This window comes from Chionomys nivalis, chromosome 13 (genome assembly GCF_950005125.1).
Source record: "Chionomys nivalis chromosome 13, mChiNiv1.1, whole genome shotgun sequence".
In the NCBI taxonomy this organism is placed as follows: domain Eukaryota; kingdom Metazoa; phylum Chordata; class Mammalia; order Rodentia; family Cricetidae; genus Chionomys; species Chionomys nivalis.
Window position 1 is genome coordinate 41,727,229 of NC_080098.1, and position 72,089 is coordinate 41,799,317.

The 72,089-nt window shown below is 39.7% G+C and overlaps 4 protein-coding genes across 4 annotated transcripts; all 4 read right to left on the reverse strand.

Annotated features, from left to right (window-relative positions):
• Nucleotides 1–14,679: 14,679 nt before the first annotated feature.
• On the reverse strand, nucleotides 14,680–15,624 carry LOC130885906 (putative olfactory receptor 2B8). Its single transcript, XM_057787752.1, has one exon. It carries the CDS (start codon nucleotides 15,622–15,624, stop codon nucleotides 14,680–14,682), a length of 945 nt encoding a protein of 314 aa, XP_057643735.1.
• A 10,778-nt stretch (nucleotides 15,625–26,402) lies between these two features.
• On the reverse strand, nucleotides 26,403–27,332 carry LOC130885931 (olfactory receptor 2W3-like). The gene has a single exon (XM_057787775.1). The coding sequence runs from the start codon at nucleotides 27,321–27,323 to the stop codon at nucleotides 26,403–26,405; it is 921 nt and encodes a 306-aa protein (XP_057643758.1). The 5' UTR covers nucleotides 27,324–27,332.
• A 20,258-nt stretch (nucleotides 27,333–47,590) lies between these two features.
• On the reverse strand, nucleotides 47,591–48,517 carry LOC130885913 (putative olfactory receptor 2W6). Its single transcript, XM_057787758.1, has one exon. It carries the CDS (start codon nucleotides 48,515–48,517, stop codon nucleotides 47,591–47,593), a length of 927 nt encoding a protein of 308 aa, XP_057643741.1.
• A 19,787-nt stretch (nucleotides 48,518–68,304) lies between these two features.
• Nucleotides 68,305–69,246, reverse strand: LOC130885911 (olfactory receptor 11). The gene has a single exon (XM_057787757.1). The coding sequence runs from the start codon at nucleotides 69,244–69,246 to the stop codon at nucleotides 68,305–68,307; it is 942 nt and encodes a 313-aa protein (XP_057643740.1).
• Between the last annotated feature and the right edge of the window lie 2,843 nt (nucleotides 69,247–72,089).

Consider the following 72,089-nt stretch of genomic DNA (forward strand, 5'->3'; position numbering starts at 1 on the left):
AGCATATTAAGCTGGAGCTGTAGTTACAGTTGTGAAAGCTGCTTGGTATGGATGCTGGGGACTGAATCCTGTTACTCTAGAAGAACTGCCGAGTGATCTCTCTAGCTCTCAACGGTGCTTCCCAATACACCCATGCTAAAGAAATGTGGAGAGAGTTGAATATAATTGAGCTAAATGAAGAGATAATTTCTCAAAGTTTCTGCATGAAAGCAGTGCATGCAGGGAAAATTATGGTATGGGATGCATCATTAGAAAAGAAAAAAAGACCTAGAATCAATAGTGTCAAGTTTTACTACAGGAAACTAGAAAATGAAGAACAACTGAAATCCAAAGTCGGTACAAAAAGTAAAACAAACAAAGACAACAAAGAAACAAATGAAACAACAGCAAAAATAATTTAGAGTAGAAATAAATGAAACTGAAAACAGAAAATACATTTATGGAGATCATCAACAAAACCTTCCTCAATGCTTCTGAATAATGAAGATAAGATGCCTTCCTTTCATAAAAAAGAAATGGAGAGGCCAGTAGCAAAGCCTCCTGTTATGGTTTGAATGATTTTACCCAAAAAGATATTGTACCCATAAATGTAGCTTTGTTTGGAGACTAGATCTTTGCAGATGTAAGCAATTGAGTGCATATTTGATTTAAAAGGTCCTGTATTCAATGTGATTGCTCCTTCAAGAGTATATGTTGTGCCCCAGAATCTGGACCCCTAAAACCCATCAAGACACCAGATCCGATGCAAAAACAAAGTCTTTAATTTCTGAGTTTGAACCGGGGCCTCCTGTCCGTTTGACATAGTGGGCAGCGTAGGAGACCCCTGGCAGCAGGAGAACAGACCATGTATTAGGGCTGGGCAAGGGGGAGCCCGGAGGTCTGCAAACTGCATACATAGTGACAGTCTCAGGATTGGCGTACTTCTGGACTGGCCAAACCTGTCCGAAGTCGACTGGCCAGCTGCAACTGTGGAAAGGTTGCTACATTTGGAGGCCGACTGGGAGTCGTTATTATGGTTACTGCATTCGTCCCTTATCAGTAAGACACATCCAGAGCCCAGAAGCTAACTTCTGATTGGTTCCTTACCATATGGAGGATATCTTATAGTTGACCCTCAACAACTAGGGCAGAGTTGGGACACCACACATGCTGCTATATAGATCCCGCTGAGTCAGGAGCGTACATCCTGCTGGGTTTTTTTTTCCTGCAGCCTGTCATAGCCAGGGTAGGAATCTGAGCAAGGGCCTGGGTTCTTCCTATAGAGACACAGAGCTAGGGAGGTGGGCAGAGTGTCATAGGAAAATAGAAAAACTAGAACGTTGTGTCTGTCTTCCAATGAATACAGAAGACTACTGACAGCAGCAAGAGCCGAAAGAAAGGCCAGGAGCAAGGCAGGCACAGCAGCTCAGAGAAGGAGGCAGAGACGGAGGTGCCATTCAATGTTTTAGTGAGTGCAGCTGCAATGGAGAAGGGAGTTGTCGGCTGGTAATCAAAGTGATGGACTCACAGGGACTCACGCATTTCCTGGCCTTTCTCCCACTTTCCCCACTTCTACTCCAATGTTCAGGGAGAAGGAGAAGGGAGGGGCAGTGGTCTTCAGGAGAATTCTCAGGTTTGGAGGCTTTTTTTTCCTTACCTGCTGATGTTTGAGAGCTAGGTCTCTTCTCACTGGTCCTTATTCTATACCGTCATGCTGATCGCCTAGCCAATCAGGGCTTGCTTGAGTCTCTGTGAGTTTAAGCGGCGAGGCTCCTAGGTCTGCTGTAGATCTCCTGGGAGAGCATGTCCTCGAGAAAAGCGAAGCAAGACTGTTACAACAGAGGGAAAAGAAGGAAGAAGGCTCCAGGCTTTCCAGTTCCTGACAAACATTGCAATGAACTTCAGCTTTTGAAACCTGACAGACTCTAGTGAGAGCTGCTACTCTGGTTGCAAGCAGGGGGACTCTCTCCAATCTTGGAAGGCACAATGCTGATGGGAGATCCGCTATGCTGTCCTGTGTAGCCCTTGGTGAGGAATGGGTCACACAAAGGGACTGTGCACATAGGGTAATGTTGGAACACCGTCATTTAGTAATGGAGGGATTTGTATGAACTTCCTGTACAAAACACTAGTGGATTTCTGAACTTGGGAAAGGGAGAATGATGTAGTAACTTTTAAAAACAGTATTTTATTAATTTTTTTAGAATTTTATATGTGTATTTTGAACATATTCACTCTTCCTGCAATTCCTCCTATAATCACCCTCTTTCCCTCCTCTCTCTTTTCACACAGCATTGAGTTTTCTTATGTTTTATTCATCATAAATTCCATTTTCTGTTTCCCATCTAGTCTTGGGAGTGGGGTCTTCCCTGATATGGTCTTCCTATTAGGGCTTACATCATTAAAGAAAGTTGACTCTGTCATAGCAGTTCTCAAATGCCAATAACTCTTTTTTTTTTTTTTTACTTATTTATTTATTTTTATTCTTTTTTAATTAAAATTTCCACCTGCTCCCCATTTCCCATTTCCCTCCCCTCCTCCCAAATATTGCCCTCCCCCCACTTCCCTCTCCCTATCCCCACTCCTCTTCTCCTCCCCCCACTCCATTCCCCCTCCCTCTCGATACTGAAGAGCAGTCCAAATTCCCTGCCCTGCGGGAAGACCAAGGTCCTTCTATCTACGTCCAGAAAGGTGAGCGTCCAAACAGGCTAAGCTCCCACAAAGCCAGTTCATGTATTAGGATCGAAACCTAGTGCCATTGTCCTTGGCTTCTCATCAGTCTTCATTGACCGCCATGCTCAGAGAGTCCGGAATCAACCCATGCTTATTCAGTCCCAGACCAGCTGGCCTTGGTGGGCTCCCAATAAATCAGTTCCACTGTCACAGTGGGTGGGTGCATCCCTCGTGGTTCTGATTTTTTGCTCATGTTCTCCCTCCTTCTGCTCCTCATTTGGACCTTAAGAGCTCAGACCGTTGCTCCAAATTGAGACTCTGTCTCTACCTCGATCCATCGCCAGATGAAGGTTCTAAGGTGATATGCAAGATATTCATCAGTATAGGATAGGGTCATTTCAGGTTCCCTCTCCTTAGTTGCCCAAGGTACCAGCTGGGGACATATTCCTGGACACCTGCGAACCCCTCTAGAGTCAAGTCTCTTGCCAACCCTAAGATGGCTCCCTTAGATAGGATATATACTTCGCTGCTCCCGTATCCATCCTTCCTATATCCCAACCATCCCAATCCTCCGAGCTCCTCCCATCCTCCCCTTCTCATATTTCTCATCCCATTTCCCCTTTGCCCCATGCCACCTCACCCGCAAGTTCCCAGTTTTTGCCCTGGAATCTTGTCTACTTCCCCCTCTCCATGCGGATGACTATATGATTTTCTTTGGGTTCACTTTCTTATTTAGCTTCTATAGGATCACACATTATATGCTTAATGTCTTTTATTTTATGGCTAGAAACCGATTATGAGTGAGTACATCCCATGTTCCTCTTTTTGAGTCTGGGATACCTCACTCAGGATAGTGTTTTCTATTTCCATCTGCATCTGGACCTGGGCTTTTTTTGGTGGGGAGGTTTTTTATAACAACTTCTAATTCTTCGCGACTAACAGGTCTATTTAGATTGTTCACCTGGTCCTGGTTTAACTTTGGTATATGGTACTTATCTAAAAAAGTGTCCATTTCTATAACATTTTCCAATTTTGTGGCATACAGATTTTTGTAGTAAGATCTAATGATTCTCTGAATTTCCTCTGAGTCTGTGGTTATGTCTCCCTTTTCGTTTCTGATTTTGTTAATTTGCGTATTCTCTCTCCGCCGTTTGATTAGTTTGGATAGGGGTTTATCAATCTTATTGATTTTCTCCATGAACCAGCTTTTTGTTTCATTGATTCTTTGGATTGTTTTCTGTGTTTCTATTTTGTTGATTTCAGCCCTCAATTTGATTATTTCCAGTCTTCTACTTCTCCTAGGTGAGTCTGCTTCTTTTTTTTCTAAAGCTTTCAGGTGGGCTATTAAGTCTCCAATGTGTGCTTTCTCCGTTTTCTTTAAGTGGGCACTTAATGCTATGAATTTTCCTCTTAGCACTGCTTTCATAGTGTCCCATAGGTTTGAGTATGTTGAGTCTTCGTTTTCATTGAATTCAAGAAAGACTTTAATTTCTTTCTTTATTTCTTCCTTGATCCAGGTGTGGTTCAGTAGTTGACTGTCCAGTTTCCATGAGTTCATAGGCTTTCTGGGGATAGCATTGTTGTTGAATTCTAACTTTAATCCATGGTGATCTGATAAGACACAGGTGGTTACCGATATTTTTTTGTAACTGTGTAAGTTTGCTTTGTTACCGAGTATGTGGTCTATTTTCGAGAAGGTTCCATGAGCTGCAGAGAAGAAGGTATATTCTTTCCTATTTGGGTGGAATGTTCTATAGATGTCTGTTAAGTCCATTTGATTCATTACCTCCCTTAATCCTCTTATTTCTCTGTTAGGTTTCTGTTTGATTGACCTGTCCATTGGTGAGAGAGGAGTGTTGAAATCTCCTACTATTAGTGTGTGTGGTTTGATGACTGCCTTGAGTTTTAGTAACGTTTCTTTTACATAAGTGGGTGCTTTTATATTAGGGGCATATATATTCAGGATTGAGATTTCATCCTGGTGAATTGTTCCTGTTATGAGTAAAAAATGTCCATCTCCATCTCTTTTGATTGATTTTAGTTTGAAGTCAACTTTCTTAGAAATTAGTATGGCCACACCTGCTTGTTTCTTAGGTCCGTTTGCTTGATAAACCTTTTCCCAGCCCTTTACTCTGAGTAGATGTCTGTCTTTGTGGTTGAGGTGTGTTTCTTGTAAGCAGCAGAATGTTGGATCCTGTTTTCGTATCCAATCTCTTAGCCTGTGCCTCTTTATAGGTGAGTTGAGTCCATTGATATTAAGTGATATTAATGACCAGTGGTTGTTAACTCCGGTCATTTTTCCTTTCTTTCTTTCTTTCCTTTGGTAGTAGAGTTTGTGTGTTTCCCTTCTTCAAGTTGTGCTGGTGAAGGGTCTTTAGATGTCTGAGTTATTGTGGGCATTGTTGGACTCCTTGGCTTGTGATTTTCCTTCAGTTACTTTCTGAAGGGCTGGATTTGTGGCTACGTATTGTTTAAATTTGTTTTTATCCTGGAAAACTTTGTTTTCTCCATTTATAGTGAACGAAAGCTTGGCTGGGTATAGTAGTCTGGGCTTGCATCCATGGTCTCGTAGTTTCTGCAGTATATCTATCCAGGACCTTCTGGCTTTCATGGTTTCCATAGAGAAATCAGGTGTAAGTCTGATAGGTTTACCTTTATAGGTAACTTGACCTTTTTCCTTTGCAGCTCTTAATATTCTTTCTTTATTCTGTATGTTTTGTGTTTTGATTATTATATGACGAGGAGATGTTTTTTTTTGATCCAGTCGATTTGGTGTTCTGTATGCTTCTTGGACCTTCAAAGGAATATCTTTCTTAAGGTTGGGAAAGTTTTCTTCTATAATTTTATTAAATATATTTTCTGGACCATTGAGTTGTACTTCTTCTCCTTCTTCTATCCCTATTATTCTTAGGTTTGGTCTTTTTATTGTGTCCCAGATTTCCTGAATGTTTTGTGATGAGAATTTGTTGGTTATGCTGTTTTCTTTGATGAGAGTGTTTATTTTCTCTATGGTATCTTCAGTGTCTGAGATTCTTTCTTCTATCTCTTGTAATCTGTTGGTGGTACTTGTCTCTGTAGTTCCTGTTCGTTTATTCAAATTTTCCATCTCCATCCTTCCCTCGGTTTGTGTTTTCTTTATTACTTCCACTTCGTTCTTCAAGTCTTGAACCGTTTCCCTTACCTGTTTGATTACTTTTTCTTGTTTCTCTTGGTTTTCTTGGGTATCTTTGAGATATTTATTCATTTCCTCTACCTTTTTGTTTGTAATCTCTAATTGGTTGTGGCAGTTTTTCACCTCCTGTTTAAGGTCCTCTATTATTTTCATAAAATTCACTTTTGAGTCGAATTCTTCTAATTCTTCTGTATTAGGGTTTAGACTTCTCATTTCGGGATTCCTGGATCCTGGTGATGTCACGTTGCCTTTCAAGTTGTTGGGGGAATTCTTGCATTGGCGCCTGCCCATCTTTTCCTTCAAATGGAGCCAGGAGAGGCCTGATGTCTTGGACCAGTCTTTGCTGTGACTAACTCTCTAGGTGTATCTCCTCAGTGTAGGGGCAGGAACCGTTCCCTTCCAGGTAAACTCCTCAACACCAAAACATGGATGCGTGGTATTCCAATGACCCGCGTAAAGAAGGCCGAATGCAAGGGGTCGGGCGGGGTCCAGTAGAACACAGGCGACACTGCAGTACAAGCTGGAGGTGCCTGCGCTCCCTTTCGGGGGTTGCTGAGGCCTGCCCCCTGCTCTGGTTGGGTAGCCTTAGTGTAGGGGCATTTGTGCTCTCTACCGGGACCGTCCGCCCCAGGATAGTACACACTCACCCGTCCCGATGAAACTTCTTGGCACCTACACAGGAACTCCTGGATGCCCCAATGAGCCAGGGACTAAGGGAAGTAGGGCGCAGGCAGAGCAGGTCCAGCAGATCACAGCAGAGACTGCAGCCCCAGCAGCAAGGGCCCGCTTTCCCTGGCGGGGACCTTGAGGCCTGCCCTCTGGTCAGGGACTCACTGCTCTGGGTTGGTAGCCTTAGTGAAATGGCAGGAAACTGTTCCACAGCTAAGGACCTTGCAGACAAGGCAGGTTTGGGGGTGGGGGTGGGGGCGGGTGTGTAGGAGAGCAAGCCCTGCAGCAGGAGCTGGGGGAGGGGTGTTTGTGCTCTCTACCTGGACAGTCCGCCCCAGGATAGCACACACTCACCCGTCCCGATGAAACTTCTCGGCACCTACACAGGAACTCCTGGATGCCCCAATGAGCCAGGGACTAAGGGAAGTAGGGCGCAGGCAGAGCAGGTCCAGCAGATCACAGCAGAGACTGCAGCCCCAGCAGCAGGGGCCCGCTTTCCCTGGCGGGGACCTTGAGGCCTGCCCTCTAGTCAGGGACTCACTGCTCTGGGTTGGTAGCCTTAGTGAAATGGCAGGAAACTGTTCCACAGCTAAGGACCTTGCAGACAAGGCAGGTTTGGGGGTGGGGGTGGGGGCGGGTGTGTAGGAGAGCAAGCCCTGCAGCAGGAGCTGGGGGAGGGGTGTTTGTGCTCTCTACCTGGACAGTCCGCCCCAGGATAGCACACACTCACCCGTCCCTATGAAACTTCTCGGCACCTACACAGGAACTCCTGGATGCCCCAATGAGCCAGGGACTAAGGGAAGTGGGGCGCAGGCAGAGCAGCTGCCAATAACTCTTTAGCTGGAAGTAGGACTTGGTACGCACTTTCCCTGGTCTATGCTGGGACTCTGTCTGCCTTGAGTTTGTGCAGGTCTTGTGTCACTTGTCACAACCATGTGAGTTCATGTGTACAACCGCCTTGTTGTGTCAGGAAAATACTATTTCCACGATGTTGTCGACCACCCCTGGCTCTTACACTTTTTTACCTCATCTCACTCCAACTCCCTAAGAGAAAGGTGTGATTTGTGTGTTCTATATAAGCTTGAGCAGTCCACATTCTCTTTTAAAAATAGTTAAAGTTTCAATTTTATTATTTTACACGTATGGTGATTTACCTTCATGTATGTTTATGGATCCCATTTGTGCTGTGCCCACAGAGACCAGGAGAAGGCATTAGATTCTCGAGAACTGGAATTACAGAGAGTTGTGAACTGCTTTGTGGGTGCTGGGAACAGAACAGCCCATGCTTTTAGACACTGAGCCATCTCTGCAGCCCTACTCCATAGTCTCTTATCCTTTGCATGTTGACAGTTGAGAATCTCTGTGTTAACTGCCATCTACTGCAAGAATAAGCTTTTCTGGGTTGAGGATTGAGAGATGCTTTGGTCTATTAGTATATCAATAAGTTAATAGGAGTTATTTTAATATTATGACCTTTTAGCAAGTAACAGTATTGCATTCTCTCCTAAGGTCCACGACCAATACGTAGTTACACATTCATGGTCCTTTTAACAGTGCTAGGTATGGCTTCCACTTTGGGTAGCAGTTCTTAGATCCAAGCAGAAAGTGACTGGTTACTCCCATAACCATTGTGCTTCTATTACACAAGTGAACCTGTCTTCTCAGGTCAGTCATTGTAGTTTTCTCGGTTCACAACTGGGTGAGACTGATGATTTGTTTTCTGCTGTTTTAGTGTTCATAGCATCTTCCAGCACTGTGGAAGCGAGGCAGTAGGAAGGGAGCTTCCAGGTGAGTACCAGCTTCATTTCTCCATATTCTGTGATTCAACTATGTGATGTCTTCATCAAATAGAGTTTTACCATCAAGTTCTGAAGGGCAGCTAAGAATAGTGTTAATAGCCTGGAATACAGAAGGTATTAGAAGTAAAACTCCAACCCAAGGAAGTTAACTATACTTATAGAAACAGGCAGTAGATAATCTCACATCAGCAAAACCCAAAGAAGGGAAACACACACACACACACACACACACACACACCAGCAACAAAATATCAGGGATTAACAATCATTGCAGACTCTAAGAGACCGCAGATACCAGCCCAGACTACTATACCCAGTAAAACTGTGAAGCGCCAATAGATGAAGAAAACAAAGTCAAATTAAGAAGTAGGTTTAGTATTTTGATTATTATGTGGCAAGGAGATTTTTTTCTCATCTAATCTATTTGATGCCCTGTAAGCTTGTATCTTTCGAGGCATTTCCTTCCTTAGGTGGAAACATTTTTCATCTATGGTTTCGTTAAATATATTCTCTCAGCTGTCGAGCTGGATTTTCTCTCCTTCTATTCCTATTGTTCTTATGTTTGGTCTCAGATTTCCTGGATGTTTTGTGCTGGGAACTTTTAGATTTAGCAGTTTATTTGATGAATCGATTTCCTCTCCCATGTCTTCAACTCCTGAGACACTCTCTTCCATCTCTTGTATTATGTTGGTGATGCTCGCATCTGTAGTTTCTGTTTGCTCACCCAGATTTTTCATTTCCAGAATTCCCTTCATTTGTGTTTTCTTATTGCTTCTATTTCTATTTCCAGGCCTTGAACAGTTTTCTTCAACTGTTTTTTCTTGATTTTCTTTTAGGAATTTATTGATTTCTTCAAATTTTTTGTTTGTCTTTTCCTCAATTTTTTAAAGAAATTTTTTATATCCTCTTTAAGGATCTCTCTCAACTTCATAAAGTCATTTTTAAGGTCATTTTCTTGTGCTTCAGCTGTGTTGGATTGTTTAGGTCTTGCTGTTGTAGGATAGCTGAACTCTGGTGGTGCCACACTGCCCTTTCTGTTATTGATTGTGTTTTTACACTGGCATTTGGGCATCTGGATTTGGGATGACTATAGGTCTAGGCGTTGATTCTTGCATTTGTCTTTGTTGGATGGGTAGTTGGCTCTTTGGTTTCTCTTTCTTCTCTGATCTTCTGGCCTAAATATTCAAGGGTCCTTAGGACTAATGAATCTTCAGGACCAGTAGTGTGTCCCCTCTGGAATTTAGATCCAGGCTGGTCTCTGATAAAGTCTTCTTCTGAAGTTGTAGACCAGGATATGGATAATAGGAGAGGGGATATAGTCTGGGGTCTTCTAGATCAGGCCTGGCCTTTGGTGAAGCAGAAGTCTGAAGTTCCTAGATATGACCTGACCTCTGCTAAAGTAGAAGTCTCCTGAAGTTGTAGGCCAGAATATGGAGCGGGGTGTGTGTGTATATTTGTGTACGCATGTGTGTGTGTGTGTGTGTGTGTGTGTGTGTGTGTGCAGTCTGGGGTTGTTGGTCATGCTCAAAGGGGTTTAGCGGGCAGTGGATAGTGTCTTGCCTAGAGTCCTTTGTTCCACCATGGCCTCCTATAAGATTCCTGCATATGTGGGCTGTAGTGTGAGTCCAGAATAGGGGGTACAGTCTAGGGTTTTTGGGCAGGTTTTAAGGAGTTTTAGCAGATGGTGTCTTATCTGGGATCTTTAGGACCACTCTAACTTCTGGTAAGGCTACCAGGGCTGTGGACCTTAGCGTCGAGCCTAGGAGAGGGTATCCACATCTCTTTTAAAAAACCTTTTTTTTTTTTTTTTGTAGTGATACACAAGAAAATCACCCCAGTCCTATTCTTTAATCATGGTGTTGTGAAAGCAGGTGCTAGCCTGAGTAATGAGGATGAATCTCAGTCTTCAATTCTCTTTGTCTCTAAAATCTCACACAGTCAAATTTAGTTTACATTAAGAAGCCTAGAACTTGCTTTTGGATTCTAAGAGAACATTTTTTCATTCATTCATTCATTCATTCATTCATTCATTCACTCACTCACTCACTCACTCATTTACTCACACACACACAGAGTGAGAGGGAGAGAGAGAGAGAGAGAGAGAGAGAGAGAGAGAATGCACCCATATGAATGCACATATGGAATCAGAAGACAACTTGTAGAGATTTTTTTTTTCCACCATGTGGATTCTAGGACTTAAACTCAGGTCCTAAATCTTGGCCACAGACATCTTTACCTGCTGAGCCATCTTGTTGGCCCTTCAAGAGATTTTTTTTTAAAAATTACATCTTGAGTTCTAATTGTTTATGCTGCAGTTCCCATGCATGTAATTTTTATATCTTTCCCTTTCCATTATAAATTTCTTTACCTCCAAAGTTGGAGAAAGAATTTAAGTCCTGCTCATTGTTAATTGTAAAGGAAAAGCATGGATCCTCACGTAGTCTGTTGAGAATGCTTTTAATGTGTGTGTGTTTTCTCAGGAGGACAATATTCCCAAAGCACAGCTGGAATTTTCACATCCAGTGTGTGGTCACGATGAAAAATTTCTACAGATAGATAGAAATGTATTTACATTTCTATAGTGTCCATTTAGTTCTTCTATGTAAATTCTAATTCCATTTGAAACGTTTTTTTTTGAAACTTCTTTAACATTTCATTTTCCCTTTCTTTCTCCTCCTTTCTTTCTCCTCTTCTTTCTTCTCTTATTTTCCAGCAGGGTTTCATGTAGTTGAAGCTGCTCTTTCATGATGAGACTGCAAGTGTGTGCCACCAAGTCTTTTTTTGATATTTGTTTGTTTGAAACAACATCTCACTGTGTTGCCAAGCACGTCTTGAACTCACTGTGTGGTATTGGCTGGCCTCAATCTTGAGCTGTTCCTGCCTTGTCTACTGAGTGCTACCATTCCTAGCTTGGGCTGGAATTCCTGCATCTACCGCTATTTCTCAATGTCTTCTTACTTCTCTAGTTTTCTGTTTCATACTGCTTCAAATTCTGTTTAGTATCTTTTTGGGTATGTTTGTAAGCAAGTGTGTGCTCACTTGTGAGGAGGTCAGAGAGTAAAGCTGAGTGTCTTGTTCAGTTGTTTCATCTATCTGTCTGTCTGTCTGTCTATCTATCTATCTATCTATCTATCTATCTATCTATCTATCTATCTATCTTCAAGGTTTCTCCCTAAACCTGGACTTCATCATTTTGGTTAGCCTGGCTGGTCAGTAAGACCCTGAGATTTTTCCATCTCCGTCCTTAGAGATGGAATTATAGAATCCACCATACTAATATGAAACTTTTACATGGTGCCAAGAAACCCAGCTTAGTTCCCCATGCTTTTACAGTAAGCACTTTACCCACTGAGCCATCTCCCAAATCCAAATGTCCTAATAGGTGAAAGTGTCTTAAAGAGACAAGACCCCTTTTCCTGCAAGACTCTGTTCCATAGACACAATAAAACTACAGTTTTCACTCTATCTTTGCAAAGTTTTTACTCTAGACCTGAGCTTTACATGTAGTCCTAGAACTCAACAGACGTCCGTGTCCATTGGTCATGTGTTTAAGGACTCTCTAAGTTTTCAATTTGTCAATCTAAACTTACATAACACTGTGCTTACTTCCACTCTCATGCAAAGATAATCTGTCTGGGTGGATTATCCATATTCAACTCAAGTTCAGTTTTTTTCTGTCATTTAAGTTTTCATAGTGTGAAGGCATTAATGGGAAACAAGCAGCAGCAAACATCCAATAGGTTTTCCATTTGGTGCAATTATGAGTAGCAATGACACCTCTCTGTGTCTTATGCTGTCCTGCTTGGCACAAGAATCAACCTTTGTTTGACAGATACATACTCTATGTTACCAACCCATTGGTCACTTAGTAACTCCACTGATTAAGGGATGGACTGCCATAATATTGTAGTACTTGCCTTCAAACTGCCACTATTTTATTTAATAATTGTCTCAAAGTTCAAGAGTATTCAAACTGACAAGGTGAAAAAGAGGCTGCTAAAGACAAGTTACAAAATATAGTCCTTAAGTGAGAGGTGATAGCTATGGTCTATAAGAAAGAAAGAAAGAAAGAAAGAAAGAAAGAAAGAAAGAAAGAAAGAAAGAAAGAAAGAATTATGCTAAGGTTCTATAATAAAAATCAATCTTCGGGGCCAGAGAGATGGCTCAGTTGTTAAGAGCATTGACTGCTCTCCGAGAGGACCCAGGTTCAAGTCTCAGCACCCACATGGTATCTCACAATGGTCTGTATTTCCAGTGCTGAAGGATCTGGCATCTTTATACAGACATACATGCAGCAAAACACCAATGCACATAAAAATAAGTAAATCTTTAAAAAAAATCTTCTGCAGGGGAAACTGTGAAGAAGAAAGCAGATTTTCTTTCTTTTTTTCTTTTTTTTTTTTTTTACTGGTTTTCTGGTTAATCCTTAGACTGCAAAATACAACTAGAGTGTGTGATAAGTACTGAGTTAAGATAGAAAAGACAGATTTGTGGGTAGAAGGCAAGATGGAGGAAGTGTCCAATATACAGCAATGCAATGCTCCAATGTGGCAATGTAAAGATACAGCAAAGGATCCTCAAACTAAGTGGCTCTTAGTTACTCACTACGAGTAACGGATGACAACACAAGTCAAGAATATGTTTGGACTGAAAAATACAGAAGTTACCAGACAGACCATTTCAGAGGATGAAGAAATCGATTGAAAATGGGCACCACCCACAACCAATATTCAGCCATCATACAGCTGGGCAGTTTTGAGAAGGAAGATTAATCTACCTCATAAGTGTAGGATGATGTCACTTGCTTCAGGACACACATGCAGAGCATAGACTCTCAGAAGTAAAATCTCTGGCTAGGTTGTGGTGGTTACTTTCAATTCTAGCCCTCAGGGGTCAGAGCAAGTGGAATATCTGGGACTGAAACTGTCATGGTCTATATATCAAGTTCCAGGCCAGTCAGAGCTACACAGGGAGACTCTGTCTCAAAAACAAAGAAACAAACAAATAATCCCCCCACAACAACAACAAAAACAAAGAAGGAAATAAAAACTCTGTGTTGTGCTGACGTAATCAGACAATGTAGTTGACAGTACTCTTGTTATAGAAAAGCTTTATCCCAGAGGTGACAAAAAAAAAAAATCAGCGGAGGTGAGAGGGTTGGAATTTAAAATCCTATAAATATCAGATGGCTCACTGAAAGTATCAGTGTTACACTTTTTAGACAAAACACAGTGCCATTGCTTTAGACTTGGTAATATCTATGATTTACATTCACCAAGGGTCTTACAATATACCTCCAAGAATAAAAAGAAACTGTTGTATGAAATTTATGTATCATAAAACCAATATATTTTCAATGGCACTAGTTGTTATGGATGTAAAGAAAAGTCAAATAAATTGTCTTTAAAATAAATCAGTCTTTCGTACTGTACACTACAAACAATCAGAAGTCATTAGACGTTATAAGTACAGAGACAAAATTACTACAGAGCTCAACACTTCACTAATTGATTTTAGATGATACAAAGAAGTCTTGGTTCCATCATTTCATTTACACAATAGCAAACCTTCAAAGCTGCTGTTGTCAAAGTAAGAAACATTCAAGAAAGTGTTTATGAGAACACTGAGTTTTCCAGATAATTTAATTGTGTTTTTTGCTTTATTTTTATAAATATGTTTCGGTATACCTTAAAATTTTAGATACCTTAAAATCATTGCTTAATTAAAATGTTTTTGGGTTTGTATTAAATTTTGTGAAACCATTCATTCAGACACACAAACACATATATTACATATTGTTTTAAGACATTACACAGTTAATTGATGGCAATTAAAATAGTAAAAAGTTTAATTTAAAAATTATAGCATTTCACCCTAAATTTTGCTTTAAGATTTGCCCAGTGGATTGTATGTTTTAAAAGACAGGGTCTAACTCTTACTATGTATCCCTGATTGGCTTGATACTCAAAAGACAAAATCTCGCTTTGAATTTAATGATTCTCCTGACTCAGACTCTCTGGTTCTGGAGTTACAAGCATATGCCATTACACACAGTAGATGGTACTCGTGAAAAAAAAAAGTACATGACTATACAGAAATTATATGTACTTATAATTTACTCCACATGGCAGTCCAATAAGATATACCTAATTTATGGTATCTTATCCTACTTAAATTTTCTCTATAAGGTCTAACTCCATGGTAACAAGACTTATCTTTGATTTGATCTCTGATTATCTACCTATCATCTATCTCTTATCATTTATTCATCTATCAACCCAGTTGAGTTCCTTATACAGTGCTTGCTACACAGATGATTTATGGGTTTAAGTGAAAACTAGGATTTAGATTCACAAAGTTTAAGTGTTTAGGACTGCAAGCCTTGCATTAACTCTTTCTTGAATCTGTGCTTCTCCTGATTATTCTCCTTAGTGCACTTTTGACTTCCTTGTTCCTCAGAGTGTAAATCAGGGGGTTCAACAAAGGAGTTACCAGAGTATAGAAAAGTGCAATGCTTTTATTCACTTCCTGTGAGTAACTAGAGGGAGGCTGGAGGTACATGGAGATGAGGGTGCCGAAGAAGATAATCACTACCAGAAGGTGAGAGCCACAGGTTCCAAAGGCCTTCCGCCTCCCCTGGGCTGACTTTATCTTTAGAACGGCGTGAGTAATGTGGCCATAGGACACTAATATAAGTGAGAGCGGTACCACCAAGAAGAAGACACTGACAGCAAAGAGTTCCGCCTCGTTAATGAAGGTGTTCGTGCAGGCCAGTTTTAGCATCACTGGAACTTCACAGAAGAAATGGTCCAGTCGGTTTCTGCCACAGAGGGGCAGAGTCATGGTCAATGCTGTCTGTACCATAGAATTGCCAAACCCTGTGACCCAGGCAGTTATAACGAGCTGTAAGCAAAGCTGTGGATGCATGATCACCATGTAGTGGAGTGGGCGGCAGACAGCGGCATAGCGATCGTAAGCCATCACCGATAAGAGTACACACTCCACTCCCCCAAGTCCCAGGGCAATAAAGAGTTGTGTCACACAGCCCCCGTAAGTGATGGTCTTGTCCTTCCCCTTGAAGTTGAACAGTGTCTGAGGGACAGTGCAAGTAGTCAAGCAAAGATCCATGAAGGAGAGATTAGAAAGGAAGAAATACATGGGGGTGTGGAGGTGAGGGTCGACAACGGACAGCAGAATGATGGTGCTGTTGCCTAGGAAGCTCAAGAAATAGATGACCAGGATGACCGCGAAGAGAGCTGTTTCGAGCTGAGGCCGGTTGGAGAAGCCCAGGAGAATGAAGCCAGAAAAGAGGCTGCCATTAGCTCTGTCCATTGCAGTCCACCTGTGGGAAACGAGAGCAACACTTAGCTGGAGGCTTCTTTCAGTTTCTTCTCCTAAGTAAATGCAACTGGACTGGGAAACTGGTCCCAGTTTTGCTGGAAAGCAGCTACTGTGTTGCAGTTTTCCACAGGGTCAGCATTTCCTATGTGTTTTGTTAAGAGCCCTGTCACTGTTACGTTCCTTGAAGACATGAGCGTGTTAAGCTTTAAACAGGCTTTAAGAAAAAAGACTCAACCCTTTCTCTGGGTGGAGTCACCTAATAAATGGCAGGGGGTTGAATCCAAATCTGCAGTATGGTCTCATAACTTCCATCGGATAAACTTTAAAGTGACTTGAATATCTCAAGATTAAATCAAATTTTCCTCAGTAAGATGCAAATTTGATCCTTCTATCTTGGGGATTATAAAATAAAACATTTTAGAATGGTTTTCCTAGTTCTTTTTTGCTCAGAGAAAGCATTTATTTTCTGAAAATACATAGAGAAGGAAATGTAGCCTTGACAAGCAGTAATGGAACACTGTATTTTAATATCTGTGCAGCCAGGGTATGGATGGGCCCGGAATCTAGAAGCATTCTAGTGATTGGAAGGCCACTACTGTAAATGTTTTTTGATTTCAGGGTACCAGCCTTGATTCCTCATCCTCAGTGGCACTCCACAAAGAGCTGGAGACTGTTTGTCCAATGTTTGCTCTTTTCTTTTCTCTACTTTATAATTAAAAAAAAAACCTTCTCAGTGTAACAGAGAATTTTTTCCAACTTTTGACTTGAAATTTTCAAAAATATCAACTTCATAAAAGAATCCACTTTCCTATTTAAATAACTGTTCCTGAAGTCTCTAATGCATTTCTTTCTCTCATGACTTCCCATGATTCAAATTTCGTACTGCGTATTACAAGGACCCCAGGATGCTGGACCACATTCTACAACTGAGCTACATTTCCAGCCCCAGCAGCAGCAAAACTATAACCTACAAAAGATCTGGGCAACAGACAGAGGAGGAGGATGAATTAGAACAGAATATAATGGCAGATATGTATGAAAAGTGCCGTAAAGAAATCAATTACTTTGCATACTAACTTAAAAAGTTAAAAAGTGTCTTCAATATTATATAGCATGAAAATAAAAATAAATTGTTCTGTGCAAATTTCTTGAGCGTATAAAAATAAAAACTGAAAATAAAATAGAATAAAACAATAACATAAGCTTAAAAATGGCCATAGCTAGCTATACATGCTAGTTCACACATGTAATGTCAGAGTAGAAGGATGAGTTTTTCAAAACCATCTCCTGTTACATGGAAAATTCAAGACTGGGTGGGGCTGGATGAGACCATGTCTTTAAAAATGGCTATAGATTATTAGTAACTAATTTTGTATTGCTGAAAGTGTTAGCTGTCCTGGAGGAAAGCCTTGAACAATAGCTATGCAACAGTTGCCTGTACAATGGTTGCTTTATTTCCCATACAAGGGAAATGTTCATGCTCCAAAACCCAGCCTGTTTGGAAAGATGTGGTTTCCTTTCCACTTCTTCCCATCCATTGGAGGCAGATGTTGATAAGTAGTCATGCATAGTCTTTTTTATTGCTGTCTTGTGTGCAATCTTGCCAGACCCTGCTAATCCTTTATAATCATAATTTGTCTATACACAAGGTTTCTTACTGGCTGAGGAAAAACTTTACCTTCTGTCTATTGTGCCTTTCTTGTTGGACTCTTGGGTGGCAGATTCTTTATATTCTTTTCAGTGATTACTTTAGTGGCAGTAACTGTCATGACAAAAAGGAAGACAATTTGGAATAAATTCTAAAATCCAACAAAATGGGAGCAAAGTACTTGCATTCTAAGCATAAATCTGCAATTAATATGTTTTGAGATTTTAAAGTTTGATTTTCCACTCCCCTTTTCCCAGCTGTTTCTCTTTCCAAATAGAAGAGATAATGTTGTTGCCTTTCGTCCTGGGCTGGAACCCAGGCAGGCTCAATAGCTAGAGCACCCTATTCCATCTAAGAACTCATCAGCGAAAGCATGTTTTCCAGTGACGATAGAGCTCATCATTTCTTTCTCTTTTACATTAGCAGGGCTTGTTTCAAGAATTCCAAACATAGTGTCAACTTAAGAATCAGTTTTTATCCATTTCTGTTAGCACTCACCTTTGATTCTTCTTCCAAAGGTTATCAGTGTTCCATAGAAGATAATCTGAAGCAAGAAAACCATACATTTTTTCCTAAAACACAAGTAATTCATTGTAATCACAAGGCAGAATCAAATCAGCACAGATTATTTCAAGATGTTTCCATATAGTCACATTAGTTCTCCAGCCCTGGCCATGATGAATACGAGAGCTCAACACAACAGGAATTTATTGTTTCACAGTTCTGAAGGCTATAAATCCAGAATCAAGGTATGAGCAGAAGTGGGATCTCTCTCGAACCTCTACGAACCTGAATCCTTTCTTGTGTCATTCTGTCCTTCTTGTGCTTTGCTGGCACTCCTTGGAGTCCTGTGGGTTGTGTGTGTGTGTAGCTTCAATCTCTGTCTTCACGTCAAATGGCATTTTCTGTTTTTCTTCTAAGCCTAGTGGCCATGGATTGAGGCTCACTAAATTAACTATAATGCTATGTTAACTTGATTATATATGCAAAGTCAGGCACCAGAGATTAGGATTTCTGTTCGTTTTTTTTTGGGGGGGAGGGAGTAAAATATGAAAATATCTTAATTGCATATGTCAAATTATAATGCTTTCTTACTATAAATTCATTTCCATTGGGTAGTGTAAGACCAAAGATGAGCATATTAGTTCTAGCCTGTTTCAAATTCATAAATGAGATAAATTGACCATGAAGGTTGCTGACATTATGATTTAGATAGTATTTATTTCTTCTGCCTCACACATAGTGGAAGTCACTTGCCAGGAATACCAGATAAAGCTCTTCATTATACATCTTTGCTACAACCGGAAGATTGAAAACAATACAGATTGTACATTTTAAGTCTTGCAAAATTTTAGACCTGTATTTAGTTTTAATGGGATAGAAATTATTTAAATCCTTTTCCTTCTGGCGTGCAAGGTTACTCATCTAACTTGGAATTCAGGATCCTACTCTGGTCTAGAATTTATTCTATTAGTAAACTTATGTACAGACATTACTTCTCCAGGTAACACCCAGTATTCTATAGGGTCTAAATCAGAAGTTAAGTGAACAACCTTAGCTGGCTTGGGGAGCAACTGAGCTGGTGTTGGATCAAAAATATGGAATCCTTTGAAGATGAGTAAAAAAGATTGCAGATAGTCAGCTGCCTCCTGGAAGAAGCGAGGAGGTCTTTGAACCCCAAAGACTGGTGTTGGCGGGAACATTAATATTAGGCAAATTAAAATCACATCTTCAAACATGGCACATTCTGTGATTATCAGTGTGTGAGTTTGGCTGTGGAACTTCAGGACAGGGTTACGTGATGGGTAGCCAAAATAGAATTCTTAGAATAAATATAAATTTCACATGGAAGTATGCTTTAAATATGTTGTCCTATGGATGGTCTTTAAAAATGGATAATGACCCAAAGGCTACGCAGGCCTTTGAATTTGATAGCAGTTTCTTCAAAAGCTACTGTTGATAAAACCTGGGTTTTCCCAGGAAGCTTTTCTTCCCATGAATTTTAGAGTCCTACAATGAAACAGAAGTTGAACCAGAAATCTGTGGCATCTGCCCATGCATAAAAGGGCAAATGTTATGTCAGAGGAATCTTTTTATGAACTACCAAGTCCCCGGATTTGCTTTGGGGACCGAGATGCTTAAGGATGTGCTTATTTCCAGTGGCCCCAAGAGTGCCTTGCCCCGTGTAGCTCATTAACCCCTGTTCAGGTAGCCAGAGTTTGATGCCTCCAGGGAGCAGTGGAAGTGAAAGGCTCCGGAGAGGCCAAATGGATGGTTATCCTATTGTCTCTGCTCCATCTCCATCTGACATACCTAGTAGAGGTGCTGACATTTCAGGGGTCAGACTTTAAATTCTTCACCTTTCAGAAACACTTTTTTTCCCCTACCTAACGGGAAAGAGGTCCTCAAGTATAACATTCTGGGCCTTTCCCCCTATGACTCTGTGCTTGTCCTATTGATCCAGTACATGTTTTGATGGTGCTATTAACTGTATTACCTTCCAGAGTTTTAGAGACCTTGTCAGTCAGTCATACCTGGTCTACTCTATCTCATCAACCCTATGTCCATAGCCTAAAATATGCAAATGTCTTCCATCAGAAAAATATAAAGAGGGGAGTGGAAGTGATAGAGCATGTGTTGGAGGCCTTAAGTTCAAGCTGTGGGATTAAAAAAATAGACAAGGAGAAAAGTAGAATCCCACCATATTCCTTTTTTTTTTTTTTAAATGATAGTTTTTCACTATATAGTGACTGGTTGACTTTGAATTCATGGGAATTCTCCTGCCTCACCCTCTCAGAGCACTGTAATTAAAGGTCTGAGCCACTGTGTCCAGCTCCTTTCAATCTATTTTAATCCTTTTCATTCATTATCTTGGAACAATATATTCATATTCTTCTCCTCCCAACAAAATTTCCTTGTATCATGATTTCTTTGCTTATTACTCTGGTGACGGCACTTTCAGTGAGGTTTCTAACTCCCTTCCTGTCACGTGGTCCAGGCGCTTGATGTAATCTGATGTCAGTGCTTTCCCATCTTTCAAGAAGTCACATTCTTTAATAACAACCTGCTTTTCTCTGTTATTCCTTGAGCTCAGAATTACCTGCTTTATTTCTTTTCTAGGCACAAACCTGTGAACTTTTATTTTTATTTATTTAGCGTGCTTTTGGTGCTGGGGATCGAGCCCAGTCTTCGTGCATGTTAGTGAAATGCTCTCCTATGAAGCAGTACCACAGCACTTTAACTTTCTCTTGTAGTGCGAGTAATATAAACCCAGAGACAGATATTAGGATTCAAGCTGAAGATCAGAAAAGCAAAGCAGCCAGCTACTGGCTTTTACCTCTACCTCAGACCAAAATGGGCAATCCTGTCTCCACGAATCCTCATACTGGGACCAAGCTGAGACCTACCTCCTCCTGTTTTATATTCCTCTCTAGGGTTGGGATTAAAGACACGCACCACCACCTCCCGACCTCTATGGCTGACTAGTGTGGCTGCTGGGATTACAGGTGTGTGCCATCACTGCCCAGCCTCTGCGGCTGACTAGTGTGGCTGTTTTGCATTCTGATCTTCAAGCAAACTTTTTTTTTTTTTTTTTTATTAAAACACAAATACTATACTGCTATGTACCACAGCACTTTAATTTTTTTCTACCTGGAATGGTCTCACTGGTTGCCCAGGCTGACCTTGAACTCTTGATTCACCTGCCGCAGTCTCCCGAGTAGCTGAGATTACAGATGGACAGCACAGCGCCTGGTTGAATTCTGAGTGTTTGCAGGGCTGGGGCAGAAGTCGACCTCCAGTGTCTTCTTCACCTGTTCTCCACTGTAGTTTTTTGAGACAGATTCTTGTTGAGCCTGGAGTTCACTAATTTAGCAAAATTGCCTGGCTAGCAGTCCCCATGATTCCTCCAGTCTCTCCCTGGTTCTGGAATTGCTGGCACTTTTGTGTAGATGCTGGAAAATCCAAACTCAGGTCCTTATGCTTCCACAGCAAGCGCTTTATTGACTGAGCCACCTTCTCAGCCCTGAAATTTTACTTTTAATTGACAAGATAATTATTTATTTCTATAGTGTATGCATATTATGCAGGCATCACACAACAATAACTAACATGTATCCCCTCAAATCTTAATCACAGTGATGAAATCAACTGAAATCTCTTTCTCTAGCAGTCTTGAAATACATACCACATTAATATTAACATCTCTCCAATAGAACATCAGGACCTTTTCCCTCTAATTAGGACTTTGAATTCACTGGCTAACATCCTCTCGCTACATTGCTGCTCTACCTGCTTTTGGCAATGACTCCGCCCTATTTTCTGTTTCTGTAAAGACAGCATTTCTAGACTCCACACGAGATCTTACAGTACTCACCCTTCTGTTTCTGACTCATTTAGCTTTATGATATTCAGTTCCATCCGTGTTATTTCAAATGATAAAATTTCATTTTTTTAATATCTGGAAAATAATTGTATACCAATCCTGGTGGCACAGGTCTTGAGGCCTACCATTTTTCAGGTGAAGGAAGGGGATCAATTGTTCCAGTGCAGGGTAAACTAGATAAGATCAGGATTCATAGACAAAGAAGCAGACAAACAGGTAACCCCTCAAACAACAGAAAAGAATTCAATTGTGTATATTGAACACTTTATTCATTTATCCATTGATGACACATAGGTTGAAGAATCTTCTTACTGTGTAAGAATGACAAATTCCATCCCTGCTTAAACTGAATTGCAAGATCATCACTGAGGGGCTGGAGAGATGGCTCAGCGGTTAAGAGTGCTGACTGCTCTTCCAAGGGACCTGTGTCCAATTCCCAGCACCCACATGACAGCTCACAACTGTCTGTAACTCTAAGATCTGACACCCTCACACAGGCACACATGCAGGAAAAACACCAATGCACATAAAATAAAAATAAGTAAGTTATGTAAAAAAAAAGATCACCGATTTCAGGATGAAGACTCTTAACAAGGTGATGTCTTGACTTGAGAACCTCTGGACAGGAAAACTGAAAAGAGACAGGCAATGGACAGGATCTGCCAAGCAGCTATCTTATATTGAAGTCTGAAACTTGGAGGACCCTGCTCACTTAGCTGGATTCCTTCAATCACAACGAATGCAACAACCATTGTCTCTCTCTTCACGGCCCTGTGAAGAAGCCCATTCTGTAGTCCCCACTTACGGGGCTCCCAACTTTAGAATTCAGTTAAAGCCCTTCATGTTCCAAAAAGCACCTTTTCATCTAGGTTGGGTCAGCCATGCCTCAACATGTCCCTTAAAGGAGTCAAACCAGCAACCGCTAAGCAAGAACTAAAATAAGTCATACAAACATCTAACCCCTGCTTGGCATTCCAGGGCGGCCTGAGGTACACAGTGAGATACTGCCTAAAAACAACATAGACAAACAGCAAACAACCCTAAGAACGAAGCAGGAGATGAGGCTCTGTGCGACTGTGCTTACTTAGTGCGCAGCAGCTTTGGGTTCAATCCCCAGCATGGCAACAGACAACCAAACACCCAAAGAAAGAGAAAGAAGAATTAATAAAGAGAAATGGCAGGATAAATTGGTGAAAAGGAATTTTGGATTAATTCTTGTTCAGGCTATTATTCTGTTTTGGCTTTAAACATTTGAAAAATAGATCTATTCATTTGTGTGTAGACAAGCCATGGCACATGTGGAGGCCAGAAGACAGCTGTAGAAGTCAACTCTTTCTTCAGCATGTAGGTCACAGAGATCAAACTCAGGTTGTCAGATTTGGAGGCAAATGCCCTTACCCACTGATTCATCTGCTCAGTCCTCTGGTCTGGCTTTTAAGCTAAGCAACTGGTAAGACTCTGAATACTTTCTAATGATAAAGGATTTTTTTGTAAATGAAAAGCTATTTATATATGATTTTGTATCTATTGTGTGTGTGTATGTGTGTGTGTCTGTGTGTCTGTGTGATGTACTACAGAGCAAGCACAGCAGTCAGAGGACAACTTGTGGGTAGGATTGGATTCTCTATTTCCAACTTCACGCATGTTCCAGGGGTCAAACTCAGGTTGTTGGGCTTTCCAACAAGTTCCTTATTGCAATGAGCCATCTCACCAACCCCATAACTAAAACTTCCAAATCCACTTCTTTCCCTTCATTTTACAGAGGTTGAAAGCTGCACCTTCTCACTGAATTGCTATGCGATCTCACTGTCCTGGTCAGTGTCATAATCATCAGTTCATTGTTGTAGCTTACACCTACTACGGACTGCAATGCATTAGCGTGCACCTATGGACTGCAATGCATTAGCGTGCACCTACGGACTGCAATGCATGGCATGGTACTGGGGAGAGTTTTTTGAATTCATCTTGTATTAGGAGGTTTTCTGCATAAGGGGAAATTTTGCATAAGGAGAAATTTTGAAGCCATGGGAACTGGTGTGTAGGTGTGAATGTTTGTAGAGAGGAAATTAAATCACTCTAAGACAGAAATACCTTTCAAACAGAGACATAACTTTGTTGAGTTTTACTCAATGAATTTTTTTCTGCTAGTTTAAGAGGCACTTGCTGTTTTCTACTTGTGATGCAAATCTTTATTACTCGATGCAGTATCTACTCTATAAAACCAGCTCAATAAACTTCAAAAAGAACAATGTCTCTAATAAATAGAAAGCAATTTGATTTTTAAGTCATGTTGAAACTACATTCAACAATATCTACTGAAAACCAACCCCTCCCTCCCTCCCTCCCTCCCTCCCTCCCTCCCTCCCTCCCTCCCTCCCTCCCTCCCTCTCTTCCTCCTTCTTTCACCTGTCTTCCTTCCTTCCTTCCTTCCTTCCTTCCTTCCTTCCTTCCTTCCTTCCTTCCTTCCTTCCTTCCTTCTTTCCTTCCTTCCTTCTTTTTTTTTTCCTTTCTGGGTTTTCAAGACAGGGTTTCTCTGTGTAGCCCTGGCTATCCTGGGATTTGCTTTGTAGACCAGGCTGGCCTTGGACTTACTGACCTACTGAAAAGTTGAATGGTATGGTAGCTGTTTTTCGAAGACTCAACAGGGTAGGACACTTTTAAAAAAATTATTTTTTATGTGTCTCTGTGTGTGCTGGTAAGACTTTATCTCCACAATTTGCATGTAGGTGCCATGGAAGCCAGAAAGCAGCACTACATTTTTGGAAGTGGATTATAGGCAATTGTGAGCTGTCTACTGTGTGTGCTGGGAACTAAATGGTGTCTTCTACAAGAGCAGTAGGTGCTCTTCACTGCTGAACTATCTCTTCATCCCTAGAACCCCTGTTTTAAAGATAACAGTGAGATGATAGTTGCAGACAAGATGTATTTCTATTACTAGGAAAGTAATAGGACCTTATGACTTTTCCATATATTACAAAAATAAGCACTTGTTTCTTTGTACAAGCACCTTAATGTCTATTTGAATAAGGGAACCTACACACTCCACACACACTTTTCATACTTGCTTCATGGCTTCCATATAAAATAAAGTTGGACTTTTTTCTGGGCCACCAACTCATAGATAATGACATGGAGACTTACTATTCATTATGGAAGCTTGGCCTTAGCTCAGGCTTTTCCCCCAGCGAGCTCTTATAACTTAAATTAACTTGTTTCTGTTGTCTGTGTTTTGCAGTGTGGCTTGGTAGTTTCTCCTCTGTACCATGTGTCTGACTTCTTCAGTGTCTCACTGGCATCTCCCTGCTGGCATCTCTTGAGGGCCTAGATTCATCCCAAGTTCCTACCTCTGCCAAGAAGTTCCACCTGTTCTCTCCTTCCTACCTAATGGCTACTTAGAGCCTTATTAAGCCAATCGCAATGACACATCTTTACACAGTATAAACAAATATTCTGTAACAAAAAGTCCCTTAATGAAAATTGGTTTTTAAGAAATGAGAACTCCTCCTGATACATCAAGTCACTTGTGATGAATTCTTAGTCTTGTGACTTGTGGTGTTTGGGGGTGCTGTTTCCTAATCTGGGAAACCAAAGGATGCAAATGGATGATTGTTTTTTAAAAACTAATCCATATTAAAATCAAATATGGAGCTTTTATAATACTTCTGAATTTCTGTGTTTCAAACTTGGGAAAATATATAGGTAATTTAATGTAGCAGATCAAAGAAATAATATTTAACTTTCTGTTTTGTTTTTATGAGACAGGGTCTCATGTAGCTCAGGCTTACTCTGAGCTCCCTGTCCAGTTAAGGATTACCCAGAATTTCTGATTCTCCCATTTCCACCTCACAAGTGCAAGGATTATAGGCATACACTACCACACATTGCTTAGTCAAAAATTTTAAATTAAGAAATATATACAGAGAGATGACACAGTGTGTAGTCGTGTTTGCTACTGAAGACCTGAGTTTGGCCATTGAGACCAACATGGTGGAAGGAGATAATCTGCTGCAGGTTATCACTTGCCTTCACATGCATACTGTGGCATGCATGTACTTGCATGTGCATGTGTACAAATAAATAAATACAACTAAAACCACACCTATATCAGGGTTTCTCTGTATAACTCAGGTTAACCTCAAGCACATGATCCTCCTGAATGCTGGGATGACTGGGATACTTACATGGCTGTTTCCTAAAATAATACTGTAGATCACATCTAGACAAATGCTCTATCTTATTCACACAATGAGTATTGCATTAATTTATACAATGATGTAATGAGTAAAGCATTAATTTATAGTTGATAAATGGCAAATGTAAGTGTTTAGGGATTCCATTGGCTCAGTTTCTCCATAAAACAATGTTATATAAATGGCTAATGAGAAAAATCATGATTTTCCTCTCAGTCAAGCTTTAGTCTTAATTCATATATATGAAGCACTGATTCATGATTTGGGCTGAGTTTTAAGCAGTCGCGGTCAACTTAGAAGGGAAACGACCAGATGCTTTGGCATATCAGATGCAAGGTGTTTGTTTTAGGGACCACATCTTACCTATCACATAGTGAATTAGCATCTATTTGAGGCTATACAACACATACTCCCAAGTCTCACCACTGGTGGGTTTATTGGACAAGCGAAAGTATTTAGATGAATTGAATTTTAAGCTTTCGTCCTACTTATTACAGGTTTGTGCTGAGTAAATGACAGAAGCAACATGAGGGGAAGCCCTCTGCCCCTATTTCCTAGTCACGAGTCTCTTCAGTGCTCCCTTTACATCCTTGTTCCTCAGCGTATAGATGACGGGGTTTAACATGGGAGTTACCAAGTTGTAAAAGAGCGTAAGAAATTTTCCTTGGTCCTGAGAAGCTTTGTGCCCTGGTTGCATATACATATAGATGATATTCCCATAAAACAAGGAGACTACGGTGAGGTGGGACCCACATGTGTTGAAAGCCTTCCTCCTTCCTGAGGCCGACTTGATCCTCATCACTGCTAGAGCAATGTAGCTGTAAGAAACTAGGATGAGAGCCAGGGGCGCCAGCACTATTATTACCGATAAGATGAAAACAGTGCTTTCCACAGCCACAGTATCCACACAGGCAATTTTTATCAGAGCTGGCATCTCACACAAGAAGTGCCTCACCTGACATCTGCCACATCGTGGCAGCTTCATGGTCACAGGAGACATGACCAGGGAGTTGAGGAGTCCAACACTCCAGGCCACAGACACCAACTTCCAGCAGAGCTGAGAATGCATGATGACCGAGTAGTGAAGAGGCTTGCAGATTGCAGTGAAGCGGTCATAAGCCATGACAGCCAGCAAAACACACTCGGTGCCTCCTAGGCCTAGAAACATGAACAGCTGGATCGCACAGCCAGTGTAACTGATGGTCTTGTCCTGGCCTCCTAAGTTGAAGAGCAGCTGAGGGATGGAGCTGGTGGTGAAGCAGAGATCGAGGAAGGACAAGTTGGTGAGGAAAAAGTACATGGGGGTGTGGAGGCAGGGGTCCAGATGGGACACTAAGATAATGACAATGTTGCCCACGAGAGTCACCAGGTAGAAGACGAGAACAAACACGAAGAGGATGGATTCTAGCCTGGGTCTGTCTGAGAAGCCTAGCAGGATGAACTGTTCCTGGCAGCTCTGGTTGATCATGGCATCAAAGGTCAGGACGTGCCTGTAGGAAAGCCATGACAACCACGTCACGTTCATGAGAGACAAGTTTAAGTCATCAGCAGAGGGACAAAGAGCTGCACATCATTTCAAAATCCTGAGAAGATCTATACAACAGCTCCTGAGAAAATACTTGTATTGGCCTCTTTTCTTTCTTTTGGGATACCAAAGATATACGGAGCATTATATATTGTTTGAACAGCACAGAAGCGTAGAGAGATCAGGAGAGGATGACTGATATCCCGAATAGACCACTGCTGCATTATCGATGCGTTTCCCTTTAGCTTTTTCTTGGCTGCACATGTGACATACACCAAATGGTCATGTGTTTAAGATTTCACTGTCTGAATTCCGTTTTGAAAATATTTATTTATTTAGCATGTGTGTGTGTGTGTGTGTGAATGTTTGCCTGCATGTATGTAAGCACATTACCTGTGTGCAGTTCCCTTCAAGTTCAGAAGACAGTGACCTGTCATGTGGATAATGGAAACCAGACCTGGCTCCAAACTTATGAACCCTCTCTATAATGCTATGTCTGAATTTCCTATCATTCAATACTCTAAGAATTTACCTTAGTTTTAAAATTACATAAAACAACAGTAATTGGCATTTCTATCACTGTGCTACCTTTCCTTGGCAGTTGCTCACCAAGGATGTTTTATGCGTACTAAAGATCTAAACAGTTTACGGGTGTGCCTGCTTTATTGTGTTATTTCTCCTAAATATATGGCAAATGTTGACCCAAAGAGAGATATATTGTTTAAGTGTGATTTTATTTTGTAGAGAGGTGGATAAATTCTTTATGCTTTACAACTTTCTATATTGGAGAAAACATTTTTTTTTTTTTTTTTTGTCATTGAACTAGCAGGGCCTATAAAAGTTTAACAGCAGAGCTCAAGACTATTTGTGGTATAATGAAAACAGGAGTAGCTAGCATCTGGTTTCATTTTGTTTGTTGGAACTGAAGACAAACCCTTCAAATTTTATTTACGCATTGAATTAACAGAAATATACAAATTCTCATGAAAATGATGGATTCTACTTTACCTGTTCTATGCAATTCTTATCTTCTCTTCTTGTAAATACACACTCACCTATATTTTCATAAAATTACAGCTTTATAAACATATAGTAAGTTATTACTTAACACCTTGACATAACCATATTTTGTGGTTCAGAAGCCAGAAGAATTTGGGTCAGTAGTCTATCAAATGAAATGACAAGAACCTTACTTTGTAAGGCTGATGTGATATTAGAGCGTTCAGTGTTGGGTCTCTGCCATGTAAAGAACATTATGATTCCACCAGTAACTACACTAACTAGTACCTATAACTAGTTCTTTCCATGTAAGTCATCATTTCTTGTCATGTAAGTATGAAAAACATCACATAGAGACAGGATAGAGTGAAGGAGCCACCTTCACACAGTGTCTCACACACTCTGTGGTTTCCACACTGTCATTTATGTTTATAAAGTGTCTGGCTCATGATAAATCATGCTATAGATATCAGCAGTGACAATGATAGACCGGAAACACCAGGTTTGTGTTGTTTGTTATCAATCGTGTCATGTCCCATAGTATAGAATGTAATCTGAGTGTGTGGCAGCAAAGACTGACTGATCTTGGTCAGCTTAAATTAGTTACAACTGCTTGGGCGTGGTGGCACATGCCTTTGATCCCAGCACTTGGGAGGGGCAGGCAGATCTCAGTGAGTTTGAGGTCAGCTTGGTCTACAGAGCGAGGTCCAGGACAGTTGGAGCTCTTACACAGAGGAACTGTCACAAATCCCAACATAACAATAATAGCAATAATAATAATTAATAATAACAATTTACAAACGTAAGTAGTCAGAGAAGAAAACTTCGTGTGGAAGTTGCTTTCTAAATGATCTCAAAAATTCTCTGTTGATTAAGAGTTGATACAGCTGTAGGTCAGAGAAGTCAAGATTATCCTTCAAATACACAGTTCAAACTTCAGAGCAGATTTTTATTGTTAATATTGCAAGCCTTACAAAATGTGAGTGAATGTTTTTCAAATCCAGACAGAATTTAGCCATGTTTTCCCCCTTACTAGTTGAATGACCCTGAAGTGATTTAACTGCCGCATGCTCAATTTTCTTACCTGTGAAGGAGAAAAGGTGACGTGCACGTCTCACGGGATCATTGTGAGGATGACGCCTGACAGGAAAGCAGGTTGCTAAGAACATTAAGCTGCATAGCAACCAGGTAATAAGGATTATTTTTCTTTCACTCACATTGAATTGTTCTCTGCCATTTTTGTTATATTTATCAATCTGTTCTATTCCATTATATAATGAAGCAAAATAAAGCAAAACGTTTCAAAATTGAACTATAGAAAAGTAAGAACTGCTCCGGATAGGTCAAATAAAGAAAAGAATGTTAAAGACACTCACTTTGATACTGGGACCTCAATCATACATAATTTTGAGTGATTTCATCCTTTCCACCTGATTTGAATACCTCTCAAGGCTGATGATTACCAAATTAATAATTAAAGTTTTATGTTGAAGTGCAGACATGGATGCTCATCCCTTTATTGTGGGACCAACAGATGATCAAAAAACGGTCAATGGTCATTGCCCCAGCTTGAGGAGTATCATTTTGGATCCCAAAAATGATAGTGACTAGCTAAGAGACCTTGAAGAAGTTACTGAACTATTCAGTATGTTTTCAGAATTTATTCAGAAATAAAATATGTGCCTCACATATGCTATCTGTAAAATGGGCATACTGACAGTTCTTGTTCTGAGAACTTTTTTGGAGAATTAAGCAAATTAATATTTGTCATGCTAATATTTGGGTTAAGAAGACACACATCAAATAAAATAAACATATCATCTTAATTTGTTGACTTATTTCCTAGGACTTTGTCAGTCCCTTGGCAAATATGAATCTAGACATGCCTGTCTTTATACCAACCTCATGGCTCATCACTAAGGTGAAGGAAAATTGCTAGGTTCAGGACACTGAACAATTTTTTAAAAATTATCATGAAAATTTTGGTGTGAAATGTGATATTTAGGTACATGGGATGTAATGTACTACGGGTGCACTGAGTTGGTGATTATCTCCTCCTAACTTGGGAACACAGTAAAGAGTACTAGGCAGGCCTACTTAAGCCAGCTTAATTTTCACTTAGACCAATGGCTCTTAACCTTCTTAACGCTGTGATTCTTAGTACAGTTCCTCTTGTTGTGGTGACCTCCTAACCATAAGATTGTTCTCATCACTACTTCGTAAATATCTGATATGCAACCCCTGTGAAAGGGTCATTGGAACCCTATAGGGGTTGTGACCCACAGGTTGAGAACCACTGACTTAAACCAAGGCTCAGTCTAGGTATGTTGAAAGATAATCTTAGGCAAATTATATATTTTAATAAAGGTTTGTATTTTATTATCTGCTTCATAAGACCCACTACTCAGAGTTATTTTGCTACTATCAATCTATTCCTGGTATTATTTTGGCCAGCTGCTAAAATGAATGGGACTTACGCTAGCATGTCTGTATGTAGGGTTTGTGGTGGTCCTCTCCCATCATCTGCGTTATCAAAGCAGCTCACTGAAACCATACTGTGAGATTCCCAGGGCCTCTAAATAAAGTAAACTTTTGGCCTATAATCACTGACAGTAGAGAAATAGAGAAAATTATATTTCAAGCTTTCTTTCTCCAGAGAAATAATACTCTCTTACAATCCCATGTCTTCTTTTTTTCCTGCCCCACAGCAACAACTGAGAATACCTTTCATCTCAATTTTTGCATTTGTTTTTTGCCGGTACCCTCTAACTTGAACAAAATATGTTTCCTTTTCCTATCGCATTTTCAACAGCCTCTAACAGCCTAGCCAACTATAAGTATCCTACTTGTACGGAATGGGAGACAGGAGTATCTGAGCAAAGCAGAGCATGAGCGGCCACCATGCATAGCTGGCATGATGCCAAATACCGGGAGTACCATGACTGAACACGACGCACGTGGTTCTGAGTCTTTTTGGAGTGGGATTGAAAGAAGGATAAGGCAACTGTTCTGGAAAGTGTTCACATCGAGTAAGTGTAAGGTATACAGATGGAGACTAATTATCCAAAGGCCAGGGGTGGGGGTGTGTTTTTGGAGGACGAGGTAACTCAGATAAGAACTTTACCAAGAGAGGAGCAAAGGCAAGAGAAGCATGGGAGATGTGGAAAAGGCTTTGTAATGTGGAGTGTGATGAGGACATGACCATCCTGTGGAGCTGGAAGGTGCCAGAGGAGAGCTCGTGAATTTGCAGCCCATGGTAAGTTTTGTCTTTAAAGAAAAAACAATGATAAGCGCAGACTGAGTCAAAGTCAGAATATGATTAGAGTTAGAATTGAGGGCTTACTGTGACTGAGCCTCGTTGATCTTGAAATGCAAGATGTCGGCTATAACGTAAGCACAACTGGAGTGATCCTGCTATGGAAAAAGAGCCCTCATAAAGGCTGGGGTACAGATTGGTAAGCCATCTAGAATCTACAGTCAGGAACATACCTCAGGCGAGAAGGAAAGGGATGGCGGGACCAGGCTGTAGGTTTGTGTCTGGCCATTGCCCAGATGTCAAATGAGATGTGTACAGAGAAGGAAAAAGAGAAAATATGACTTTTGGATAATAATGAGGTTAATGTAGGGGTCAAGACAGTACAAAATGTCTTAAAGATTCTAGTTGTCTCAAATATTTCTTTTAAAACTCTATTTCTACTTTTAAGTGTGTGTGTGTGTGTGTGTGTGTATGTGTGCGCAGGTGTTTGTGGAGTCTAGATCTCCTGGATATGGAAATACGATCACTTGTGAGCTACTCTGAATGGGTGCTGGGAACAGAAGTCAGGTCCTGTGGAAGAGTAGCAAACACACTTAACCACTGAGCCATCTCTACACACCCTTATCTTTTTGAGATAGGGTCTCACACTGAACCCCAGGCTATCCTAGAACCCAACTACATAGCCCAGGTTGGTTTGGAACTCATGACAATTCTCTTACTTTAACTTCCCAAGCACTAGGGTAACAGGAATAAACTGCAATGCCCAGCTTAGTTTTAACTTTTCAAATCATTGTCATTTAATGTATTTTTAATGATTTTTAAACATGAAAATTAGAGAATTTTAGTATAACTTTATGTTCCTGGTATCATCATCCATAGCTAGTGAGTATGCAGAATGTTATTTTTTTTAATTAAAAACACTTTTTTGGCATGATTTTATGTAATCTTGGCTGGTCTGGAATCACTATGTAGAAAGGCTGACCTTGAACTCATGGAGTTTCACCCTAAGATTAGACTTATGCTCTATGCTGCCTAGACCTTCTGTAAAGTATCCTGGGATCTGAACGCTAATGGTTGGAGATTCCTAAACATGATTTAGTCAGTTTCTTCATGTATCGACCTAAGTTCTGCTATCACGATGATCTAACCAAGTGGTTCTCAACATGTGGGTCGTGACCCCTTTGGGGTAGTGTATTAAACATCCTGCACCATCTGCTATTTATATTACAATTCTTTTTTTTTTTTTTTTTTTTTGTTTGTTTTTCGAGACAGGGTTTCTCTGTAGCTTTGGAGCCTGTCCTGGAACTCCCTTTGTAGACCAGGCTGGCCTCGAACTCACAGAGATCCGCCTGCCTCTGCCTCCCGAGTGCTGGGATTAAAGGCGTGCGCCACCACCGCCCGGCCTATATTACAATTCTTAACAGTAGTAAAATTACAGTTATGAGTCAACAGTGTAATATTTTTGTGGTTGGGGGTCACTACACCACGAGGAACTGTCTAAAAGGGTCGCAGCGTTAGGGAGGCTGAGAACCGTTGCTCTAGCCTGTCTACTACCAGCTACATTTGCGATTCTGCTCCACTCCAGCATTTTTTTCTATGTAAATCCCTAGCTACTCACTTCTTTCTTTCTTTTCCTTTCTTCACTTCAGAGGAACGGACCTCCGTAACTTAAGCACAGCTGTTGGTGGTCACACTTTTACGGTTGATAGATAAAGAAGCCAGATTAAGAAAAGTTGCTTGTTACTTTTAGAAAATAAAGCAATCAGGGGTCTGCATGCTACTTACCTCCTCTCCTCCACAAGGGGGTCCTGTCAGCATTTCCGTCTTCTTCTTTGCTTTTCACTCTATCTGGAGCATTTTCTCTCTTCTGATAATCAGTTCTAGTCCTAGGAAGCTTGCCAGTGGTCTCTGCTCTTGGGGGATATGTTCTCCTCTGTGCCTTCCCTTTACAACTTGCACGAATAGATCTTACAAGATGGTCATTATGAGTGAGCAACCACTCACCAAAGAAATGCATGGTTTCCACCTACATCCTGACCTCGGGATACTTAGATTCAGAGTCATGCTGAACTCAGGTAGAGAGGCAGGATTCTCACTAAATCAGGGCATTTTTCCATTGGTGAAGTAGCCCCGAAACCTCTTGTGGGCTTCGGTACACTCCACACCAGGAGTCTGCAAGGAGATCTAAAGACTCCTAAAGAAAGATACTGAAGTGGTAAAGGCAATTTATAGTTAAAATTTTTATAAAACACAGATTGGAGAACTAAAAATGTCTTACTCTCTTTACTGAGGCCTTTGGGAATATGTGCTCCATTGTAGCAATTAGACAAGTTTGCTGTTCTGTCCAGAAAGGAAAACCAGTGGGACACAGCTAAGCAAACTTCTAACAGTGTATTTCCTCTGGACTATGAACATGTCTGATGAGGGAACTTACTGTGAATAAGATATGTAATCTGTTTTAGCTTTATTGAGGCTGAAGAGACTTAACCAGGCCTGGGGATGACCAAAAACTCTGTGTTCCTTTAGATTCCAGAAGTACTTTTACATCTCAATTTTTTGTAATGATTTCAAGTTACGGTATGTAATTTATTGACATTATTGACAAGAATGAATTCTTATCAAAAGTCAATAACCACGACAAGTGGAAACATTAATTGATAGAAACAGCAGGGTATTTTCATAGTTTGATTTAAATCTCATTGACTTTTTGTTTTATGAAAAACAGCAAAGTTGGATTCTCATATGAAAATATTTAATTCAGTAGGTAATTCTATAAAAGCAATTGGATATTCAAGTCTGTCTCTTAGGGGGCACATAAACAGTTTTACGAATGATTTTTATCACATATTCAAAGAACAACTAATTCCCACAATAATTTCAAATCATCAAAATATGAGAAACAAAGAAAGAAAATATATGCCTCTGAATTATGCATACACGTGTAGTTGAGTATCATCTACAGGACGGACATGTTGACATGATATATTGCTTTATAAAAGAGCATTAGAAGAACATGCAAGGAACTAGACAACCTGTTTGCTATGAATCATCCCGACAGTGTTGTCACCCTAGGATCATGTAAGACAAAAAAAGCACCAGTTTTATGAATGAGTTTATTCCCAAAGCAAAGAGAGCTACAGATACAGGATTGGGGATGCGGTTCAGTTGGTGGAGTACTTGCCTAATAATGACAAAGTCCTGGGTTTGAGTCTCAGTGCTATGTAATACTGAATGTGGTGTGTGCTCCTGTAATCCCAACACTGAGGAGGTGGAGGCAGGAAGAACAGAAGTTCAAGGTCATCCTGTACTATGTGAAGTGAGGTTGACGCCAGCCTGGATCTCATGAAACTTCACAAAAAATAAAAAGATCTAAAAACATAATTTAATGCATTCACAGTTTAAAAGTAATAAAAACCGTAGACCATACATTTCTTAATAGGAAATAGTCACCATATAAATATTTATCTTTACTTTCTTTGCATATATATAAAATACATATAATTTTGTATACATAGCATATACTTTATGTATCTAATATATATTTATTGTATATATATATATTACTTGGTATATAATTTAAAGATATACAAATTCTTTCTTTTGTGTTTCTCTCAGTGTCTGTGCTACTGGGGTTATATTAGGAAGTGGTCTCTTGTGCCAATGCGTTCAAGTGTACTTCCCACTTTGTGTTCTTGGATTCATTTTCCCATTATTTTATTTATGAGTGCTGACTCTTGGTTTTTATTGTTAAAACTTATTAGGTTCACACTTCAGGTGGGTTTCAGGGTGGATGAGTTGGATGACTTGAGATGAGGAAGAGTGAAGCAGTGAATGGCCCGTGCGTACATGATGAATCCTCGCAGAGCCACGCGTGATTATGGGTACTACGATCCCAACATTTGGGACGCTGAGGCAGGAGAGTTCAGGTTTGAGGCCAGTCTGCACGATCTATAAAAACCCTGTGTCAATAAAAGGCCTTCCCAGCTTTGTCAGGAGGTTAATTCAGACAACGGTGGCATCAGCATGGTCTAAGGTGGGGTTCTCACTTGCTGGCATCGAGGGGGTCATCTACTGAACACCTGTGCAGGCCTAATGAAAGCATCATCACTGTCAACAAAAGTGGCCTTAAAGTCCCTAGAAAGTGATTTAAGAAACTATTATTATCATGGCCCAGATACCAAAAATAGATTGCTCAGCTGTCCAGTCCTGCAAATTAGCAATTCAAAAAGTCAAGTAAAAGTAAGTAAATGTAACTGCTGCTAAATCTACAAGGGTTACTTGGGTTTTCTTTTGGTTTCATGACTACACACTGTGATGCAGGCATTACCTACGTGACTCATCCCTCTGACCCCAACCCCTAACTGGATTGCCTGTAGCCCCCACCTTGCATTATCCTCTCTATGAAGCTCAGACCTAGTTGCTTGAAATCTACCAATTAGAACTCTTTAATGGAGTCTGTTTGGGGTATACCCTCTTATTCCTGTAAAGGTTTTGGGTGGCTTACTTCCATTTGCTTGAGGGACATTCTTACTAGGATGCATCTTCCGTTCCAGAGGGTTCTGCCATGCATGCTGCCCTCCTCTGACAAATGATAACAGCTTTTCTAAGTTTGTGTGCTTTATTGGGTTGCCTCTTCTGTGTTTCACAGACCAACACATTCATAGCTAACTTCCCTCTTCATCAAGGATCCTAGAGATGGTTGCTCTGGCAGAAAAAACTGGACCCAAGTCGGACAGTCGGACAAGCCACACTTCTGACAGTGTCAACAGATTTTCTGTGAGAGTGCTCCCAGGATATGGATTGGATTCTTAGGCACCAGGTTGCCTGCTAGGATAGCATATAAAAGATACACTATAAGCACAAAAAAATCCTCCTAGAGCCCAGTCCTTGGTAAGGAAGACTGTGGGAGAGGGAAACTACCCTCGGCCCTCAGGGACCACATCATGGGAAACAAGAACCAACTTCCTCAGATTGTCCTCTGACCTCAATGTAGACTGAGGTGTTCCCACATATTCACAGCCACAACAACAACAACAGTAATAATTAATAATAATAATAATGAAATGAAAAGATTAGAGGATATTAGGAAAAGTAGAAAGGATAAATATTAGCTTTCGAAAATACTTGAGAGCTACAGAATTATACTTTAATCTTGGAAGAAAAGTCTGTTCAATTTCTCTCACGTGAATTGATGTGGGAGGTGATATATGCTGTGAATACGTTGGTTTTTTTCTTTTTTTTTTTTGCCATTGATTAATAAAGAAGCTGCTTTCGGCCAATGGCTTAACAGAGTAAAGCCAGGCTGAAAGAGATATAGAGAGAGAGTAGGCGGAGTCACAGGAGAAACCATGGAGCCACCCACTGGAGACAGGCGCCTGGAATGGAACAGCAATGTGGCAATACACAGATTAGTAGAAATGGGTTAATTTAAGATATAAGAATTTTCCAGAAATATGCTTAAGCTATTGGCCAAACAGTATTGCAAATAATATAATTTCTGAGCGATTATTTCAGGTCTGGGCAGTTGAGAACAAACAAGCAGCCTTCACCAAAACGAATTTATATACTTATTTCCATTTCAATGAAACATCACTATAAGATATATATTTATAAATTTATTCTTTGACAATTTCATTCACGCATGACCAATAAGTCTGATTAATTTCACATCTACCTTGTCTCTTAAATTGCTCCCTCCTTGCCAAAGCTCTACCCTTCCTCTGCCTCAGGTCCTTTCTCACATTCCCACCTTTTTGTTTTATTTTGTGACTGACTAAATTTAACCAGGGCCATTTGTGTGACCATGAGTTTGGAACTGTTCACGCGAGCACAACTAAATACATTGACTCTCTTCCCTGGTGCATACATCAGCAACCAATAGTTGCTCTGGGAGAGGCGGGACATCATAAGCCCCACTCCCACGGAAGATTGACTGTTGACAGACCCAGCCTCATGCAGGCCTAGTACTCCGCAATCACGAGTCCGTGATCAAAGAAAACAGTGCTTCACAGTCATGCCTCGTTTCAGCTCTTACATTCTTTCTCCTCCTCTGACCATTGTGCATTTATATAACGAATTTCAGTCACCCCATCTCCTCTCTCATCCCTCTCCCGGTCTGCTGAGACCCCTCTTTCCAGTAAACGACCCTACTACCTTTCCTTCTTCTCTCCGTGCTGCCTGTGACGTTTAAGAGAGCAGGCTGTTTGCTGGAGCAAGGGCAGCTTATCAGCAGTCACAGCCTCTCCTCCAACTCTTGTTACTGCCGGACTGCTTAGTAGGAATGTCAAATTAGCTTTAAAGTATAAATGGAAAATTAAACAGGAAATCTTAATGGTGCATTTTAATAAACTTAAAAGCAAACTTTTTTTTTTTTCCTCCCAAGACAGGGTTTCTCTGTGTAGCAGTCCCGGCTGTTCTGGAACTTGCTTTGTAGACCAGGCTGGCTTCAAACTCACAGAGATCCACCTGCCTCTTCCTCGGGAGTTCTGGGCTTAGAGGTATGCGCCGCCACCATCTGGAGGGCAAACAATTTTTTAATTGTTTTTTAAATTTGAGTTTTAGATTTAAATTGTGACGACAGGTACAAACAGGTCTTGTATGACCCTTTTGATGAACAACATGTATCAGCATGGCAAATTTGTCACGATTAATGAATCAAAACAGGTACATTATTATTGATATTAAATCTATATTATACTCAGATTCCTTGTTTTATACCTGATATCCTCTTTGTGCTTATAATAATTAAAGAAAATATTTTATATATGTGTATATATATAATTAATAGTGTTGGGGAACTCAATGAAGGCTTAATATATATACTTCAGGTTAGAACCTTTTCATTCAGTTAAAATCCAACTCCTAATAATCTAATATTATACTACTTAGCAAAATTGGGTGTTAGAACTCATTAAATATATAAGCATTAAGTTACGATATTAAAGCAAAAGAGGAAAACAGCTCAATATGGCAGAAATGAATGTTTATAAAGATCAATGTTATGGTAAATTTTACTTTATTAATTTATTTTAAATGCTTGTTTATGTAATTAATTTTTAATGAGTATATGTGGGCATTTGTATGTGCATATCACACATATAGGCACTTGCAGAGAGCAGAAGAATTCCAGATCCCCTGGAACTGGATTTGCAAATGGTTGAGAGCCATTATGTGGGTGCTGGGACTCGAACCTGAGTTCCTAACTATTGTTCTTCACCACTGAGCCATGTCGTTATCCCCTCTTGTGAATTTTAGAGTTCAATGAAATTAGCTATAAAATGATGGAATAAATTTGAAAATGTGTCTCTCGGTATTCAAAAAAGAAAATTTCAGATAGTTTGAAGCCTCTAAAAATTAAAAAAATATATACATCAGAACAGCTGATAGTTTTGGAGTTAAGAAGTCCTTGCTTAGTGAAATGAAAAACAAAAATGTCACAAAAGAAATGATCACAAAATGTCATTACATTGCTTTAAAAACTTGTACGAAAATGCAACAGAGGCCAAATGCTAAGCTCATGCCAGCACTTGGGAGTCTGAGGCAGCAGGATTGCTGTGAGTCACAGGTCATCCTAGGCTACATATTGAGTGTTAGGACAGCCATGGCTACAGAGTGAGACCCTATTTCAAAGAACCCCAAACCAATTAATATAAACAGCAATCATCACGAAATATAATAAATGCTTCAAAGGGACAGTGCCTAGAGAAAATCCTCATAACAAATGAGCAATCTGTGAGGTGCTTTACCAAATCCCACATGCCGTGGGTCCTGAATCCTGATTTTGTATGGACAGGAAATGAAGAAAGGCCAGACACACGGACTTGTGTACAGAAAAGCTGGGGCAGGTAGGGTGTGTGCATGTGGATGAAGTGCATCTACTACCGCTGCAACCTGGAATCTCAGTGTGTTCATTATGTCTAGCAGGGGTGGGCTTGGCTAATCTCTGTAGGAGTTGTCTTAAGTGAGCATTCTCAGGCCATAGATGTCTGGAAGGAGGAAGTTGCAGTTGCTAGTTTTAGTACACACTGGCCAGTTGAATGCACTCAGACCCCAGAAGAGAGCCTTGCCACCTCTGAGGCTGGCTCATATTTGGAGTGGCTTTTCTAATTTCCCACGGGTCTGAGGCCCTGGAGTCCTTGGCCTGGTCATGTCCAAGCCAACAATTTACCTAGGGCCTTGCTCACCCAGGGTTTCCTCTGCTTTCTGAAGTACTTAGAGTTTATAAGAAACAACCAATCCCTCATGTCTTTTCATTTTCTTCTCCTCAAAGTGATCTTTCTCCCTTAAAATGTCTGGTAGATGGGCCTAGTTTCCTGGGTTCAGAGTGTACTTTAGCAAAAGGCTGAGATTTGACCCATACAAACAAAGAATAATGACAATGATGATGATAATAATAATAATAATAAAATTATAAGTTTTATTACATTTTATTATTTTATTGTGTGTTGAGGGGTGTACCTGTAGAAGTCAGAGGACAGCTTGCAGGAACTGATGCTCTCTGCCATGTGGGATCAAGGAGGGCTTTGACCTTTAGAGTCATCTCACTGGCCCGAAACTAGTCTTTAAGGAACACTTAGAAGTCATGCATTCATATTTCTTTCTGATGTCAGTGTGGTACAATTGAAGGAGAGTTAGATGGATGTATCTACAGTAGGAACTCAAAGGCTGCTTCTTATTCCAAATACATTGTGAGAAGGAGGGCTGGAAGGCATGGGGGTGGAGGCCAGACCTAAAGAGGATCAATGCGGGGGGGGGGGGATAGTTGGGGTTCTATAAAATATCCAAGCCAGGATCTGTTTAGACAACTTCCAGCCATCAGGTTTTTTTATCCCAAATGTATGAAGCTGTTACTTTCCTTTTTCCTGAGGCTGGTTGGCTGTTCTGTCTTTCCTGATTGCTTAATTCTTGGTGCTAGGGAGAAAATTCAGCAGTCTTCTAGACAACCCGTGACAGTCCCATTACATAACCACACACGAGAAAGAGTCAGTTTGACTAAGCTTAGTAAGAGCTTCATTCCGGAATCCCAGCTATCCCTTCACTTCAGAATTATGTACAACTCAGCACCTGAATAAGTTATTTTGTCATGTAACTCACCAAAGAGGCAAACTCAGTAAGACAGATTTGCTTATAGATTCATGTAGTGAAGTTCACTGGGGGTGAACTCTAAGGTGCTGCTCCCCATGTTCATGGCCTGTGAATTCATAGCAGCTTTCATTCATTTTCACTTTTCTTGGTTAAAGAATTTGTATTTTAGGATATAGCTTCAGGTAGCCTGGGCTAGAATCAAACTCACTATGTATCCAAAGGCAGTTCTCAATATCTGATTCTCCTGCGTTCACCTCTTGGGTTCTGGGATTGCAAGAGTGCGTCACCACCAGACCTGTCTACAACAGTCTGTTCTATAGACATAGGATGGGGGCTTACAGTTGGCAATAGGAGAGCAAGGCATTTTGAAAAGTCATAACAAGGAAAGAGCATTAAAAAAAATAAGCAAAGGCCGCAGCTGCTAACACTAAATCACTTATGTTACTGTTAGAGTTTGGTTCTTCCATGGTTCTTCCAGGGTCCATATGGTGCAGGCATGGGCCCTGGGATGGTGTTGCAAGTACTTTCCAACTGATGTAATAAAACACCCTGACCAAGGCAACTTATAGAAGGAAAGATTTTTCTGGACTACAGGTCCAGAACGGTGATGGTCCATTACCATCGTGGTGGGCAAGGGTGGTATCTGGAACAGCAAGCAGAGAGTTCACTTCTAGTGACACACTTCCTCTGGCAAAGCCATACCTTCTAAGTCTTCTAAAACAGCACCAACAACTGGGGACCCAGTATTCAAATGCTTGAGACTTATGGAGGACACATGGTATTCTTGGAACATGATGACCTTCAAAAGGTGGGCCCTAGGGGAGATCTTTAAATTGTAGTATGTGTGCTCTTGAAGGGGATAGAAGAACCTTGGAAGAATCCCCTTTCTGTCTTCTCCTTCCCCTTAGGTGAGCTGTTTTTCTTCACCTTATGCTTTCCTTGTGATGTTGAGTCACTTAAAGTGATGGAGCAAGCCAGCTGTGAACTCAATCAATTAGTCCAAATAAACCCATTTTCCTTTTATGTTGACTGTCTCAGACTTTATAGTCACAAAACTGATAGATACGTTATTTTTTTGGTAAGGCTTAAAGAATGAATTTCTAATTATGCTCACTCAAATGGAAGGGACATTTGTGGTTTCAGAAAAATGTAGTCTGTTTTGGGATAAAAAATGGGTTTCATTATATGGCACAGCACTAATTACTTCTTTTTTAAAAAAATTGATCCGGTCTGTTGGGGCCCAATGATGGAACTCAGTCCACAGCAATGGCCCCTCATGATTTCTTTTGACATAAACTTTATTTAGTACAGACAAAGCCTATGGTTGGCCCTAGTAGATCATGCATTAGACCTTGGCTTGGAGATAAACTCCTCATTTATGGAAGCATCATAAAAATCAAACTGTAAGATGAAAAATTGGTGGAAAAATTACTTGTAATGAGTAAGAATTGTAGTTTTCCATGAACAGAATGAAAAAGAAACTTTAGTCTTCTATGTAACTAGTAATAATAGCTTTATAATAAATGGACAAAATAGGAGTTTTAGAAGAAGATTAAAAACTCATCTTCAGGGCTAGAGAGGAGGTTGAGTGATTAAGAGCAGTTGGTGCTCTTGCAAAGGACCCTGGTTACGTTCCCAGCACACACATGTTGGTTTACAACCATCCTTAACTTCAGATACAGAGGATCTGATACCCTCTTTTGACCTCTTAGGGCCCCAAACTCATGCATGCTTGTGCTCACACGCAAGCACACACACAAAGACAAAATACTTGCACACGTAAAAATAAATCTAAAACAACACTAACAAGTGCTTTCTTCATCTTCACTGTGGAAAGTGTTTATGATACTTCTGTAAATGAGATATTGGTCAACTAAATACCATTAAACATAGTCATTTTAAATTATATTGTCTCTTACATATGTTATTGCAGAAAGTTTAAAGTGTGAAATAAAAAATTTAAGAACAGCCTTTGGCACTTGGCAGGGACTACACTTACATAATAAAAACCTCATCAAGTTTAAAAGTGATCTCATGGCAAACTTTCAGCCTGGAGTAAGAAAGACTATGATTGTTTGGTCTAAAAACACTGCAGCAGGCACTTCTTCTATGAAGTATCTACTCCTTACTTGGGATCATAACCAGAACCAGAATGAAAATCTTGCACCTCTGCCTTCACTTTGCTCTATTTCCACTGGGTCACATGTAAACATGCTCAAGGACTATCTACCTAAAAACCAGTGATGCCTAACCTTGCTCTTCTACCTTCGATGCTGAGAGCACAAAGAGGCACTGTTGTAACCCTACACTTACCCTGGATTTCAGAACAGCAAAGTCTCCAAGACAGGATTTGACCAACTACTACAGGGATGAGAGCAGTCTTTTTCGGGGCAATACCCTAGAACAAGTCTTTTAGTAATCAAGTTGGTCCACTCAGAGATCACCACAAAGACCCTCCTCTTCATCCTCCTTGTTCTTTTCTTTCTTCTTTTCTTGTTCATCTTAAAAATTCTTATTTTTTATGTGTGAGTGTTTGCCTGAAGGCATGTCTGTGTACCACATGCATGCCTGGTGCCCCTGAATACTAGAAAAACATGTTGAATGCCCTGGAACTGGAATTATGGACAATTATGAGCTATCTTATGGGTGCTGGGAACTGAACTTGGGGATTCTGCAAGAGTAGCAAGTTCTCTCAGCTGCCAAGTCATCTCTCCAGCTCCAGGGATGGCTTACTATGAGACTATTTTGCAGGAATGGAGCTGAAGCAATCGGGGCAGACCGGGGCTTTAATTATTTATGCCTCCTGTCCCTTCAACAATTCTTCCCCCATTTAAACCTAAAATTCATATCAGAATCTCAAGGTAAACTTGGGGCCAATTGAATCAGTTATAATCCTTCCTCTTTGGTGTGAACTGGTTAAATCTGCTTTCTCTGCTTTTCACCATGACTTGGCTTTAATTGGTGTGCTGGTATGTGGAACTGAGCCTAGCCTGTTAGGTCTGCAGGAACCAGAGCTTTGGGCGTAAACAGTTCAGATGTAATTCTTTTGTGCACTCAACTTGCCGCAGACAGAAAGTTAGGGTACCTTTAATAAAGAGATATTCCTGTGAACCAGGATAAAAATGGACAAAAATCATACTTAACCTAGAACTGAGATGTAATCAAATCCTACCAAACACAGGAAGACTGTAGTGAATTGAGAAATGCCTGACCTGAACTAGGAACTTATTTTTAAGTATAGCACAAAGTAAGGTAATGTGTAATATTGAATCTTTCTTATTTCATTATTGCATTTTGGATATTTGTAGAGCAGATAACTTGTCTTTTCAAGACCCACAGGACTGTGAATAAGAAAAATGCATCTGGACAACTTATACTTCAGTTATCCTGTTCTATGGTCACATAGAAGGATGAGAACTGTGGGGATTAATATTGGGAATTATTAACAAGAAGTGTTTATTAATTCCTGTTATTGTGTTATTATATCACCCCCTGACTCTTTTGACTAATTATTCTGGGATTGTTTGTTATTGGTATCCTCTTTGGTTAATTAACCTCATATTTAGATGAATTTTTTTAGTGTTTTTTATAGACCTAGATTGATGGACATAAATTGCTTAAATTTATTTTTAACATAATTTATTTTCCTATGATTGTTATTGATATTTTTGCTGGGAATGGTAGATGGAGAAAGCATCCATCGTTTCTTAGAGGTTGTAGAACATCTGTCCAGACATTTTTGGTCTTTCAGAGCCTTCATTGAAAAGTCGATTATTATCCCAATGGGCCTGGCTTTATATGTGCTTGTTGCTATATTCATAATAGCCGGAGACTGGAAACAGTCTACATGTTCATTAATAGATTGATGGATGAATAATAAAAGTGTAGTACAATGGAAAATCATCTAGCTATTAAGAATGAAAATGAAATTATGAAATTTTCAGATAAATAGATGGAGCTAAAAACAGTCATTCTAGGTGAGGTAATCCCCAAAGACAAATACTTCATGTTTGCCTTTATATGTAGCTATTATCTCTTAGGCTTTAGATATGTATGTTTCAATCTGTATCACCACAGAAGTTTTGTAGCTAGTAAGGGACCATGGGGGAGGAGAGCATCTTCAAAGGAATGGGAAATAAAGTATAGTGTTATAAGGATATAAAGGGAAATGTGGATTAGGAGGATTAAATGGGGAGGTGAGGTGAGTGGGTAGGGTAAGAAGGGAATATGGGGGGAACAGCTAACATTTAAAGGCCTTTTGAAAAGCCACTTGGAAACATACTACTGTAGAAGTTTCTCAAAATATATATGAAATGAGAAGAACTTAAATGAAGTCACTATATAATGGGAAAAGAATACCCCAACTAGATATCTTATGTCACCAAGCAAAACCTCCAATGCCAGGAATGGGTTATATCTTGTTGAGTCATTGTCCAAAGCGTGTTCTGTGGATCCCTTCCTAAACATCATAGACTGTTGTCGAGACTATGGGCTACTATCCATAATCTGATGGTAAGACTCTATTGCTGAAGACACAACTTAAATATATTATCAAATGAATTGAGCTGAGCTAATTCTAAACTAGAATTTTCACCCCTACTGACTAGCACTCATGGTGGTATAAGATACTTTACACGCTATCAGAGGAACAAGGTAATCATCAGTTTCTCTCAGCTACAAATTCCTTGGCCTACAACAGAGTACTGCCTACAAGGTATAGTGGTGTAATAGTGGCACGAATGTTATGGGAGTAATCAATCATCTTTGATGATATTGGTAAAATGACCACAAACCTGGGACTAAATAAATTATGGACCTAGTAGGAAACCTGCTATTCTTATTCTGTTAAAGGAACATAGCAATACAATGACTCCTACTGATGTATCACTATACTCATAGAGACGAGCATCACTCAGCCCTCATCAGACAAGCTTCTTTTTGCAATGGATGGAAATCAGCGCAGAGACCCATGATTAGACAATGTGCAGATAGTGAGAAACTTTGAACTCAGCCCTAAATGGGATGTCTTTATCAACTCCCTCCCCTCAAAGCTCAGTGATCTGTGCAGAAGAGGCCACAGAAAGGTTGTAAGAGCCAGAGGTGGTGCATGGCTCTAAGGAAACAGTGTCTTCCAGACACAACAGGTCTGATGCGTGTATAAACTCACAGAGACTGGACCAACATGAACAAGACTGGCACAGGTTCAAACTAGACAAAACCACAGCACTGAGAGGAGGAAGTGGCATGAGATCCCACCTTAACCAAGAAAGTATTTACAACTTTTACCAATTTATATGTGCTGGGAAAGAAAAAATCAATTTGTACAATAGAATTTCATTGGGTATATCATCCACTCCAAGGCAGGCCCCATTCCCAGGAGTCGCAGGCTGACCAGCACAAAACAGACTCCAGTGTGTGTGTGTGTGTGTGTGTGTGTGTGTGTGTGTGTATGCGTGCTCTTTTTGTTTTGTTTTTTGGTATTTTTACCTTATTGATTTTATTTTTTTGTTTGCTTGTATATTTTTATTTTTTGTTGTTTTCCAGGTTTTGAGAGAGAGGAAGAGAGACAATTTGAAATTGGATGAGGAGGGAGGTGGAGAGGGTCTAGGAGGAGGTGGGGGAAGTGAAAGAACATGATCAAATATATTGCATAAAATATTTTAAGTAATTTTTTTAAAAATCAGGTATATATGTGGTATGGCAAGACCTCTCAGAAGTTATTTTGTAGATTTAAAGTTCTCAGCACTATCTCTTACTATGAACATTTTAAATTTTAATGCATCTTACTTTTATCATTTTATTTGTGTATTGTGTACTTTTTATGTCTGGTTTTAAAAAGCCTTTATTTACTCAAAGCCACGTAGACATTTTACAACTAATTTTGTAGTTAGCATGTAAAGAAATGGATCTCATTGTGACACTTACCACTGTCCTTTACTCAAAATGCCCCTGCCTTCTTCTTCCTGCCACCCCTTCCTCCAGCTTGCTGTCCCCATTGTCTGCCAAATACTCCATTCCAATTCAACAACACAAGCATTTATTCCAGTTCCCTCTATTGTTTCCTCCCTCTTCTCTACCCAGAGTATTAAAAGAATTGCAGTGGCTCAAACCTTGGCCCTTGTGCAGTCGGGGCAAGTGCTCTGCCTCTGAGTTGCATCCTGAGCCGCTTGTCTGTGTTCGCTTCCCCAGGAAGTAGATCATCTTCAAGGTTGCCATTGGTTCCTTCCCCTCTTGGAATTCACAAGCCAGTCCCCAACAGGGAAATGCCCACATCCTGTCCTTTTGAGGACAACTGAATTGTCTTTTTTGTTTTAGAATTAGAAGCCAATTTTGCCTCCATTTGCACATATATTTGGACATCACCTCATTCCTTACAAATTTATTGAATTTTTGACTTTTTGAAGCCAAATACTGCCTCTCTCCTTTCATCTATTAACTTGAATAAAATTTAAAGATGTGCTTGTTTTATATCGGTCATTCGCTTTCATGGCATTTAATGTGAATTAATAGCAAGTTCAGAATAATAACTTAGCAGCTTATTCTAAGAAGCTGAGCTTTATCTGCATCTTGATAACTGTGGCTGATATACACTGGCTTGGGATAGAGTTCAGTGTATTTAGTCAGCTTGGCATGCTGGCATGCACCTGTAACCCCAGTGCTGTGCAGATGGGGGATTGAAGTTCAAGGTCATCTTTAGCTATTTATTTAGTGTGAAGAAAGCCTGGCTTACACAAAACTGTCTCAACCAAAGAAAAACCAAAAAAGTACATCTGAGTGTCCAATACATTAGCTGAATTTATTATAAGCAACAACAGATGCATTTGAAAAAATACCACTTGGGACTTTGTAACTCATTGTTTGCTTCTGCCCGTCAGTGTCTCCCACAAACCTTCTTCAGTGCCCCCTTCACTTCCTTGTTCCTTAAAGTATAAATGAGCGGATTCAGCATGGGAGTCACCAAGTTATAGAAGAGAGTGAGAAATTTCCCTTGGTCCTGGGAAGAGCTATTTCCAGGCTGCATGTACATATAGATGATGCTTCCATAGAACAGGGACACCACAGTGATGTGGGAGCTACAGGTGTTGAAAGCTTTCCATCTTCCAGCGGCCGACTTGATCCTCAGCACGGCAGCAGCTATGTAGCCGTAGGAGACAAGAATCAGCGTGAGGGGCAGCAGGACGATAAGGATGGCGAAGGTGAAAGCCAGCATTTCCACCGCGCGAGCATCCACACAGGCCATCTTGATCAGAGCCGGCATTTCACAAAGGAAATGATTGACTCTGCGGCGGCCGCATCGGGACAGGGTCATTGTGAGTGGTGACATGACGATAGCGTTGACGAGCCCACTCCCCCAGGCCAGAGCCACCAGTCTCACACACAGCTGTGGGTGCATAATGACCATGTAATGCAAAGGTTTGCAAACAGCAGCATAGCGGTCGAACGCCATGACAGCCAGTAGGATGCACTCTATTCCCCCAACCGACAGGAAGGAGAAAAGTTGCACCACGCAGCCAGCATAGCTGATGGTCTTGTCTGGGCCCCAGAGGTTTACTAGCATCTGTGGGATGCAGCTGGTACTAAAGCAGAGATCCAGAAATGAGAGATTTGCCAGAAAGAAGTACATAGGGGTGTGAAGCCGGGGGTCCAATATACACACAAGGATTATGGTTGCGTTTCCCAGCACAGCCACCGAGTACAGAGTGAAATTTACTATGAAGAGCACCATCTCCAGGCGAGGGCGATCCGAGAAGCCCACAAGGATGAACCCATACTCGGAGCTGTCGTTTGACTTCTCCATTGCCTTTCTCTCACGTCATCAGATCTGTGCAGCCGGTAGGAGCCAAACAAAAAAGAGTTAATGTCTATTTCCTAAAAGCAGGCAGCAACAGGATCCAGGGAGGCACGTTTGGTGACCGAGTCTAACTATGCCATGTACAGGAGACAACTCTCCACACAGAAGTAATGACTGTTTGTCATTGACACAAATTATTTCATGTTGGGAAATTTTGACATAATCACCTTTTAATTTGAATTAGTTAATTTTTGAATTTTGGAGACAGGGTCTTATGTAGCCCAGGCTGGCTTCATACTTCCTATGTAGTCGATTGACAATGAACTCCTGGCCTTCTTGTCTTCACTTTGCAAGTACTAAGATCACAGGCAAGAACCACAACATCCAGCTACCATCTTTCATTATGTAAGGTGTAATTACGACTGCTAAGTGTCTCGGGTCTGCCAAATGATATCTCTACCAAGAGTAAATGCATCTTGCAACCTAAGTTGCTAAGGTTAGGGAGCATAGTCTGTCCAGAAATGAAAAACCTACTTGGCTGTGTTTTGTCTTCTACTTACCCTTTAGAATTATCAAATCAATTGTAGAAGTGAGGCGAACAGCAAGAGGGATGAATGGAGGGAAAGTGAAGGAGAGTGTAAGAAATAAAAAACAATTAGAGCCGAGTGGTGGTGGTGGTGGAGGCAGAGGCGGGCAGATCACTGAGTTCCAGGTTAGTCAGGTCTACAGAGCAAGTTCCAGGACAGCCAGGAATACACAGAGAAACTCTGTATCAAAAAGAAAGCAAGCCAAAAAGCAATTAGAAAAGAGTAATTTTAAAACACATTGATCATAATTTATCTAAAAAAAAAACAGAGAGAGCTCGATTCATAGATAACACAGTCAAAATTGGATTAAAGACGCCAAGATGATACATGGCAGAGCTAGGCAAGAGAGCAGACGTCTGCTGGCTCCAAAGAAAACATGGCTCCCACCCTCAGTCTGTCGGCCTGTGGATAACCAGAAAGAATGACAAAATTAGGATTTCTAAGTGGGCACTACAACAGATGCAGACTGTTGCGTGAGAAGTGCGCCTGACCATAGTGTGCTCAATTAGTAAACCAGGAACAAAATAGCAGCAGAACCTAAGGGTTTGTTTTTTTAGCAGATATGTTGGTTTTCAAATAACGCATAGCTCCAAAAATATGCATTATTTGAAAAACTTCTAAAATCGATGGTCCTATAGCAAATTAATTTTTCCACAAATAAATATACCACAGTAAAAAGCAAGAACAGTGTCCCCACTTTTTAGTCCTTTAGGCTCACCTGTTTTCAACTTTCCCCAACAATTCAGGCATAACATGTATTAATGTTTTTCTTCTTCTTATTTTGTTATCTGGGATTTTGTGATGGTTGTGCATTTGATATATGTAGAAAAAGATAGGATTATAAAACTAAAGCACCTGGAATTATATAGTAATAGTTACAAAGACTGAAAATCAAATCTCCAACTCATTTTATGTGCATTATAGTTTCTTTCTGAAGATTTATAAAGTCCATTTTACTAAAATGATAGAAATAATGGTATAAACACTGCTTCAGAGAAAAGATACAATGATGCAACCACCTGGGCTAGTTAAATCACACAGTAATAGGCAACTATAGCAGGATCTATCCTCTGTCTAGCTCCATTTAGGCCAAATTCCCAGCCTTCCATGGGCTTTTGGAGCTGTCAACTAAAGTCCTACAGCGAGGACTTCCTAAAGACCCCAGAAAGTAAACAAGGTGGATGGTAATATTCTTATAGCCCAAGAAAACAGGACTGATCGTTCAGCATCAAAGATGATGCCTACAAGTCAGTGTAACCTGGTTTCTTGACAATACCATGGGGACCGTTCCCTCCTTTGGGTAACTAATTGGTGCTGCACATGAAAATAGAAGAGTAAGTTCCTGTGGGGAGATGATGAAACCACATCTGGCAGGAGTCATAACCCAGGTTATTTTTTTTAGTTTCCATTTGGAGCCAGAGATGCTCATATCCCCAAGATTTGACAATTTCTATGGTAAAACATTCTTGTTGACTGGTGGGGCAAAACCATCATTAGTAGTCAGGGCTCTGGCATACCTCCAAAGCCTTGCTCTGAACGATGAGATGACATAATTTTCTGAGGAGAAAATTTTAAATTTACATTTATCTCTATTTTAATATGATTTTTAATCGATAATTCAAGAGTAGAATATTTTAATAGTCTAAATATTTTAATAGTACTATTAGTAGTATTAGTAAAATACTAATTTTAGTAGTCTAAGCTAGTCTAACAATTTTCCATTTTTATATGGAAATTGATTTCCAAAAGATATTCCAAGAGTAGACAAATCATTGTCACTTGTCTTCTAGGTTTTATTTCGCACACTGGTGGCCCCGGAGGCCAGAAGAGGGTCCTGTTGGATCCTCTGGAACTGGAGCTATTGGTGTTTGTAAGCTGCTGGATGCAGGTGCTGGGAACTGAACTCTGGAACTCTGGAAGAACAAGCGTTCTTAAACTGCCGAGTCATCGCTCCAGCTCTTTAATCTATATTTAAACAAAAAACTAATTTCCCTTTTTAAGGGAAAACATTAGTTACTCATTGGATGAGATAAAAAATTTTCCCCTCTCAGAAATTCAAAATGATAACTGTCTCGATCACTATAATTAAAGGCTAGAGTGAGTCCTTGAACTTGGTGCATAGCTAAAGAATAAACAATAGGTACACTCCACGGATGCTCAGTATTCGTGTTTGCTGGTTTCTTTTGATCTGAGGTTATCTAAAACGCAAGACAGGTCCAGAAAATTCATTTCATAAGTAGAGTCATCAAGTTTAAAATAGTATCATTTTATTATAAATATGTAAGAATCAAGTATGTTAACCAATGAGCAAATTGCAATGACTTAAAATTTTCTCATAAATCCTAATCATTTCTGAAAAAAGTGAAAATTATTACAACAAATATGTGGAACAGACAGCAAATATTTTTAATAATCAAAGAAATTTTCTAATTTTCTTTCCTCCTCCTCCTCCTCCTCCTCCTCCTCCTCCTCCTCCTCCTCCTCCTCCTCCTCCTCCTCCTCCTCCTCCTCCTCCTTCTTCTTCTTCTTCTTCTTCTTCTTCTTCTTCTTCTTCTTCTTCGAGACAGGGGCTCATGTACTAGACTGATAAAGATGGCACTAACCAGACATGATGACCACACCTGTAATCCAAGCTTTTGGAATATTGAAGCAGGAAAATCAAGAGTTCAAAGTTATTCTCATTTACACATTAGCTTGTGGTACATGAGACCCTGTTTCAACAATATCAAACAAAGCAAAAAGATCACATTTATCTGGAAAAGAAAATGTATGAAGAATAATGAGATACAATTTCCTGAAATGTAACTTGTAAAAATTTCAACTTTATGAATAGTTAGATACAAATCAACATAGTGTGTAAGTTTAAAAAGACGCACACACTCACACACAACTTAGCTATATAAGAGGAAATGGATAAAATGCCTATTAATTAAATAATAATTAAGTAAATGTTTGTATTGCTGCAAATAAGTAATGTGGTATATGCATATTGAACTAAATATCTTCAAATTATCTTAAATATACATTAGGTTACGGTAAATTATACTACATTAACATTAATGAACATGTAAAATATTACATAGTACAATATAATATATGTTAAAGTTGAAAAATGTTTCATAATTTCTTATACACATATGTTGCAGTCCTGTTTCTAACATGGAAACTGAGCTATAGCTTAGTCAATAGAGTGCTTGCCTTGGTTTGATCCCAGCACTATATAAACTGGCTGTGGTCAGCACTCTAGTAATTCCAGTACTCCAGAGGTGCAGGCAGGAGAAACCAAAGTTCAAATTCGTTCATTGCTACAAAGGGTCATCCTAAGCTACATTATACCCCATCTCAAAACAAAACAAATCTATCAAAGGTTCAGGGTTCAAAAAAGATGCTGCAATAAGCAAAGGAACAAAAATCTAAGGGATATAGAAAAAGAATCTTCTCACAACATGTTCTTTCTGTTCTTGTGCTCTTTACTGTTCTTCTGTTTTTACACTAATAATCCTGTCCTAATTCCTCATAACTTCTTCTTCCTTGGTCTTGTCTCTCAAAAATCTCCTCCTCCATCCCCAAGGCTTGAAGCAAAATGAGTTTCAAGAATAGCTCTCATTGGTCAGAAGCACATTCCCAGGCTAAGTGATAAGGACAGGGCCATTTCCAGGCAACATAAGGGCCTAAGGCCAAAGGAGCAAACCCATGACCAGACAAGAGAGGCACAATACCCAATGATAACTTTGAGACACAGATCCATTGTAGTAGACTGGAAAGTGGAGAATTGGCATGCTCTTCTCAGTAACCTTGGTTGGACATCTGTGACTCTGACCTTGTGTATAGCTGTAAAGTTTCAAACCTATGATCTATTTACAAAAGGCCTTTAGTCTAGTTTGAACTTGCTCTTAGATGAAAGTGAGCGAATTGTGTTCAGTTAGTCTGAGCAAAAGAACAAGCAGGCTTTTAAATGTCTACAGACCTTGTGGAACAAACAGATCCAGTTATGAAGCATGCCACAGTACACGTCCTATGTATCAAAACTGTATAGCTGAATGAAAGTCATATTCTGACCGTCCACAGATATATGTGTTCAGTAAACAACACATTGTAGTGCTGTGGGAAAAATTCCCTAGGTGTAATGTGAGGGAACTCTTCACACAAGAAATCTGCAGCGAGGGCAGCTAACGCGTTCAGAAGGCCGTGCTTCCTATAGCCTTGCTAAAGAAGTCTATCTCCATGGGATGTGCGTCTCTGAGGGGCTGACCTCTAAAGTGCTTGCTGAGTTCTCATTGCAGAGTTCTGTGGTCCATAGCACAAAACCAAGACCAAAGAGAAACTACCTTGGTTTACATAAATATGTAAAGTTAACTGGAGTTTGAAAAAAGTGGATTGTGAAAATTAAATTTGTGTGTGTGTGTAGGTGAGAGACAACATGAAGGAGTCACTTCTCATCTTCTACCATTTAGGTCCCAGGACTTGAACTTAAATCATCAGGCTTGGTGGCAAACACCTTTACTCTCTGAGCCATCTTGCCATTCCCCAAAAATGGATTTCCAATTTCTACCTAATATCTTTCCATTTAAAATGCTAATATATCACCACATAAACACATAATATATAAGTATTATGTGATGTTGCCTCAATATTTAAAAGATAAATAAGAGTTTGAAAGTCAGTACAAATAATTTGGTATAGTGGCATATTATTTGTGTTTTAATGAACAAAGCTTGCTTGAAGATCAAAAAAGCAAAGCAGTCAACCACTAGAGAGATCTTTTACCTTTATCAAATCTTCAGATCAAAAGTATGAGATCCTGTCTCAACAACTTTTCAGACTCCACATTCCAGTCAGTTCCTGTCTTTTCCCCTTTATTTTCTTCTCTCTGCCCAGCCATATCACTCCTGTCTCCACCTCCCTAGGGCTGGAATTAAAGGTGGGTGACTCCCAAACACTGTGATTGAAAGTATGAGTCACCACCACCTGGATCTCTTTCTGGATTGATCTTGTGTAGCCCAGGATAGCCTTGAACTCACAGATATCCGTCGCCTCTGTCTCCTGAGTTCTGGGATTAAAGGTGTGGCAGCGTGACTGTTTTGCCCTCTGATCTTCAGGCATGCTGTACTTATTAAAACATAAATAATATGCCACTATAATTATGTGTACTATGCGGATTTGACTCTGGTTTTACATATCTTTGCATCTTGTTCCTAAAGCCAACGAACTATTTCATGCTTGATAGACCTTGTGAGTCTACATTTGTTGAGGAAACAGGCTTATACAGATTCAGAGTTCTGACTCACAGGAACAGATTCCATAATGAAAGGGATAGCCCAATCATCTCAGAGCACCTAGGAATTCAATAGGAATTAAATAGTGCTGGTATTTTCACATATTGTCTGTTAGGTAGAGAAAAAGCTGAAGTTAAATAAAAAACAAACAAACAAACAAAAACAAAAACTGGAGCGCTGATACTTGTTGGGTTCTTTTCCAAAACAAAACAAAGCAAAATCACAACTTCCATTAGGTCTATATAATTTTATTTTAATTTGTAGGTTCAAGTGTGTTCCATAATCACAGTATGACCAATTATTTTCATAAAAGCCACTTGCTTGTTAATGAAGAGGCTTAAGATTCTTTTGGCATTTATCAAAGCAATGGGGTGAATAAATCTGGAAGAAGACTAGAGATACCAGTGCATTATTTTCTACTTTCAATAACTCATGTGTTTTCCTCTAAACATCTGGGAAACCTTTGGGGATTCTTGCTGCTGAAGTCAGGGGGTAATATTTAAAATGAGAACAGGCATGATGAGAGAGGGTGATTTCCAACTTCTGAAGTTCTTTACAGAAGTTGCAAAGAACGAGCCCTTGGGGATCTTGTTATAGTTGTTAGAGGAGATAATGACAAATGTGTTTCCCCAAGTCCACAGGGATCCGGCTCTTGTAAGAGTGAAACTTGTTAGTACAGTCTTTCATAATGCGTGCAACTATTAAAAGTTTCAGAAGTTTCATAATAATTCACAAAGTGAAGTTGTCTCCAGGGTTATCTTACTCCAGGGTTATTTTAGAAGAAGCAGGCAATTATTCAGAGAGCTTAGTGAGTTCGCTCCTGTCACATTCTTCCCTTTACAGTTGCCTCTCTGCTGCTCAGCAGCCCTGGAGACTTACTTATGATGTGTTACACCACTAAACCTCAAACTTTCTCATTGTGACTGGAATAAGCATTCTTTCCCTTGCAGCAGGGATTTCTTTGGTCAGGGACCTACTGTAAGTGCCTAGGAGAGTTATTCTCATAGTGACCTTACTTTGTTTATATTTCCCTTCAGAAATAATTCCCTTTAAAAATTGTATTGTAATAATGCCCTGTGAATGCAATAATTATTTACCAACCACATTTTCAGTGAAAATATTTGGTCCACATGTGTTATTTATCTACCCTTAAAGATATCACTATCCAAAAAAGTAAGAACTAGGTTGTTACAACATTGTGTCAAAAACTAGCATGTTCTCAATAGACAAAAAGATAAACATTGAGCTACTTATGCTATTGTGTTTGCTAACTTCTTATTGTTTTTCTACTTGATATTTTCATGTTCTATTACAATAGTGTTTATTGATGAATTTCTAATCTTCACCAAAATGCTAACACAAGCAATCCCTCAAAATCATTGATTTTATTATTGTAAAAGAGATTTAAAAGTGATGGTATGCATATACATGATTTGTTTAATTTTATTTTGGAAAAAGCTTGGATAATTTTTAGATAAAGCAGATACTGCAGTGAAATGCTGTCCTTTGAGCTAACTTGCCTGATGAAGCAGATTCTAAGGCAAGTATTACAGCACCAACTTGGTAATGATGAATATTTGATTTCTTTTTCATGTATCTTCATTTCCCATGAACAAACACTTCTCAACTTACTGGTTATTATGTAACAGTAGCTTCATAAATTAATAAACACATATAGGTTAAGATATGTTATATAATAAAACTAAAGACTCACATTTACATGGAAAACTAATGTTCCATGCCCACAGAAAAACATATGACCAAGGAATATGCACAAGGTTTGGTGTGGTGGCATATATCTTCAATCCTAGCTCTTGGAGGCAGAGGCAAGAGGATTAGGATTTCAACGCTAGCTACACAGTGAATTTGAGGCCAGCATGAACTACATAAGGCTCCCAGTGATGTTTCACTTTGGTTTTCAACTTGACAATATCTAGAATTACTTAAGAGACAAGCTCCTGGGCACAACTGTGAGGAATTATCTAGAGTAAGCTAAGCAAGGCAAGAAGATCCACCTAAATGTAGATGGTGCTGTTCCTGTATGTTGTGATCCAAGACTGAATGAAAAGGAAAAAAGAAGTCAAGAACAGATATTCATTGCTATCTGCTTCTTAATTATGGGCTCAATCAGACCAGCTCCTGCACCCATGACTTCCCCACCACCGTGGAGGAAATAAAACCTTTCTTCCCTGGGTTTCTTTTGTCAGATATTTATCACAGCAACGGGAAAAGTGACTAAGCCACCCTGTGCTGAGAAAAAAAAAAGAGAAAGAAGAAAGAAAAAAATGTAACCGTTTCATAATAGCAAAAAATTTGAACACATTTAGAAAAGTATAAACATCAAACTTGATTAAACTACAACCATCAATCCATATAAGGGAATACATATACAGCACATAAATTGAATCAAGATGGGTGACTGTCACATAACAATTAATGGAAAGTGAGGAAAGTTTTATATTGGTGGCATGGGGCGTTGCGATGGAGCTGTAGGAGTTTGGGGATAAGGCCCATTACTGATGATATCTAACATGGAGAACATCACAAGAAACTGGTGTTGTAGTATAAGCTCTTCAGCAACCAAGGGCTCAAATGCAAGGGGAGCAAGGGAAGCAGTCAAGAGGCAAATGGGGACATTACTTGTAGTAACAGGTGAGAGAAAAAGGTGGAATTTAATTCAAGAAATATAAATATTAAGGAAGAAAGTGTCTTGTGTTTATGTACTCAATGCCAAGAATGTGAAAGGATCCCAACCCATAGATGACACCCGTGTTCCTAAGCCTGGCCTGTTTACGGTGATGCGTGTGGTATTCAGTCACTAAGTGAGGAGCTGATGAATTCCTAAGAAAGGGATTTGCTCATGCTACAGCCAAGTGAGGAAAGAAAACAGAAAGTCCCAGACAGCCCCCTTGAATAGTTTATGGATGTTTATGGGTTAAAGAAATGGATGCCCAACCACTGTGGTTGGTATATAAAATAAATAAAAATATTTAAAATAATAATAAAAAGGAAGTGGATGATCTGAGGCCTGAGGGTCTGAGTATGGAAAGGTGAAGTGTAATACAGTGGCCCATGCACACACAATCAAGCCTCATGAGCCTTTATCAGTTGCGTGTTGAGAAGATGACGGTGCTAGTATGCTCGCTCACTCCAGGGACGGTTTTGGCATTTTGGCTTCAAGAGGTCACCCATTAGATATCCATTTTTTCCTGTTCATCCGGGTAGCACTGTACCTGCTGCTGTGTAACAGATCACCGAAAGCTTAGCAGCTTAAAACAAACTAGATTCATTGCTTCATAGCTTCTTTTGGATGGGGCCCTGGTCCCTGACAGTTGTGCTTCATTGACTCAGAGTCTCTCACAAGGCTGCAATCAAGGTATTTTGGTCTTCATTAACTGAGTTACCAACCCCACTAATCGTCCATTGGCAGGCCCAGAAGACTTACTCCAAGCACCTTCATTATAGCGTACTTGCATAGCTCCTCCCTGACAGAGTACCTGGCTTCCTCCATAGTGGACTTTCAAGAGAGCATTCAAGAAGAAAGTCAGTCTGCTTAGACAACATCTCTAAAGGGATTTACACCACTTCTGCTCTATTCTATGTATTAGGAACAAGTCAGCAAGTTGACTTCATATTAAAATGACTATTACACAAGAATATTACATGAAAGCCAAGGCATATAGGTCATATGTGCTATATCAGAGAACATCTACCATACACAGTGGCTCCTCTTCTCATCTGTTGACAACAGTCCTAGATTATCAAGATACCTCTTTGTTTCTCATCAACATTGAGAGCATCATTTTCGAACATCAAAGCCTTTAAGGTCCAAAGTTGCAAACATCCCCCTGCGAATGTTTGAGAGCAAATGGAGAAACTTCAGTTTCTATTTCTGGGTTCCTAGACCTCCCCATGTACCATTCCCATTAGAGACACAGCACAGAAGAGGGATTTCTAGTTTATATATGAGAGACTGAATAAAAACTCATAATGATAAAGTTTTATATGAAACAATCTTGACCATTCTGAGAAGCCAACCTACAGCCTTAGTAGTAATCCAATTAAAGAATTAAATATTTGGTTAAAAATCACTACTTTCTTCTTCCACATCAGGATCAATCAGGAAAGAACAAACATAGTCCCAACACAATAAAAAAAGCATATTTGCTTTCTTTAGACTTCTGACAGTTTCTTCATTTTAGGAACTTCCAACCAGCCGGAAATCAACTACTTTGTCATTGCAAGTATGTAGACTAATCCTGTTCATCCCCATGTGGGTGATATATTAGTCTGCTCTTCCTGTTGCTATAATACAATATTTGAGGCTAGGCACATTATAGAGTATTTTCTTTACCATATAGTTTCAGTTTGACAGCTCCATCTGTTTGGATTGTGATGAGGTTTCAGTCCTTTGTGTCACAAAGCTGAAGGAGGCACAATGACAAGAGGAGGAGTCAGAATGATCACATGGTGAGTTAGAAGGCAAGAAGAATTTGGAGTTCAGGGTTGCTCTGTTTATAATAACTTGTTACTGTGGGAACTTCCTTGGGAAGTACTTCACTCCTGTGATCTAATTACCTTGTACAAGCATCCAGATTTAAGATTTGCACTGCTTTTACATCACCACTGGGGACCAAGCTTCTACCACACAAACCTTTAGAGGCTACAATCAATCATAGTGCATAATTTTGTTTACAGTGAATGGTCTATACCCTGAGGTCAGATTCTTTGTTTGAAATGTGCCTCTAGATGGTTGCTGCTGAGCCTCGAGAAGGCTATTCAAACATTCTGTGATGAGTTGCTACTGTATTATACAACATCTATCATGACCAGTGGAACCCTTGGATTTGAGTTCCCTCTCTTACCTGATTTCCTTTGAAATGGGTTGCATGGTTAGGTACAAGGCCACATGGGATTCCGTGCTGCCCAACTAAAACTTTGCCCATGATCCTATTGCCTACATAAGTTTTTTTTTTACAAGAAAGACACATACCTGAAGATTCTATAACTTTTAAAGATACATTACTAGCACTTTCAGGATGGAAAAGGTCAGAGGTAGCAGATTCATTACCATATTTCAAGGTGTTCTTGGGAATAATTCCATACCAGGGTCTTATCAGCTGGTTGTTGGCATTCAAAGTCAGAGGTTGGATCAGGCTTGGTTGGTGAGTGTGTGGTATATCGCTGCGCCTTTTCATTTGTGCACTCATTATACCAATTTAAGGGAGCCAATAATGAAGACTAGCTGATGTCAACTTATTTGCTTCATTGATTGGGGTCCCATGCACAGTGGATGGTGCTGGTAATAACAAAGATACAACATCATAGTATTTGATGTCTACTCCTTATGTTTATAGACACTTCATTTTTTATTTATATTTGCTTGTTTGTCTTTTGAGACAGGGGATGGTGTCCCAAACTGGCTTCAAATTCACACAGCCGTATTGCTTCACTGAGATTATAAGTATATATCTATTTTGCCATGCTTGCCTTGGCTAGATTTTTCATCAACTTGACAGTTTGGAGTCATTTGGGAAGAGGTAACTCCAACTGGGAGAATGCCTGTCTCAGATTGGCCTATAGATAAGCTTGTGGGGCATATTCCTGATTAGTGATTGGTATGAGTGAGCCCAGATCACTGAGGGTTATGATGCCTATCAGTCATTGGTTCTTATCTAAGAAAACAGTCGGAGCAAGGCATGTGGAGCAAACCAGTAAGTAGCATTCCTCCATAGCTTTTGCTTCAATTTCTTTTTCCCCTCATGCTAGCCTACAACTGCAAGCTGAAATAAGCCCCTTCCTCCCTCATTGTTTTTGGCCACAATAGGACCAGAAAGGAAACTCCTTACAATACATATTCAGAATAATAAATGTTCAGAACAAAGAAAGTATATTGAAAGCTACGTAGGAAAATGGCCAAGTCGCATATAAAGTCAAGCTCATTTGAATAACACCTGACTTTTCAATGGAGACTGAAGGCCAAAAAGACCAGGGTGGATATTGTATAAGCACTATGAGACCACAAATGGGAGCCCACACTGCTAGGGCCAGGAAAACTACAAACCACAACCAATGGATAAAGAAAATCATTTTTTAACAAAACCAAATTTAAGCAATTTTGTTCACCAATGCAGCTCTACAGAAGGGACTAGAAGGAATACTTCAGTCTGAAGAGAAGGTTAACTATACCCAAGAAAACACAGAAAAAAACAGTCCTAGACCAAATAATCAAAAGAGGGGAAAACCTACACTGTCACCACACCAAAATAATGGAAAATAATAAACAATTCTCATTAGCAACTCTCAGTATTAATAGTCTCAGTTCCCCAACAAAAGACATAGACTAACAGGTTGAATTAGAAAACATTATAGAATACATATATATACAAAAGGAAATTAAAAGAGTCACTATTTAATGGGGAACACAATACCCCAACTAGATACCTTATGACAAGTAAACCATGCAGTACCAGAAATGGGTTGCATCTTGTGGAGTCATTGCTAAAGTGCATCTGATGACCTCTAAACATCAAAAACTATTACCAAGGCTATTTATTGGTTACTGTCTATAACCTGATGGTTAAAGCCTTATTGCTGAAGACACAACTTACTTATGTCATCAAACATGGAAAAGCCAAGCTGGTGCCCAATTAGAAGCTTCATCTTACTGACTAGCACTCATTGTGTTAGAAGGTATATTGCATGCTACATTGCATGCTACTAGAGGAGAAAAGTAATCATCAATACCATCCAGTTACAAAATGTATAAACTACAGCAGAAACCTGCCTTAGGATATGGTGGTGCAATAGTGGCACAGATGTTATGGAAATAACCAATCAACCTTTGTTTTTCCTTTGGATGTCAAATCTACTCCATGAGATGGACCCATACATGGCACTACTAAAGGGGCCAGGAGCCTGATACCCAGATAGGCCACAGGCCTAGGGAAAAACCTACTACTATTAGTCTGCTAAAAGAACATAGCAATAAAATGAGCCCTAATGTCTTATTGCTAAACCTGTAGGTCACTACATTGCTCAACCCTCATTAGAAGCTTCTCTCTGCCATAGATGGAATAAACACAGAGACCCACAGCTAGACAAAGTGCAGAATGTGAGAGACTTTGAAGTCCTCAACCCTAAATGGGATGCCTTTATCAAATTTTTCCCTTCAAAGCTCAATGATCTTTGCAGAAAAGGAGGCAGAAAGATTTTAAGAGCCAGAGGTGGTGGAGAACACAACTTATTGTCTTTCAGAAGCATCAGTATCGATACACAGATTAACAAAGACTGTACGAGCATATAACAAACTTGTACAGGCTCAAACCAGACAATGTTCCAGAACTGAGAAGGGCAAGTTGACGCAAAGTCCCATCCCTAACCAAGAAGCATTTGTAACTGATACCTGCTGGTACAGCGAAAATCTGTTTTCTTTTATAGAGTGCCACTGATTGTATCACCCACATTCCAGGGCAGACTCCATTCCTGGAAGTAGTTGACCAAATACAAAATGGAGTCCATTTTGGTAATGCTTTTTTTGTTTTGATTTTTGTCTCATTTAAGTTTGTTTTATCTGTTTTAATTTTAATTTTTTGATTTTTTTTACAAAGAGAGATGGAGCAAGCATCAAGTTAGTTGGTTAGGGAGATGGGGAGGATCTGGGAGGAGTTGTGGGAGGGGAAATATAATAAAAAATACATTGTGTAAAAATTTTTGGAAATTAAAAAAGTAAAGTGAAATCCTTGGAAAAAATAAAGTGCTGCCATTGCTAAGTTGACCATGCTCCTTCCACTGGAAAATAAGCATTCATTAATAAATAGGCAGCAGAATTCAGGCTTGATGGGTGAATATAAAAAGACAAAAAGTTGGCTGGGGTTGGATCTGAGAGGAACTGGGGGAAAGTGTGAATACAGTCAATACTTCTATGTAATAAATTCTTAACCAGTAATATATGTGTGTGTGTGTGTATACATATTATTTTGTATATAAGCATAGCATACTTCTAAGGTCTTGTTAAGTTAGCCCAGAAGTTGTGTTTGGGCTTGCTAATTGGTCAACATTGAAGTAATCTATACTCGTTCTATAGGATCTATCCAAGTTCTGAAGAAGTCAGATTGGAGAATTTAAGTGGAGATGATAGCGATAATTTTTGTAGGCTATATGTCTTTGATGACAGAACTGAATTCTACTACCCCCTAAGAAGCAATATTACTTTGACCTAACATCTAAGATAGTAGGGGATTGTCAGGACAGCAAATTCAAAGGTATTTCTTAGAGTTCCCGCTAAGATAGTCCTTATCCCATAGACCAAAGTTCTAATGTTAGTGTTAGCCCACATATCAACTACTTGAACTCTGATTATATACTTAAGACCTGAAAAAAATGATTCCCAGGTAGGTTTCTGGCCCCATTGGAGCTATAATGGGACTGGCTTCAGTCAAGATGCATCTATTTACTTCTGTGGGAAATCAGAGGACAACTTATGGAAGCTGACTATGTCCTCCCCTTTAGCACGAGTTCTTCTAATTGTTCTTAATAATAAAAACCCAGAGTCAGATATAGGGGTTAATGTTGAAGGTCAGAAAAGTCGAGCAATCAGCCAATAGAGTCAGCCACTGGTTCTTACCTTTACCAATGCTCAGACCAAAGGGGCAATTCTGTCTCTACGGATCCTCAGACTGAATCCTCAAACTGAATTCTCACACATCTTCAGACTAAATCCTCAGTCTGAGTCTAAGCTCCTGTCTCCTACCGCCTTATATTTCTCTCTCTGCCCAGTCAGATCCCTTCCTGTCTCCACCTCCCTAGTGCTGGGATTAAAGGTGTGTGTCTTCCAAGTAATGGGATTAAAGGTGTGAACCACTGCCACCTGGCTCTGTTTATCTTTTAGCTTACATCAATTTTGCATAGATCTCATAGAGATCTGTCTGCTTTTGTGTCCTGAGTGCTGGGATTAAAGTTGCATGCCACAGCCAGCTTCTATGGCTAGCTAGTGGCTTGGCTCTACACTCGGATCTTCAGGAAAGGTTTATTTGTTGTGGATCTTGCAGATGCCAATCAGGTCATGAAGCTTGGTAGCAAGAGCATCTCACTGGCCCAATGAAGATGGACGCTAAAAAGAAATCCCACACTAGCTCAGAAATGAGTATAACAAAGGGTTATTTATTTAGGAGTAGACTCACAGATCACAGTCCTCTACAGAAATGGGGAACAGGAACTGAATCCAGCAGCTGGAAGAGAGAAGGAACATGTGCTTTACAACAGCATTTATAGTGTAAGGGGCCACGCCCAAGTGGGCAGGTAACTTAAAGGCTTTCCTTCAGCACCTAAGAACTGCATTTATTACCCTGCTCCCTAACCCTGCATCTCAATAAAGTTAGTATAATGATATTTTGAGTCTCCTGCAAACAGTGACAAAACAGACTCTTTGTTCCTATTCCTCAAACCCCAGAAATTTTAATCTTTAAGAGGATGAGGTAAATATAGAACACTGGAGCAAAAATAACTGGTTTGATTAATAAAATAATAATTTTTAATTATGATAATTTTATATGAGTTTTAAGAAACCTAATTCTGCTCGATAGCCTGCAACTGGAGACTAGATACTTTAGAGAGCTAGGGTAGAACCAACCACAGCTGGCAAAAAAAAAAAAGAAAAGAAAAAAGAAAAAAAAGAAAAAAAGGAAAAAAAGGAAAAAGAAAATATATTGAAATGATTCGTAATGATATTCTATTATACTCCTTGACTAGTGCCTTGTCTAGTCATCATCAGAGAAGTTCCTCTCATAGCAGATGGGAGCTGGTCTGGAGACCCACAGCCAGATACTATATACCAAGATAGAATCTAAATTGCAAGTTTCCATTGTGTTCTTTCTCTCAGAGTGCAGGGAATCCTGTGGAAGAGAGGAAAAGAAGGCTGTAGGAGTCAGACGGGATGAACTATACCAGGAGAACATGGCCCCCTGAATCAACCTAGCAGGACAGAAAGGACTCACAGAGACTGAAGCAAAAAGTCAGGGGCCCGCACCTATCCACATCAGCTCTTCTGATCTTCTGCATGTGCTATCACTGTTAGCTTGGTGGTTTTTTTCCTCCTCACAGTAGGTACGGATATGTCTCTGATTCTTTTACCTGCTCTTCCGACACTTTTAGTCCAGTTGGTTTGCCTTGTCCAGTCTTAGTATGAGGGCTTTTACCTTGTTTTACTATAGTTTGTTTTGTTGTGTTTGGCTGTTGTTTCTTGGAAGCCTGCTCTTTTCTGAAGGGAAATATGGGGGGGAGTGGATCTGGGGAAGAGGAGAGGTGTGGGAACTGGGAGAAGTGGAGGGAGGGGAAGCTGTGGTTGGTATGTATTGCATGAGAGAAGAATCTATTAAAAAAAAAAAACCAGAAATCTAATTCGGAACTTACCTTATCATAAATTACTTTTTGTGTATGGAAGAGAATCAACCTATAAATTAGTTATTATTAGTTGAACAAGTGTGCTGCAGCCAGCGCAGCCTGGATAGCTGAGACTGGCGGCAGGGGGAGGGGTGTGTACCAGGATAGACACACAGGTGGAAGTTCAGCAAGCTTTATTTTGCCCAGCAACCTTTTATACCTCTACTCCTTCTGTGGAGACCCACCGGCCAGAGAGAACACAAACATCCTTGTCAATTACAGACCACAAGGATGTTCCGCTGTTGGTCAAGGGGAGTGAGGGCAGCTGGATTACAACACAAGTACATCTAGTTTGTGTTCATTTCTGTAGCACTGAATGTCCATATGCATACACAGTTAGATTCTGATTTATGTGCATTCTGCAGAAACCACCAGTCTGCTCTTTATCATTGTTATTGTGTGTTCAAAGTGCCATGCATATTTCTAATTTGGTGACATAACAACAAAACATAAAAAGATGGTGCCATTTTTTATTGCAAATCAAAATGATGAAGAACAACACCACATACCTATTCAATGATGAAATGAGAAGTTTTAGAAAAAGATATTGGTAATAGTTACATGACGCTTTGAACACACAATAACACTGATGTGTTTTAAAATGGTTACAATGGTAAATATCATACTAGCTGTATACAATAAAAAACTAAATACAGTCTAAATCTGTTTATATAACATTTACAATATTATTATAATGATAAAAAAGATTAATGCAGTTCATTTTAAAGTTGGAATGTATTTTCATGCTATTGACTTAGAAGGCTTTTGTATAGTTTGGATATAAAGTCTTTATGAGCTATGCATTTTACAATATTTTTTCCTATTCACTATTTTTTGGCAAAGTTTAATTTTTAATTTGGGTTATAGCTACCAATCTTCTTTCATACATTGTGACTTAGGTGATGTATCTAGGAATTAATAACAAAAGCCAGGATGGAATAGATTTTAAAAATGTTTTTACTTGGAATTTTTACTTTTTAAAATTATATCTATAATCAATTTTGAATAGATAGCCTATATCTAGTTTCATATTCTTTCATGTAACTGATCAATTACTCTAGTATGGATGATTGAAAAGAATGACAATTCCTTTGTCAATAGTCAGTTGATTATGCATGTATGAATGTATTCCTGACTCTTTATTCTGGTCCTTTGATATGTGTCGTTTATTATTTTGCCAATACTGGGAAGACTTGACTACTGAAATATTATAGTAAGTTTTCAAATGGAGTAAGATGAGTCTTAACTTTTTGCTTTTATCATATTTTTAATATTCTATATGTTTTTATTTTCCAGTTAATACTTAGTATTATACAGTTTATATCGGTGCATTCTCTTATTGAAATTTGATTGGAATTGCACTACAGCTACAAATCAAATTGGGAAGCCAAGCCTTAGCAATATTGAATCTTGTAATCCATTAATATGGAATGATCAATGATACAAGCAATCAGAAGAAATTATCTGGCATTTATAGAACTCTCCACACAATGCCAGAGCCCATATTTGTTGACGGAGGTTTCTGTCCTACCCAGTCCCACAGTCATTCAGTCCTAACAACACACAGAGGCTTATGCTAATTATAAACTAGTTGGCTTATTAGCTCAGGTTTATTACTAACTAACTTTTACAACTTGAATTAACCCATAATTCTTATCTATGTTTAGCCACGTAGATTGGTACCTTTTCTCAGTGCAGCATTTTCATCTTGCTTCCTTTGCATCTGGGTAGCGACTGCAGACTGAACCTTTCCTATTTCCATAATTCTCCTAGTCTGGTCACCCTGCCTATACTTCCTGCCCGGCTACTGGCCAATCAGCATTTTATTAAACCAATACACGTGACAAATCTTTTTGTGGTACAAGAGCATTATCCCACAGCAAATATTTTTTTCAAGCATTCGTGGAGCCTTTACAAATATTTAGCTAAGTCAATCTGATAAAACTAAATACTGTGCACTGGATAGTTTATGAATGACAGAAACTTATCTCTCACAGTCAGTCCTAGAGTTTAAGAAATTCAAAGTCATGATGAGGTCAGAATCACCATCTGACTCATAGGTGGTGTCTTCTTTAGTAAATTGTTTGGGATTGGGAAGTTTGTGTGAACTTGGTTTCTCTTGGGGATGATGAAAATATCTTAAAATTCGACTGTGATGACATTGATTCTCTTCTGTGAGCACACTAAAAACCATTGAAATGGTAGAGTAAAGGAACACATTTTAATGTGTGTTGATTATATTTTAATAAAGACATTTAAAAAGAACATGGAAAGTCATATGTTGAGAGAAAATAACTATTAAAAATGTTTGACAAGGGACTAATTACCTGAAAGAAAGAGATGATCTAAATCAAAAGAGTCAGATATAAAAAGGGACACATTACAAGAGACACCAAGGAAATTCAGATTAGTATAAAGTTATACTTTAAAAACTGGTATTGCATTAAATTAGAAAATCTAAGAGAAATGGAAACATTTCTAGATTCACCCAAACCACAAAGTTAAACCGAAAGAGATCAACAATTTAAACAGATTCACAAAAACAAGGAGATTGAGACAGAGATAAAAGGTCTTCTGGTTAAAGAAAGCTAAGGCCCAGAATAGTTCACAGCAAAGCTCCAGGGGACTTTTAAAGAACCAAGACTTCTTAAATTATTAAAAATAGAAGTACATGGAGCACTTTTAAGTTCCCTTGATAAAGCCAGTATTACTTTAAGACTAAGACAAGGTAAGACCCTCCCCCTCCACAGAACCCTACAAGCCAATATCCCTCATTAACATAGATGCAAAAATAATTTATAAAATACTTGCAACTGAACTTCAGGCATATATGAAAAAGACCACTCACCATGGTCAAGTTGACTTTATTCTACAAGGATAGTTCAACAGATGTAAGTCAACAAATATAATAAATCATGTCAGTAAACATGCAGACCAAATTCTAATGATTATCGCAATAGAAGCAAAAAATGCTGCTTTTGGCAAAACTCAGCATGCTTTCATAATAGAAAACCTAGAGAGAATAGGAATGGAGGGAACATGTACAATGCGATCAAGGGTACAGATGACAAACCCATAACCAACATCATTCTAACAGAAAAAAAGCTCTGAGAAATCCAACTAAAATCAGGAGGAAGCCCACTATCACTACTCCCTTTCCATATAGGGTTGAAGGAGCTATGTAAGCTGCCAGTGGCACCTTCCCCTGATGAATAGTGAGACAAAGATGTTCCAACACATCTTCCACGGAGTAAAAGGGTTGCAATGTGGTGTTTATGAGATGACTTAAAGATTTAGGCTCCGGGATAAAGCTGAATTCAGAGTTCTCAGTAACAATCTAAACATGTTTATCAACACTAGGGAATCTTCAGGGTTCAAGCCTCTGGAGAAAACCATGCCACAGTGCAGTTAGAGGACTGCATTTCTCCATCAACCCAACAGGAAGAGGAGAGCAGCCCGGGTGCCCCTTAGCTTATCTTTCCGATATTATTTAATTCTTGGTTAAGAAGACTCTCTTGACCAGTCTTTTAAAGGCTTCCTTTACCTCTTTGTTCCTAAGTGTGTAGATTAGGGGGTTCAGCATGGGGGCAATAATTCCATAGAAGAGGGAAACCATCTTCCTTGGGTCCTTGGAGTGGGATGAAGGTGGTAGTAGGTACATGGAAACAGCAGTGCCATAAAACAGTGAGACCACTATTAGATGGGAGCCACAGGTCCCAAATGCTTTCTGTCGCCCCTCAGCAGACTGGATTTTCAAGATTGCTTGGGCAATAAAAGCATATGATATAAGGATGAGTGTCAGAGGTACCAAATGGAAGATCACACTGACAAAGAATAGTTCGGCCTCATTTGCAGTTGTATCAACACAGGACAACTTGAGCAGTGCAGGCACTTCACAGAGAAAGTGGTCTATGACATAGTGGCCACACCGTGGCAGCTGGAAAGTCAGGATGGACAGCCACACTGCGTTTCCAAAGCCAATGATCCAGGATACAGCTGCCAACTGGAGGCAGAGCCTCTGGTGCATGATGACCGAGTAGTGGAGAGGCCGGCAGATGGCTACAAACCTGTCGAAGGACATGACTGGCAGCAGAACACACTCGGTAGCCCCCAAGGCCAGAAACATGAAAAGCTGGACCACACAGCCACCGTAACTGATAACTTTCCTAATGCTGTGTAAATTTACCAGCATTTGTGGAACTGTGCATGTGATATAACAAAGATCTATGACTGATAGATTAGTTAAAAAGAAGTACATGGGAGTGTGAAGTTTAGGGTCCAAACGGGACACCACAATGATGTTGAGATTTCCAATGATGGTTACTATGTAAGAAGTCAAGAAGACCACAAAGAGTGGAAACTCCAGCCATGGTTGATCTGAGAAACCTAAGAGAACAAACTCTTCTATGATGCTCTCGTTTGCCCAACTCATGATTAATGTTTTAACTTATGGTTTCCTGAAACATAAAAATTCAGGAAGTCAATTTACACATATTGACTATTATATATTTAACATGTATTTATTAACTTTTATGTTATTTATAATCACATGTTTATTAACTGTTTTAATTACGTATTCTTACTTTACTATAAGTTTTACTACATTTAAATAATGATATTGCATGTAACATACAAAAATACAGTTGAGATTACAGTTGAACCAGTTATCTAGGTATTTCCAAAGTTTCCATATCCACACCCACGCATCTAAACAGAAAGCTATATTTTCAAAACCAAATTCCTGACTTAGACAAGTTTTATAAGGTTTGTTATTTGATTCTTTGACATTTGGTTTATATTTTGTTTATAGTGCTTCCTATATAGCTATTAGCAGGAAGATTTAGACATAATCCCCATCACACTCTTAACTGTAAATGTCAAAAACTTCTGAAAAACTCTAGCTATATTAGAGAGTTTTAACAGTAAAAACATGAGCCTGCCATAAAGGCAGACATGCTGACCAATAGAATTGAGGATCCACACTCCAGTCAAATAGTTTTTTGACAAATAAACCAATGATATTCATATAAAGGAGAAAGAGGATATGATAAACTCATTGGAATGGGACACGACTTTCTGAAGAAAATCCTGATGCATAGACATTAAGATGAACACAAATAAATGTGACCTCATGAAATGAAAAATCTCTGTACAGCAAAGGACACCATCATTCCAGTGATGGGGGAGTTTACAGATTACGAAGCTTTTTCTTAACCAGGCAGGTTAGGAATACATCTGACAGGGAGGATGGTATCCAAATACACAAAGAACTAAAGAAGATAAATAACTCAGTTTTAAAATGGGGCAATGAACTAAACAGAAAATAGGAAGTCAAGGGACAGAGGAGTGAAAAAAGAAGGAAAATACTGCCACTGGAAGGAATTTTGAAAAGAATGCATAGATGGATAAGGAGAGATGGCACAACTTTGGGGTTTTCTGAGTATCTTAGGGCTCTAAAGTGCCAGGAAACTCCTATAACTAAAGTGATGCTATTCCATAGTCCCTCCAAGAACTGTTAAGGCCATTCTGCTGTTCTATTCTATCAGTAATAAAACTCATCCATTTTAGAAGTGTTCTTGTTTAGATGAAAAGCTATAGGTTCTCCCTAAATATAATATCAAAGAGGTGCATAGCCTCAAATATTAGTCAGAAAGTGACTCATTACATGGGCATAACTACTGGGTCAGTGGCCTTTCCAGACCATTCCTCAGTATGGCATTTATTTACTAGAATTCAGTGCCAAACTGACTCTGCAATAAGCTCTGGTAGATAAGAAGACAATACTTTCTCATACATACTAAGTTGGTTAATTACAAAAGCAATGAGTGTTCTCCTGTCATTCTGAAATGACTGTGCGGTGGCATTTGACAGCACAGGGACTATCTCCCCCATGATCCACAGTAGTTAGAGCACTATGCAGGAACAGGTTGTTGCTGGGAAAGACAGGGAGACATCAAAAGAGTGGGCCGAAGGCAATGCAGAGGGGAGATTGCAGTGCCTCTAAGTATTATATTGAACTTTTCTCACTTCAGAGCCAAGTTTTGCCATTTTGCAAACACTCTGTGATATTGATTAAATTCATTATAAGAAGGAAATTAAATAAAACTAAAGTATCCTTTTGTATTAAGAAAGTTTAAGCACCTTGCATCGTTAGTATTATCAGTGTGTGGAAATGGAAAGACTTGTTAACAACTGAAACACACCCAGAACCTCCTGCTTCTGAAATTCTAGCACAGAAGTCAGGTGCCATCATCCACCTGATAGCTCCTGCAAGGGAGTCCCCTGTCTGAGCTGAGAGGCGAAAGGATACACAACCAGCCTCTCTGCTCCTGAGCGGAGTTCTGTTGGTAGCATCTGCAGAGACACCCTTTCTCAGCACTCATGGCTGGAAAACTTTTCAGATACTCGACTGAACTCTCCCTTTTCCAGCTGGAGTGTAAGGATAAATGACGAGAGCAATTTTTCATCCAACATCCTAATTTAGGTTTAAAAACTATCAAAGCTGGCTGCTTTTTCTCTGTTTTGAAAGAGCAGGTTGAGGGCAAATCTAAATTTAACGTTCACAGACACTACTTCATAAGCTGTGGGTAACAAAAGGTTAGGATACAAGGCTGCTGTGCTCCTGAGTTTGTTTCCCAGCAGAGAAGAAGCAAGTGCTCCCAGATTCCAACTATAAGAAAAACAAACAGAATGAAGAAACTAAGACTGAGCCAAATGTTTCTAAATGTTGTTAAGGTAAGCAATTTATAAGATAAATGGTCCCCAAATTTCAATTTGTCTTTTTCCAGTATGTTTTATACAATGTTTTAAGAAAGTGTTCTACATACCCCACTTGGAACCTTAGGGACAGGATGGTTTGTGTCTTTGCGCTAGCTCAAGGAACTTTGAATTCCAAATGGACTCATTAGAAGTATGCAGACCCAATAATGTCTTCATAAGCTCTTCATCATCAGCCTGATGGGATGAACTGCTCCACCCACCTCATTCCACTCTTTGGTAGCAAGTTATGAGTTCTTCACTCAGAAGTAACTCAGGAAATAAGGGAATAAGAAAGTCTTGTGGGTAACTGGGGCATGCATTTTCTTGCATTGCACCGCAGAGTAGGCATCCACTGATCTTTTCAAAGTCCTCCCCATTAGGACAGCAGAGTAAATGGCTAGAAAGAGATTCCTCAGTGCTGCTCTGTGCTCTGACTTGTTCAAAAGGGTGGCAACTCTTGTTATAACCAAGGATGATGCCCAGTGGGGTTCTCTGGGAATCAGCTCTTCCCCTTTC

Excerpts from the sequence above, each read along its gene's own strand:
- LOC130885906 (XM_057787752.1), bottom strand. The coding sequence starts at position 15,624 with ATGGACAGAGCTAATGGCAGCCTCTTTTCTGGCTTCATTCTCCTGGGC.
- LOC130885931 (XM_057787775.1), bottom strand. The coding sequence starts at position 27,323 with ATGATCAACCAGAGCTGCCAGGAACAGTTCATCCTGCTAGGCTTCTCA.
- LOC130885913 (XM_057787758.1), bottom strand. The coding sequence starts at position 48,517 with ATGGAGAAGTCAAACGACAGCTCCGAGTATGGGTTCATCCTTGTGGGC.
- LOC130885911 (XM_057787757.1), bottom strand. The coding sequence starts at position 69,246 with ATGAGTTGGGCAAACGAGAGCATCATAGAAGAGTTTGTTCTCTTAGGT.